Source organism: Sphaerodactylus townsendi, linkage group LG12 (assembly GCF_021028975.2).
Source record: "Sphaerodactylus townsendi isolate TG3544 linkage group LG12, MPM_Stown_v2.3, whole genome shotgun sequence".
NCBI lineage: Eukaryota > Metazoa > Chordata > Lepidosauria > Squamata > Sphaerodactylidae > Sphaerodactylus > Sphaerodactylus townsendi.
This window is the reverse complement of record NC_059436.1, coordinates 23,480,395-23,541,342: the sequence shown is the minus strand read 5'-3', so window position 1 is coordinate 23,541,342 and position 60,948 is coordinate 23,480,395. Positions and strand designations below refer to the sequence as shown.

Genomic DNA, 60,948 nt, shown 5'->3' with positions numbered 1-60,948 from the left:
GGCCAGCCTGCTCTATCCTCCAGCAAGTCCCGTGCACAGTGCTCTGTGTCTCTCTAGCATCTCTGCCTCCTCTGCACCCCCGCCCCCCCGGCAGCAGCCATCTGGAGCACAGGCACCAAGCTCACTAGCCGAGTCCTCCCTTCTCACTGCAGTGCGCGCACATCATGCTCTGTGGCTCGGGCCAGCCTAGATGTGTGTGTGTGTGGGGGGGGTGATTTTCCGCCCCCCACATGACAAACTCTGTGTGCGCGTGCCCATAGAGAGGGCTCCGAGTGCCACCTCTGGCACCCGTGCCATAGGTTCGCCATCACTGCTATAGAAGCACCGCCACGTACTAAAACTACTCACTTGCTCCAACCTGTGGCCATTTATGTTCAGGATCCTAATTTTCAGGCGCTTATCAAAGGTCATGACTTGGTTTTTTGATAATTAATTAATAGGTGTTCATATTCACAACATCGGGCAAGGCTATTCAAGGCTCTTCTTCTTCTGAAGCACATCTAGCCTGTCCTAGTTAAGCATCCTTTAGCTTGACTTCTGAATGCAAGAGGGCAGAGCGGCTCTGCTGAGAAAGGGCGAGGAACAAATCAAACCAATAGATCAATAAATGAAAAAAAAACAGGCCAGGCTGAAGTCTTCAGGCATTACATCAAACACAGCAGGCCCCCATTTAAGCCCCTGAAAGTTCAAGGCCCACATTTTACCTGGCAGGCATCGCTGCTTGAGTCCAGGTAGTCAGCGCACAGCATCCGGGCAGTGAGCTCACCTGCGTGCCCGCATGAGCCATTGCATTGCTGCATACCAATCAAAGTTGCTGGCACTCCTTTCGGCACCTCAGCTGCTTCGGCTGGAAAACAGGCATCCTCTCATACGCGGGGGGTCAAATGAAATGCTGAGAAATAACCCCCATGGCCCCCCTTGTTTGCATGGGTGGGGGTCACTGCCTTCTGCTTTCACATGTGACTGTTCACCTGCTAGTGCAGACCTGGGCATTATACGGCCGCCGGGCCACATCTGGCCCGCCGGAAGACCCTGACTGGCCCCCCTGCCGAGCTGGGGAGCGAGGCGTCTTTGAAAGCCCAGCAGAAGCCGGTTGCCTTGGCTGCCGGCTTCTGCGGGGTTTTCAAAAGCGCCTCACCCCCCTGCCTTTTGGCCCGACCCTCCACAATATTTTCTGTTTCTTATGCAGCCCCATGGAAAAAATAATTGCCCACCCCTGTGCTAGTGCCTCATGGTCAGGAGGTCTCTGTCTTCCCACCCACTCCTCACAGGCATTTCCAGGGGATTTATGGCTGGCTTTTCTAACCCCCCCCCCAAAAAAAAATAACACTAACGAGCCATCACTACTTTGATTTTTTTTTTTAAGCAGCAAGCTTGCAACTGACCAGAAGTGAAAAAATAGCAGCAAACTTGCAACAGACTGGGAGCAAAAGAAGCAGCAATCTTGCAACTGATGGGAAATGAAAAAAGGAGCAAACTTGCAACAGACCAGAAGGGGGAAAATAGCAGCAATCTTGCAAGTGATTGGAAGCAAATGACAGCTGCAATCTTGCAACTGACCCGGAGCAAAAAACAACAACAGCTGCAATCTTGCAACTGACCGGGAGCAACCCGATAGTGTTGCAGGCAGTGGGACACCTCCTTACTTATAAGCAGGGAAATGTGAGGAGGCCCCACTATAACCCCACTGTGGAGTGAAGAGCTTCGAGGAAAGCGCTCCATGCCTCGTGGGTCATAGGGTTCACCTTCCAAAGTGAGCGCTTTCTCCAGAGGGCATTGATCTCAGTGGCTTGGAGATCAGTTGCAATCCATGGAGATCTCCAGCCCCCACCTGGAATTTGGCAACCCTAATTATACCCCACTGAAGTTCCCCCTGCTTCTTAAACCTCCCCCTGCTCAGCCTCTGCCCCCCACATCTCCAGGTTTTTCCAGCCCAGAATTGGCAAGTCTGAGCCTCAGGGATGAGTGACGGCAGGCCCTTGTCAACAGATCCACTCACACTCGTTTGCTGCTGCCTGCGTCGGTCTGTTTGTATCCTGTACATGTTCCTTGATTCTCTATGATATTTATACTACAGTTATAGATCAATGTAGTGTTGATTGATGGACACAGACTGTCCAAACACACATCTATTTATTTTACAAGGAAACATTAGCGCACGGGGATAGTAAATGGTGCCAAAGCAAACCCCAGGCCCCGGGGGGGGGGGGGGGGGAGGCTCCGTCCAATAGTGGAGAAATGAGGTGGAAACAGGGGCTGAGGTGTCAAAGCTGGGCTCCATGGGGTCTTGTGGGTTTCCATCCCTATTATCCTACCAGTGCTTACCACTCTCTTGCCCTTCGAAGTCCCATCTTGGAATCCAGCACTTGCTGCCACTGGGGGTGGTTTGATGGTACCTGGGCAAGCAAATTGCCTGGGTCATCTCTAAGGGGGTGGGGGGAGAGAGAGAGAGAGAGGAGATTATTCCTTTTGCTGAACTGCTCATGCAAGAACTCCTTAGAGGTCCCACCTCAGTCTTTGTGCAGAGGCCAAGATTGTGCCAGGAGGGCTTAGCCACGTCACTTTCCAAAGAAAGGAAGTACACATGCCCAGCGTCCGGGCTGCCAGCTTGGGCAAGCAGGTTATTTAAACTTGTGCCCCACCTGACAGAGAACAGGATATCAAGCAAACAGGACAGGAACTGTTTGATAAAAATCAGAACCTTCTCCTAAAAACCAATGATTGATGTAAACAGCACTTAGGAAACACAGGCCTGTAGGTGCAGTTCTCTTTGGTGGTACGATCAGCAGGTGACTGCTGATCGGTAAACATCCCTATCAGTTTCCTATTCTCCAGAAGGCAGAGGACGGTTCCCCTTGAGAAAATGGCTATTTTGGAGGGTGGACGAGATGGCATTAGACTCTCTAAACCTCCAGAAACCCCCCCCCCCACCCAGAGATGTCAGTCCTACTGAGAGTCCCCATGATGAACCCTTCACAGCAGACAAGCCTCACCTGAGAAAGTCAAGGGCTCCTTCAGCTTCAGCATTGCAATGTCATAGTCCCGGCTCTGGGCACCGTAGTGCGGGTGGACGAGGATCTTCTCCACAGCAGGGGCCACCTCTTCCTGGACCTCAGTGCGAGTCACAGTCACACCACCGTTGGCTTGCCTAGGATCAAGTGAGCAGCTACAGCCCCTCAGACTTTCAACTCCGCTCAGCCCTTGGCTGCCAAAGGGATCCAGCCAAGGCCAGCTCGGAGGTGGGGTGGTCAAGACCTCCAGGCTAGCAACGCCTCTTTCTGCCATTCTCAGAAAGTGGGAGAAGATACTCAATGGGTCTGCCCCACCTCTTCCTATGGAAGGGATGCACTGGAAGGCAGAGGCATAGGGCCCATGGGAACATATGGGGTTATATGTCCCTGGGCGACCACCATCTGATCCAGTGGGGAGTGGAAAATCGCCCCCACATCCCTCCTCCTTCCCCCCGTGTCAAAGGTGCCCCCTCGCCCCACTTACCTTAGGTGGCAGTGGTCCCAGGCAGCTTGGTGGGGTTGGGCTGAGGGACACCTGACAGCAGCCCAGCTTCAGGAGCAGGTGTTGCCCTGGGCGCCATTTCCCCCCCCCCCCCGCTACGCCTCTGTGGAAGGTGCCATCACTCCCCTGCTGAACTCTGGCCTCCCCAAATGGCACCCTCTGCAGGCCCCACTCTCAAATCTTCAGGAAGGTTCCTACCCACAATCTGCAGCCCTCACTTGCAGCCTGACAGGTGCAGCCCATGAACTAGTGGTGGGATCCAAACATTTTAGTAACAGGTTCCCATGGTGGTGGGATTCAAACTGTGGCGTAGTGCCAATGGGGCTGGGCGGGGCATGACGGGGGCGTGGCTGGGCATTCCGGAGGCAGGGCATTCCTGGGCGGGGCTGTGGCAAGGACGCAGCCGCTGCGCCGGTCCTTGGGCGGGAAACGAATGCACGCAGGCGCAGGCTGCCACGCACGCCGGTGCACCTCCTGCTAGACTGCTTCCAGTTCTGCGCGCTACTGCTGAGAGGAGGGGCGTAACTAAGGCAAAAATCATGTGGCAAAATCACCAATTAGTAACCCCCTCTCGGCACACACAAATAATTAGCAACCTACTCTCGGGAACCTGTGAGAACCTGCTGGATCCCACCTCTGCCATGAACCCCCTGCAGCAGTTAACCCTGTGTGTGCTTGCATGCATAAAGTGGCCCCAGGGCTGACCCCAGATCTCTGTTCCCCTTCTTCACACAGGTGTCACCAAACCACCACCCATCTTCTTGGTTTTCAGAGAGGTTCCACAGGCCCTGGAGAGGCAGCCAATGGCAGCTGCTGTGGATTCTTTGTCATGCCTGGCAGGGATGCTGACCTCTAGGTGGGGCCAGGAGATCCAGAATGACAACTGATCTCCAGACAACAGAGATCAGTTCCCCTGGAGAAGAAGGCTGCTTTGAACTTGGGAGGAATTTATAGCATGAGGTGTCCCTGAGATTTCTCCAGTCTTGAAACTGTGCCCTTCCCAAGTTCCACCCTCAACTCTCTAGGCAACCTGCAGTGGGCAACCTAATTACCAGCAGACTAACTGCTGAAGACCACCTTCCAGAGACACCCCCCTTCCAGGACACAGAGGTGTTTCTAACCAGGTGCAGAGATGTTATGGAAGAGGAGGAGGAAGAGCAAGGAGCCTCCCTTTGCACGGCTGGAGGCAAGAAAGGCCCAGAATCTCTGCTTTCTCTCCTCCTCTGCAATGCCTTTCTCTCCTTGGCGGGGGTGGGGGGGGAGCAATGATCAAATCCTCCTCCTCCTCTTTCCCTCCTCTCAGAAATACGACAAAGATCCCCTCGGCCACTAGTAATTCCCTCTTGTGCTTGGATGCAGACTCTGTCAGACTTACTTGCGCATGCAGTGGGCAGCAGTCACAATCCATTGGTGGGACAGCACTGAGCCGGCACAGGTGTGTTTGGAGCTGAGGTGGAGACTGACTTGCCACGGCCAGTAGCCCATAGGGGAGCCACCGTGTTCCTTGGAGAGGGTGCCGCACTCTGTGAGGACAAGAGGAGGTCTCAGTATTTGCTTGGAGTAAAGCAGGAGTAAGTTAAAATCCCCCACCCTAAGCCCAACCTGGACCTCAGAAGCTACGCAGGGCCAGCCCTGGATAAACTTGAACAGGAGACCACCAGTGAAGTGTAGGGTTGCCACGTGGAAGCAGGGAATGGCAAACCACCTCCGAATGCCTCTTGCCCTCACCTGGATGACCCAGGCTGGACCGATCTAATCTTGAGATCTAAGCAGGATTGGCCCTGGATAGTCATTGGATGGAAGCCCACCAGGAAATGCTAGTCACCGGCTGTTGGAAGAGATTCTGTGCCCCCTTTCCATGGGACTCCGCTGTCTTCTCCCTCCTTCGTGCCCCCCTCCGTCCACACCATTCCTTGCCCCAAAACTGCTGCTTCTCATGCTCAACACCTGATGGGGAATGAAGTGTGCACCTTTTTGCCAGTTCTGCAGAAGAAGGTGGAATGATTTTGCCTTAGATTTTGTTATGAAGGGGGGCAGGGGAAAGTCAGCAGCAGCTGCTGTATCCAGAGATCCCCGCCTGCAAAGCAAAATCCCTCTGCTAGGAGCAGCAGAAGCCAACGAAGAGGAATTGTGTGCACAGAGGGCAAAATGCATGGCAATTTCCGGAGAAGTCCAAGACGGGACTCTTACCCAAACATTTCAGGGCCACAATTCGTCCTGAAGGGCATCTGTGCCTAATGGGAAAAAAACCAATACCATTAGTAGCAGAGGCAACATACCTCTTTGTATCAGTTGCTGGAGACCTGGGCAGTGGGCTTCCTAGAGGCAGCTGATATGAACAGAATTCTGGACTGGATGGGCCTTTGGTTTGATCCAGCAGGGCTCTTCTTCTGTTCTTCTACCTCCTTTATCCCTTGGAAAAGGCCAGAGCTAACAGGGGGAAATGAATCTTCTTTTTGGAAGACCCCGCAGCCTGTGAGACTTTGCCTTCTGCCTAACAGGTCCGCTCCATCGGCCACCCACCTGATTTGTATTCTCTCCTCCACATTTCCTTTCCAGTTGGGCACAAGCTGGACAAAGGCCTGCGCACTGTCCACCTCCACATCTGTCAGGTTCACACCTTTGTGGTGGGTGAGTCTATGAAAGTGAAGGACGCAGTTAAAGAGGGCCAACAAAATGGACCTGCGGAGTGAATCACGGCAGCCGCACAGAGCCACAGCCGTGCCAACCAGTCCTTCTGCCCTTTCCTCTCGCTGCCCCCTTGTGGATGGAAGCCCTTCCGGGAGAAAACAAAGGTCAGTGCAACATGGGAGAGGCAAGCTTACCGTACATGACCCAGCTGCCTGCAGATCCACATCCCCAATGCGATGTCCCAGCTGTCATGACATACCGGAAGCCAGCTGGGTGGGCTCCCTGCCTGCACTTCTAATAGGAAAGTATCTCTGTTTACTCTGAAAAATACTGAAACCGTAGGGTTAAAAATTCAACCTATGGGATCTGATTGTTCCTGTTTTAGAAGAAAAAGGAGAAGAGTTTGGATTTATATCCTGCTTTTCTCAGCCACAAGGAGTCTCAAAGCAGCTTACAAACTCCTTTCCCCTCCTCTCCCCAAATAGACAACCTTGTCAGGTAGGTGGGGCTGAAAGAGTTCTGAGAAAACTGTGACTGGCTTAGGTCACCCAACAGGCTTCATGTGGAGGAACAGGGAATCAAACTCTGTTCTCTAGATTACAGTCCACTGCTCATATCCACTACACCATGCTGGCTCTCTGTGACTATACGGTACCTATCTAACCTTCCTATTGAACAGTATGGGGCAACTTTCAAGAATGTCTTTTTTCCCCCAATTCCACCTGGCTTTGAGAATCTTCATATCTGTTAGATTCGAGTGAAGTAGCACTTTAGAGACCAAGAGTTTTTCCACACGTGTTACGTCTTTGCTTGCGTGCCCCATTGCATCTTTCCCCTGCCTTTTCCATATGTCTTTTCCTCCCTCTAGTGGTTGCTTTGGTATTTCATTACTGTATTTCCATCTTATTTATGAGCATATTTAAAAATGCTGATACAGAAGTCAAACATACAGCAACCTGCCCATGGTCTATCTTCTGAGGCGCAATTCCCCTGGTAACAGGAGAGGCTTGAATTACATCTGCACAAGTAATCAAAGAACTTCCAAGCCAGAAATATGGGGGTCGGGTGCAATGTTGACCAATGCTTTCCCCCAACAAGAAAAGAAAGACAGAGGAGAGAATGCAGAGGTCCCAAACCTTTCTTGCCACCAGGCAAGCCCAAAGGGGCTCCTTGTTCTTCCTCCTCTTCCTCTTCCATAACATCTCTGCACCTGGTTAGAAGTGCCTCCGTGTCCTGGCAGGGGGGTGTTTCTGGCAGGGGAGGGGGCCTCAGCAGTTGTTTCACTACGACAGAAAGGAGAACAGGGAGGGGGGAGTAGAAATTCAACAGTGTTCCAGAGTGAAGCAGATGTCCTGGTGGGGATGGTTTTTGGCTGCCTCTAGTTCACACCCCATCCAGACGCTTGTAAACTCAGTTGCAACATTGCTATTCTACAGCCACCTACGCACGGCACTCATGTGCAATTGTCGGCGTTTGGGTTTCAAAGGAGGAGTTTTATTGTGCGCGTGTGGACGCACATGCTTACCCAACCTAAACTATGTCTGTTGCAAGTTTGTTAAACTGAGTTACAGTCACAGCTCAGTGGCAGAGTGCATTGAAGGGGCCTTGCTCAGTCTTCGACTTCTGATCTTAAAAAATGATTTTTTTTGTTTGCACAGCTGGTAAAGCCTGCCTGGATAACCGGTGCTAAAATCCAGTGGAAGGCTGCACATCAAACTGCCCACTCGGTCAGACTTGTGATGCATCAAGCTGGGCATTGCCTACTCTAGGGGTGGCCAACCTATGGTGCTCCAGATGTTCATGGACTACAATTGGCCATGCTGGCAGGGGCTGATGGAAACTGTAGTCCCTGAACATCTGGAGCACCAAAGGTTGGCCACCCCTGGCCTATTCTGACTGGCAGCAACTCTAAGAACATAAGAAAGATCCTGCTGGATCAGACCAGAGTCCATCTAGTCCAGCACTCTGCTACTCGCAGTGGCCCACCAGGTGCCTTTGGGAGCTCACATGCAGGATGTGAAAGCAACGGCCTTCTGCTGCTGCTGCTGCTCCCGAGCACCTGGGCTGTTAAGGCATTTGCAATCTCAGATCAAAGAGGATCAAGATTGGTAGCCATAGATCGACTTCTCCATAAATTTGTCCAAGCTCCTTTTAAAGCTATCCAGGATAGTGGTCATCACCACCTCCTGTGGCAGCATATTCCAAACAGAGGACGTGGTGATGGCTATTAACCTGGATAGCTTTAAGACTCTCCAGAGTCTTAGGCCCACCCTAGACACGTACCAGGGTGAGGTGGGCAAGGGGGGGGGGGCAAGTGCTGATGGAGCAGGATGTGCAGCTTCATGTCAGAGATAACCATTGTCAAAGTTCCTCCAGATCAGTAAATGGGGAACTAGCATAGCCTGTGAAGTCAGGCGGCAGGCTCTGAGTCTGGACACTCCTGGAGATTTGGAGATGGAGCCGTGGAGGGCGGTGTCTGGGGAGGGCAGCGAACTCACTGGGTCTGAGGCCAGAGAGTCCACCCTCCAGAGAAGCAGCCACTTTCTCCAGCAGAACAGATATTTGTCACCCAGAGATCAATTATGATTCTGGGAGATCTCCTAGCTCCATTTGGAGGCTGGGGATCCCAAAGACCAGGTCGGAAACTGTCTCTCCCTCCCTGCTGTGCTTTTCTTTTTTTTTTAATTGGCAAGAAATGTGTTCTTGGGAAGCATTAAAAATGCAGTTCTCCCTACCAGCTGGGTGTCTCTCTCACTCGAACATTTTCTTCAGCTGCATCAGTAGACCAGGCCTTCGCCTTCCACACATGCAGAATAATGCACTTTCAATCCGCTTTCAGTGCAATTTGAAACTGGATTTTACTGTGCGGAATAGCAAAATCCACTTTCAAACAATTGTGGAAGTGGATGTGCATTATTCTGCATGTGTGGAAGGGGCCTTCAAGAAGGATCTGAGCTTCTTTTGGGGTGCTGGAAGCTTCTAAATGGGACCCTCTGCACACCGGAGGTCTGCTCTGCTGCTAAACCACAGCCCCTTCCATTGCTGCAGACTCAATGTCCAGCTCTGAATGAGGCAGCTTTTTCAGTTCGGCCGTCCTTACCTAGAAACCATACCCCAACAGTTATTCCGACCAGCAACCCAAAGATTGCAAGGAGCCAGAGGCCCCTCCGGACCATGCAGGGGTTTGCTCCATCTGTTTTGGAAGGCCCTGAATGCAAAGGGAAAGAGGAGTCAGATGACTGTCATCGTAGTCCTCTGGGATTCAGCCCAGAATGATTCTTTGAAAGGGCAAGTCTAGTTTGTACAAGCAGGGAACAGGAAGTCAGGGAAACCAGTATGAGAATGATACAAAAAAATCCCCCTCCCATCTTTGTTTGTTTACATCTTCTATTGATGGAGTCAGCAGTCTTCCCATTTAGGGAGGGTTTTAAAAAATGGGTTTGCTGGGCGCCCGATTCGATTTTAAACTTGTATTAACCGCTGTTTTAAATGGGGAGCTAGTAATTTATTTATATTGGATCTTAATTGTTTAGTTTTGATTGTACTTAGCCGAATTGTGATTTAACTTTGTTGTACGCCGCCCAGAGCCCTTCGGGGATAGGGCGGGATATAAAACAATAGATAGATAGATAGATAGATAGATAGATAGATAGATAGATAGATAGATAGATAGATAGATAGATAGATAGATAGATAGATAGATAGATAGATAGATAGATAGATAGATAGATAGATAGATAGATAGATAGATAGATAGATAGATAGATAGATAGATAGATAGATAGATAGATAGGAGGTTGAATGTTGTATCTCTCTCCTCCTTTTGTATGGAACCCAAGTTTTTGGACAGCCAGATCAGGTTTAGGAAGTTCCTGGAGATGTTGGGGGTGGGGGGAGGGGAGGGGAGGGGAAGGGAGGGACCTCCTGGGTAAATTGCCATAGAACCCACCCTCCAAAGCAGCACTTTTCTTCATGAAAACAGATCTCTATGTCTGGAGATCAGTGGTAATTCCAGGACAAGGCCAGGCTCCCTTTGGAAACTGGCAGCCTTAGAATCCATGACGTTCCTTACCTGGCCCTATAGTGTCCTGTGATCTCTCGTTGCCTTTTGAATCTACTGGGCCAAGTTCATGGGCTTGAGTGTGATTCACAGGAGCAGGGAAATCCACAATGAATTGGGAAGCTGATCCAAGATTCTGTAAAGGAAAGCAATAATCAATATAAATCCTGATGTTGTGGGTTTTGTGGGCTGTGTGGTCACGGTCTGGTAGATCTACAGCCCGGAAAACCCACAACAACCAGTTGAATTCGGCCGTGAAAGCCTTCGACAATGTAAATCTTATTCAACCCAACCCCCAACACCCACCCCAAAAGATTGAGGAGTCAAAGAAATGTAGGTTTTACAGCTAGGAAAGTTTGACCCAGAGCTCCTGTCTGACCAGAGGTTTGACTCTTCCTCTCTTCCTCAAGCCTAGAGAGTTCTCCTTCACACCACGTCACACGGCAGCCATTTGCAATTGCAGAGGGCCTTTTTTAATATGCTGATTCTAATATGACTATTCTGAGGTTGCCAGTCTCCAGGTGATGGCTGGAGATATCCTGCTATTAAAACTGATCTCCAGACAGTCAATTCCCCCGGAGAAAAGGGATGATGTGGAAAGTGGAATCCATGGCATTATAACCAGAGAGCCAGCATGGTGCAGTGGTTAAGAGAAGGTGCACTCTAATCTGGAGAACCGAGTTTGAGTCCCTGCTCTGCCATTTGAGCTGTGGAGGCTTATCTGGTGAACCAGATGTGCTTCCACACTCCCACATTCCTGCTGGGTGACCTTGGGCCAGTCACAGTTTTTTTGGAACTCTCTCAGCCCCACCTACCCCAGAGGGTATTTGTTGTAAAGGGGCAGAAGAGGAAAGGAGTTTGCAAGCCCCTTTGAGTCTCTTTGCAGGAGAGGAAGGTGGGGTATAAATCCAAACTCCTCTTCTTCTTTCCCACCCTTTCCCCCTCAGGCTCCATCACCCAAACCTCCAGGTATTTCCCAAACCAGAGCGGGCGACCCAAAGTCATACTCCCCACCCCCACTCCATTATTCCATAACTTTGTTGACGTCAGCAGAGAGGACTCCCGCTGAGCTCAGGGAGTCACGCCAGAGAGCCTCTTACCATTATGGGATAGTCCGGCAGGCTGAAAGAGACTTGAGGGCAGATGGACTTTGCTCATAGTCCCCGGGGAAGGCAGTGAGGGTTGGACAGGGCAGAGCGGGTGACTCCCATTAAATAGGCCTCTGGTTCAGCTCCACCTTCCATCCCCCCGGAGCACCTGCAAGACAGTGACTCTCTTGTTCCCAGACCTGCGGCCTCCTCCACCCTTTTCCTCCAACCTGAGGATCGGATGCCTAAGAGGGAGAGGTATGCAGTTTCTTAGCAACTCCTTCCCTCCCTCCCGCCCCCCAAAATGCCACTTACGCTATCTTAAAGTCTGCCCAGACAGGAAAGCCGAGTGACATTTGCTGTTATTGAAACGCTGCTGCCCAGGCCTGGCGGAGTTCTCTTTTTGCCTCTCTCCTGGGAGACCCAGAATTAATGGGCAGGTGATAATGATGCCCATTAAAGGAAACGGCCCTCTGCTCCATCTTGTCATCTCTCCAAAGGTCCCGCCAAATGCCATCTCAAAAGGGCTGCAGCTGCCAATAGAGTCCTTTGTCTGTGTGCCAAACTATCTGTAGCTTCACGGACAAAAAGAGGCACCTCTTGTAATGTGAAAAGGGGGGCTTGCACGTGGCAGAAGTCTGCAAAAATGACCAGCCTCCTTGTCTGGTGCTTGGCTGGGAAACCACGTTGGCCTTTCCATTCTAAGCAGAGGTGCACTGTTGAATTTCTTGGTTTTTTTTAATGATCAAAGCCTGCTCAGTGTTAGGACCGCCCTTCAAGTCGGCAACAAAAGCAAAAGGCATAACATCAAGAAAGCATAAGACCTAAAAAGCATATTTTGATGCAGTTAACCGTGGCCTTCCTCACAAGGCTCCTGTACGGAGTATGGAGATCTGCTTTTGGAGAGCAGCAGTGGTGTAGTGGTTAACCAAGAGAACCAGGTTTGATTCCCCACTCCGCCACTTGAGCTGTGAAGGTTTATCCAGGGAACTAGATTAGCCTGTGCACTCCAACACATGCCAGCTGGGTGACCTTGGGCTAGTCACAGCTCTACGGAGTTCTCTCAGCTCCACCCACCTCACAGGGTGTTTGTTGTGGGGGTGGGGGGAGGGAAAGGAGATTGTAAGTCCCTTTGAGTCTCCTACAGGAGAGAAAGGGGGGTATAAATCCAAACTCCTCCTCTTCCTCCTCTTCTTCTTCATCTAATGTGGACTATATTTTAATTAGAAAATGTTATGCTGATGTCACAACTTCCTCAGGTTTTGCAGCTGCCCCTTTTTAATCCCACTTGACACGGACGTTGCCAGCCACTAAAAAGGATGAATTTATTGGTAGGATCCCTTTCCTTGTTCCTATCCATAGAGGCCAGTAGATGGGGCCAGAGAACCGCAGCTCTTGGTGGAGGTATTATGGACATTTGCTCCACACAGTTTCTTTAGCCAGGACCAGAACTTCCAGGGAAGTCTCCTGCCTTGAAGGCTGAATGATAGCTTGCTTGGAAAGGGGGAACATGCATTATTTCTCAGCTTCTTCATTCAGCATGGTCCACTTTGCCCATTTTTGTTCGTGGGAGGAGGTAGCCAGGCCTGCAAAGAAATCTGAAGTTGGAGTGGGAACTGCTGTAGTCCCCCATGATGTCTCCAAAGCTCCCTTTTCCAGAATTCTCCCTTTGACTTTCAAAACAGCCCTATGAGGTAGACTAGAGGAGAGAATAAGAGACTTGGCTCAGAGCGGATTTGAATCTGAGTATCATCTGAGTATCTCTTTCCTTTACTGCTCCATGCTGGTTTTTCCTACTGGCTTCCCAAGTGTCTTTGCTGGGGCACTCTGAGCGCAGTCCCTGATGAAAGGCTTCAAGTTTAGAAGAAGAGTTTGGATTTATACCCCACCTTTCTCTCCTGTAAGGAAACTCAAGGTGGTTTATAAGATCCTATACCTTCCTCTCCCCACAACAGAGGTAGGTGGGGCTGTCCCATGAATGAACCAGGTCCAAGGAAACATTTGGTCCTGGAATGCTAACTGTATCAGAAATTATCAAAATCTGAAATTTACAAGAAGCTGAATTACAGTCTTGATATGGACACTGAATATCTCAGAGAAATTACTGTGGCAACTCTATGACATGTTCAACACATTGAAATAGCTTAGGTCACAGAGAGGTTTATTAATACGCAGCTGCTGAACATCCCGCCACCCTCATTCGTCCTACTGATCAAAAGGAAAAGGCACAATAAATTGTATTTAATGCATAGGTATGCCCTTAACATTGTATCTATGACTGATGACCCTTACAGCACAGATTTCCTGGAATATTCTGTTTTTGGGATTGCAGGTATGGCAAACAGAACAATTGCAAGACTGAAATGTTCCCTACCTCAAAATCTCAGGGAGAAGATACCGTAATTAAGGACGGGCATCATAAAGGGAACATAAATACTTCTGCCTCATGATATGAGAACAGGGGGTCACCCACTTAAAATGAATGGCAATAAATTCCTACAACACACTCTTAAGTTATGAAATTCATAACATGGGAAAGTATTACATTCCTGCCTTCCTAATGGGCATTTTGCTGGGCCATTGTGGGGAAAGGGATTTTGGACTGAGATGGGCCATTGGCATGATGCAGCACTTGCCTTCTGAAATGGCATGATAGAGTGCCTGGAACTCTGCAGGAGTAACTCAACACAGTGGACATTTCTTTGTATTCTCATCTTCCAGTAGATTTGTTTATGAGAGATACAATCTAAGCATCTCACAAATGAGATCCTTATTATCCACGTACCTGACTGTTGTGGGTTTTCTGGGCACCGTGGCTGTGGTCTGGTAGTTTTAGCTCCTAACATTTTGCCAGAATCCATGGCTCACATCTTCAGAAGCATGTCACGTGATCAGTATACTGTTTTCCTCCCAGTGTGAGTACAAGCCAACTGACTGAGTTGCCTCAAAGTTTAAATGCCAGTAGGGGCAATGGTAGTATAACTTTAAATATGGCAGCAAAGTATAAATTCCAAATAGTTCTGATCCCGGGTAGTTAGAACAACTGAAGAGACATATAAAGAGCATCCTGTATATAGGGAGATACTGATATGTTTTTTATATAAATAAGGCCTTTGTTAATTGAGTGCCTCCCTGTCATAACACTATAGCTGCATATTAATTAATTAATTAATTAATTAATTAATTAATTAATTAATTAATTGAATTTGTAGAACGCCCAATCCCCGAAGGGCTCTGGGCGGTGCACAGCAATATCCACATACGTACATCATTACAATTACTAAAACCAATAAAATCCATTAAAAACAGCGGTCAGTACAAAATGTCAGGCATCCCAAAACCCAATTTATTTAAAGGCCTCCCTAAGAAGAGGGAGTGGCCGGACTCCCTCTAAGCGGGCAGCATAAGGTGGTAAAATAAATATATAAGGGGGGGCGCACACTTCAGCGACTGGACACTCCAAAGGCCCGGCGGAACAACTCAGTCTTACAGGCCCTGCGGAACTCACCAAGGTCCCGCAGGGCCCGGACAGCTGGAGGAAGGGCCCTTCCCCACTTACCTTATGCCGCGCGCTTCTCTACGGAAGTACCACGGGGTACCGCGGTACTCCCCACTACTGGGGCGGCGACAACGCAGCCGCCCCGATGCAGCCGCTCTCGCGCCTCCTTAACGCGCGGTTTTCCGCTCCTCTGGAAAACTGAACCTTTTCAATAACCTCGCGGAGAGTGCGGGGTTGTGGGGAAGGGCGGGTGGTCACCCCGGGGTTTCCGACTTCCGACTTCCCGCCGCTCTGAGTGACGTGCCCCATCCTGTCCAATCACGCGAAGGCGGGGCGTGCGCACTGCACGCGCATCGTCTTCTTCCCCCATTTTCTTTACTGGTAGCCAGGCGTCTGCTCGCAGCCTTGAGTGCACGCGGCCATTTTCATCTGCTCATTCGATTATTCGTTCATTCGATTATTCGTTCATTCGATTATTCGTTCATTCGTTTATTCGAACATTCGAGGGGGTGACATTCGCCAAAAGGGGAGAGGCATTTTCGTTCGCGATCTATCCAGCCCACCCTCGCCAAAAACCGAAAAGCTGCCTGATCCCATACTGTTCGTCTACTCGCCTGAACGAGTGAACAGGGGTTCTTCGGCATGGTCAAAGCAATTGTGATTTCCTCGCACTTGCGGACAATTGTGGATTTAAAAAAGCAAATGTCGAGTAATGGACGGGCGTCCCCGCAAGGTTTTTGCAATATTTATGGAATTGCAAGGGCCGACTGTGCGTTGCGATGTGTGGGCGTGTCTTCCCCGCTCGTTTTTAAAAAATTTGTTCGACTTCCGAGCCAGCGGACAGACTAATCGGAGGGCAGATCTGCCCTGCCCATCAACGGCACACAGATTGGAGTGATTGGAGAACCGCCCTGACCACCAACGAGTAGCGCGCAGCCGTGGGGGAATGCAAGAATTCTGACGCCGCGCCAGGTTCGCGGTTTTCAAAAGGTCTTCTGAAGGAGCCGCTGCAGTGGGGACTGTGACTGCGCGCTCAAAAACGCCAGCGTTTTACGAAACCGGTAGGCCTGCGCATTATTTTAAAAGTGGGGAAGGGCCCGAAGAGTGTTCCACCAGGCTGGGGACAGGGCTGTAAAGGTCCTGGCCCGTGTGGAGGCCAGCCGCATCATTGAGTGATCAAACTGCCGGACTAAGATCTAGGAGAGCCAGGTTCAAATGCATACTCTGCCGTGGAAGCTCTCTGAGGTCCCCTCCGCACATGTAGAATAATGCACTTTCAATCCACTTTCACAATTGTTTGCAAGTGGATTTTGATATTCTACCAAGTTAAAATTCAGCTGCAAAGTGCATTGAAAGAGGACTGAAAGGGCATTATTCTGCATGTGCAGAATGAGTGACTTGGCTCAGTCACTCTTTCTCAGCCTGCCCTACCTCGCATGGTTGTTGTTGCCAGGAGCAAATGGAGGAGGGGGAGAATGATCTTGTAAGTCACCATTGGGCCATCACTGGGAAGAAAAGTGGAATATAAATCTCATTATAAATACAACTTAAAACTGTGAAAGATAACATAACAGCAGGGGGGTGGGGACAGTAAGCATGAAGACCCTGCCTGCTTACCCAACTGGGCCCAAAAACAACCAGGGAGGACATTTTTTGACTCCAAGAAAATGTATGCAATCTCACTCTTTCTTAGATCAGAATACGAATTTAGAGTTCTTATCATGGAACTACAATCTCACCCATCATTTGGCCTAAATTCAAACCAGAGTATAGGGCCTCAAAGTGAACCCAGGCCTCTCTGCCTTATTGCAAAGAACGAGATATTTTGGAAATTTAAAAAAAAGACCTGCTTTGTTTTGCTAGTGCAAATGAAGAGATGCCTGGTGAAGATGAGACCCATTTCAAGCCAGAAATTTTGACAATTATGTGGAGCGCCTCTTGATGCCATCATTTTTAGCTGCGCTGTTAGGGGTCACGTGAGTTTTTTTTTTTTTTTACTATCAGTGGAAAGAGAAGACCCTCCAATTTAGGTTGCATTTCTTTTCTGCCTTTAGTATGGGCTACTAAAACTGAGGCTCATTCCGCACATGCAGAATAATGCACTTTCAAACTGCTTTCAGTGCTCTTTGAAGCTGTGCAGAATGGCAAAACCCACTTGCAAACAGTTGTGAAAGTGATTTGAAAACGCATTATTTTGTGTGTGCAGAAGGGGCCTGAGTCAATGGAAATGGCGGAAGCTTCCCTTGCAGAGCTGTTTCAAGGCCAGAAGAAAGAAGGATGGCAAACTTGGGGTGTGTATGTGTGACCTATGCTAATATTAATAAAGGACAGATTTATCTATCAGCTATGCTAATATTAATAAAGGACAGATTTATCTATCAGCTATGCTAATATTAATAAAGGATAGATTTATCTGTCAGCCTGGCTTACTTCCTACCCTTCCTAAAGCCAGCAGATGGCAGAATCTCTTCTTGATATCCCTTCCCAAGTCTGTTTTCTTAAAAAAAAAGAAGAGGGGGTTGTCTATTATAGCAAAAACCAAACAGAAAACAAGGGGCTATTTATTCTGGCATAAGTGTTGGTCAGTCACAGTTCATTTCTTCTGACGCAGCCTAGATTCAAAACCCGGCCATTTGTTGGGTAGTCAGCTTATCAAGAAGCCAGTGCAGCTGTGCCCTTACCCTGAGGCTGAGAGCCAACGTGGTCAGCCCTGGATTAACCATTAAGCAAAATCAGCACATGTTGAACTTAGGCCTCAAGGAAAGAGGGCCCTGTAGAGGGATTTTTCACCTTATGTCTGCTAAATATAGAAGCAGATTTGTTAAATCAGATTAATTTGGAGGATACGATCAAAGATTTTGCAATTAAAAAACACAGGTGAAAACTTTTTGTAGTGCAAATGAATTTATAAGTAAGCAATTTTAAATGTTATTTTGTATGTATTGTTGAAGGCTTTCACGGCCGGATTCAACTGGTTGTTGTAGGTTTTCCGGGCTGCGTGGCCATGGTTTGGTGGATCTTGTTCCTGATGTTTTGCCTGCATCTGTGGCTGGCATCTTCAGAGGTGTATCACAAAAGGAAGTCTAACAACAACCATTATTTTGTATCTTTGATTCGTATAAGTTAACATACTATGTACCTTCCAGACAAGAAAGCAATGAACTAACAGGTGATATTTAGTCATTAGAATATATATTTTACAGTTTAACCATTATACCACACTCAGGGCCAGATTAAGACCTTTAGAGGCCCTAAGCACTGGAAAGATAATGGTATCCCTATATACTGTATATGTAATTCAAAATAAAAACAACAGTAAACCATAAAATACATATATTCTAATGAATAAATATCATTATTTGTATGAAACAAAACACCTGTTATTCCATAGCATGCTAACTTACATGAATAAAAGATACAAAGTAATGTTTACTGTTGCTTACTTATAACTTCATGCTACAAAAAGTTTTCTGCTGCATTTTTAATTACAAAATCTTTGATCATATCCTCATATCCTTAATCTGATGTAACAAATCTGCTTCAATATGTAGCAGAAATAAAGCAGGAAAAACCTCTATGATGTCCTCTTTACTTGAGACCCTAAGCCTGTGGTGGCGAACCTTTGGCACTCCAGATGTTATGGACTACAATTCCCATCAGCCCCTGCCAGCTGGCGCACATGCTTATTTCGCTTAATGGTTAATCCGGGGCTGCTTGTGCAGAGCTTAGTCACAGGCAGCAGACCTGGCAGAGAACAATGTCTCATTGGCCCTAAGCCTTCAATTTAACACAGTAAAGCACATTCTGATTCTGAATGATGGACAGCCAGCATGGCATAACAGTTAAGGCATCTGACTGGGATTTGGGAGAGCCAGGCCTGACTTCCCCCTGTGCCACGGAAGCTTGAGGCCCCGAACACCGACTCATTTTGCTCAATGGTCAATCCAGGGCTGCTTGTGCAGAGGCTTAGCGAGGGCAGCAGACCTGGCAGAGTGCTGTGTTTTATTAGCTTGATGTCTTCATTATGCAGAGTTTGGTAGAGCCAGGTTTGACTCTGCCATGGAAGCCTGAGGCTGGGTTTATTTTTCGTAATGGTTAACCCAGGGCTGCTGACGCGGAGGCTTAGGGCAGCAGGCATGGGCCTAGGATTTGGGAGCCCCAGATCTGACTTCTCCCTGTGTCATGGAAGTTTAAGGCTGTAAACACAGGTTTATTTTTCTTAAATGGTTAAGAACATAAGAACTAGCCTGCTGGATCAGACCAGAGTCCATCTAGTCCAGCATTCTGCTACTCGCAGTGGCACACCAGGTGCCTTTGGGAGCTCATATGCAGGATGTGAAAGCAATGGCCTTCTGCTGCTGCTGCTGCTCCTGAGCACCTGGTCTGCTAAGGCATTTGCAATCTGAAATCAAGGAGGATCAAGATTGGTAGCCATAGATTGACTTCTCCTCCATAAATCTGTCCAAGCCCTTTTTAAAGCTATCCAGGTTAGTGGCCATCACCCCCTCCTGTGGCAGCATATTCCAAACACCAATCACACGTTGCGTGAAGAAGTGTTTCCTTTTTATTAGTCCTAATTCTTCCCCCAGCATTTTCAATGAATGCCCCCTGGTTCTAGTATTGTGAGAAAGAGAGAAAAATTTCTCTCTGTTAACATTTTCTACCCCATGCATAATTTTATAGACTTCAATCATATCCCCCCTCAGACGTCTCCTCTCCAAACTAAAGAGTCCCAAACGCTGCAGCCTCTCCTCATAAGGAAGGTGCTCCAATCCTTCAATCCAAGGCTGCTGGCGTGGAGGCTTAGTCAGGGCAGCAGGCAGGGGCGTAACAAGGCAGCCCTGGGCAAACTGTAGCCCTGGGCAAAACCTGAGTTGGATGCCCCACCCCCCATTGGTGGCCACTCCACCACAACCAATTTTTTTTTGTACCAAGACATTGGTGCCTGCAGGGGGTGCATTTTTAGACATATCAGCACCAAAAATTTCAGCATATCATCAGGTGACTGTCCTTATGCTACTCCCCCAGTTTGGTGAGGTTTGGCTCAAGGAGTCCAAAGTTATGGACCCTCAAAACTGTAGCCCTCATCTCCTATTAGCTCCCATTGGAAACAATGGGGGATAGGGGCACCCCCTTTGGGAGTCTATAACTTTGGACTCCCTGAACCAAACCTCACCAAACATGGGGGGTAGCATAAGGACAGTCTCCTGATGATACACTGAAATTTTGGTGCCACTAGCCTAAAAACTGCGCTCCCTGCAGGCCAAAAATGGAAAACCACTAAAATACCCAAAAATGAACCCAGCATTTTGATGCCCCCCACAAGGTGATGCCCTGGGCAGCTGCCCATCTTGCCCAATGGGCATTACGCCAGTGGCAGCAGGCATCGGATTTTGGGAGCCCCAGCTCTGACTTTCCCGCGCAGGTACTCATTTTGCTTCCAGAGCTGCTAGCAGACGGGGGCCTCTGACCAGACGGGCACCCTTTGGTGACAGAAGGCGAGTCCCTCTGCCGCTCAGGGCTCCTCCGGGACCACCGGCCGGGCTACCTCCCCCCGACTCTGGCAAGTGTGCCGCCGCCCGCCCGCCCGCCTACCCACCCGCCTACCCACCCACCTCCTCCCGGCAGCTTCTCCCTTGACTGCGGCCGCCAGAGAGGCAAGGCGGGTGGGCCAGTTTGGGGAGTGGGGCCAGCTATGAGCACTGGAAATCTGGTAGTGCAAAGGCACTCTTGATGCTAATTCTATTGCTACTTCTAGGGCAAAGAAGAAGATTTTGGAATTATACCCCACTTTTGTCTCCAGTAAGGAGACTCAAGGTGGCCTACCAGCTCCTTTCCCTTCCTCTTCCCACAACAGACACCTGGTGAGGTAGGTGGGGCTGAGAGAGTTCTGAGAGAACTGTGACTGGTCCAAGCTCACCCAGCAGGAATGTAGGAGTGCGGAAACACATCTGGTTCACCAGATAAGCCTCTGCCACTCAGGTGGTGGAGTGGGGAATCAAACCCTGTTCTCCAGATTAGAATCCACCTGCTCTTGACCACTACAACATGCTGGCTCTCCAATGGGTGGTTCAAGCATTTCTCAGGGGTAGCAGACACCCTGACAGAGGAGAAGAATGGATGCCTTCCAAGTCTTTTCACTTCTCAGTAGGGTGGCCAATCTGTATGTGGTGGGTGGAGACCTCCTAGAATGACAACTGGTCTCCAGATCTTCTGGAGAAAAAGACCACTTTGGAGGGTGAACCAGGCCCAGCTCAGCATCAAACTGAACCTGACCTCTGGAGGTGGAGCTTGGGGGTGGGGCGGAGCCAGCAGTAGCTGGAGCTAAGCTTAGCTGCTACTCAGTCTCATGCTGAGTTTAGCCTGGCTGGCAGCCTGCAGTCTAAAGCTGGACATGGCCAAGGTGAGCCCAGTGATGAATGACGAGTTGGGGGCGGGGGCACGAGAGACAGTAGTGCTTGCCCCGGGGGCCATCTTCTCCAGATATGATTCAGGAAATACGTCTTTCCCATTCAAGGAATACCAAAAAGGCAGCCCAAAGATCACATGATGAGTCACAGCTAGTTTCGTTTTCCCTTTCCTTTCAAGCCATCCTCCGGCCGTGTTTCTGAGTTAACATGCAAAATGTCAGACTGAACGCGAATGGTAGCGTGTTAAATTCATCTGTTCATTTCAGATCATTTGATGGACACGTTTCCTTTCCCAGTGATGAGATGCAGCCCTGAAGGACGCAGTTGCCATGTTTGCTGTAGACAGAGATAGCCTGTGGGCCCCGTCTTTGGAGGCGTATTTTTGTCCTGAACCAAGAGGTGGTGGGAGTAATAATTTCTAAGAGCGTAAAAACTGACAACATTCTAAAAAAGTGTGATGTGAGTCACATCAATGTCACTGCAGAGACGCAGGCAGTTTTCTAAACAAGAAGCTATTAAACCATTTCTGGTCTCTGGGAGAGGGCAGAAAGGCAGGAACCCCCCTGTGACCGAGTCTTCCAAAGGGAAAATCGGCTGACTCCTCTTCTTTTGTTCTTTCCCTCTCTGCTTAGCTGGGTTATGAAGACGTTTGTGAACCTGACAGAGTGTATTTATTTTCATTATTTATAGTCCACCTTTCTGTCTGAGTCTCATGGAGGATTGCTTAGCATAAGCCAACGGGCACTGCAAGAAGGTTTGGATTAAAGAAACCTGAAAACTAGCAGAGACCTAAAAGGACCCTCAAGCAAACCTGAAACCAGCATATGCATTTAAACATGACACGGTGTAGAAGCAACATCGTTGCAGAATGCTTACCTTGCAGGGCAGGATACAGTAGTGCTGTTCACTGTCCCAGTCCCTTTACCAAATGCTGCTTTCTGAATAATCACTCCATAGTCCTATTGCTTATGCACAAAAGCCTTCTTGAATAATGCTGTTTTGCATAGTTTTGCACAGCCATGAGGGTGAGAATTTTCTTATCTCCACAGCCAGGCCATTCTACAAGGCGGGGGCTGCAAAAGAGAAGGCAGGTGTAGAAGAAGAAGATGAACAAGGAAGGAAGGGATAGGAGTTGAAGCAAGGGTTGGGCTTAACATCCTGCTTTTCTCTACCTTTAAGGAGTCTCAGAGTGGCTTACAAACTCCTTCCCTTCCTCTCTACTCAACAGGCAACTTGTGAGGTAGGTGGGGCTGAGAGAGTTCTGAGAGAACTGTGACTGGCCCAAGGTCACCCAGCAGGCTTCATGTGGAGGACCGGGGAAACAAATCCAGTTCACCAGATAAGAGTCTGTCACTCATGTGGAGGAGTGGGGAATCAAACCCAGTTCTCTCCAGATTTGAACCTGCCATTCTTAACCACTACACCATGCTGTATAGGCAGTGATTGACTTTTGCAGAAGGTGCTCCTCAGAAGAGTGGCACGTGGTGTTGGAGCCTGGGGCAAGATGTGGTCCTGCAGTTGTCTTGGATCTTACCCTCTAGAAAGGGTGTGTTTGCATATTTGAATTTTGATATATCCCAAAGAACAGAAACCCATTGGATTCCCGAATATCCTCAAGTGTTTGAGAACTGAAATATGCCAGAGCAAAGACCCCAAAGTTTTATCTGCTTGGACTGATTTCCCAGCCAATGGGGTAGCTGCTCTCCAAAAGGAAACACCTTTTTTTGACTTGCTGATTTGACTTGCTGATTTGATCTCAAACGAGTCCCTATTAATGAACACAGATTCAGTCCAATTTTTTTTTGCCACTTGAAGTTATTTGAGATCCAATTAGTCATGATTATGTCAGGACAATGCCCTCGGCTGGCTTCGAACACTGTGCAGCCATCTGAATTTAGAAGCGGGGACAAAGTCTCTGGGGCTTGCAAGTGCAACTGGGTCAATACTTTTTTCCCATTGATTTTTCCAAAGCGCTCCTGGTTAGGGCACGAAGTTACATAAGCAAGGTCTACACAAAAGACGTGCGCACCCAACCAAACGTTCATCAACAAAAGTCCGGATGAAAAAGGCCCTTAGTTGACTGTAGCAGAAGTTTCCTCGTGTTACAGCCCAGTTCCTCGGTGCATAAAATGCATCGACCAATGAGAGGCAATACATGCACTGGGTGGCGCAAAGGCTAAAAAGGAAGAGGGATCCAAAGGCAGCAAAACGCAAGAGTCACAGCCGGCAACATGGTTTTGCAAGTTTGCTAAAACTGGCATTTCTGAAAGTCTGCGCGCTTGGGATGCCAGCCTTCCAGTAGGATCCGGGGATCCTCAGGAATTATGGCTTATCAGCAGACTACAGAGATCAGCTCCCCTGGAAAAGACAGATGCTTTGAAGGGTGGACTCTGATGCATTGTACCCCCCCCCCCAAGGTTCCTGTCCTCCCCAGGCTCCATCACCATATCTCCAGAAGTATCCCCATTTGGACCTGCCAACTCTACCACCCATCCTCCGGCAATGGCTTGGGAGGACTTGGCCACCCTGCTGGGTACTTCCTTGAACATGCTGCTCATCATTCTCATCCATCTCTCCCTCCTGCTGAACTGCTCTTGTGGTCCTCCTGGTCAAGAGCTTTTCTAATAAGGCAAACGTCTTGGAAGCTTGGCCCTCAGGCCTTCTCTTACGTGCTGTCCAAACGATGACACTTGCTGCATTTGGCACCATAACTTGTCTCATTTGAGGTGGGCCCCCACCGTTCAAATGGGCAAAACCAATCATGCATGGCTGGTATGTGTGCCTGATCCACTGTCTTCTCCATCTCATCCACCTTGTGAAATGACCTGTCTGAGGAGGTCAGGGAGGCTCCCCAGAGGCGTAGTGTCAATGGGGCAGAGTGAGGTGTGACACCCCAGGTCAGGGGTCCCCAAACTACGGCCCGGGGGCCAAATCAGGCCCCCGGAAGACATTTATCCGGCCCGCTGGGCAGAAGCGGATGTCCCCCTTCTCTATCTCCTTTTCCCCAGGTTTACAAACAGCATTAAGCGCGGGCGACTTGCTGCTCATTCCAAGTGGCCGGAGGGGACCGTACCAATGCGGCAAGGGGGGAGGAGAGAGAAAGGCGGCAGAGCACTGCTCTTCCTCCTCAGGCATTGATGCGGTCCCCTCGGCTGCTTGAAGGCCAGCAACGAGTCGCCTCGCGCTGAGGCTGTTAAAGAAACCTGGGGGTCGGAGTGCCAAACTCCAGGCGTCTCTGGAGCTTGGCACCTCAACCCCCAGGTGGCTTACAAACGTAGCCTCAAGTGCAGGTGACTCGCTGCTCATTCCTGGGCGGCTGGGAGGGGACCCGTTGCACTGTCACGCGCAAAGGGGGAGAGAGAAAGGCGGCTGAGCTTCAGGGCTGGATTGGAAGGAGACCGCCCGGGCTTGTGGTGGAGGGCTCGGCCAGGGGTGGGTCGAGGGCGGATGTATGGCGCCCCAGCGAGAGCGTGACCACTTGGTCTGGCCACCCGGCTGAGAGGCCTCTGGCCATCGTGAACTGGCCCCCTGTTTAAAAAGTTTGGGGACCCCTGCCCCAGGTGAAGACATGGAAGAGGTGTGGCCAGGCCATGGACGGGGCATGGAGGGGGCATTCCAGGGGCGTTCTGGGGCAAAGCAGGGGCAGGTGGGGCTGCAGCAGGGGCGCAGTGCATGTGCATGCCCCGGGCGGAGTTTCCCCTCACTCCGCCTCTGAGGCTCCCCCATTCCTGGCATTTGGCAATCTATGTGGAAGAGAATTGTTTAGAAAGGCTTTTTAATAAGGGAAGTAGGGCTCGATTACCACAAAATTGGCCAGGAAGGTACTTTTATAAACGGAATAACCCTGTGGACTGTGTCTCATGTGTATTGTCAGTTTATTGCATGTATTGTCCTGTTCTCTGACATGTGCTCTTCAAGTGACCCCTGAATCTTAATTCCCCCCTCCTGGCTGCACTCTGGCATCCTTTAAGAATAGGAGCAGAACACATTGCAGCAATGGAGGGATTTTATTTATTTGTGCATTTGTTTTATTGCAGTGTCAAATAATTCAGAAACCTGCATCAGTGACCGTGACAGTCGAATCTGAGCCTGCATGAATAAAACAGCAACACAACTCTCCTTTGTAAAATCTGGGGTTTGGGAGGGGTGGGGGGCTCTGAGATTGCGGCTCCTGCACACCTTTAGAGGAGAACAGGCATGAAGCATAAAGAAACCCTTATTAGGCTTTTAAGAATTAAGAAAAGAAGACCGTTATTTCAAAACATTCAGAACACGAGATGGAAAGGTGGCTTCAGCTTCCGATATTTCTATCTCAGAATTATTCAAAAGCTTCAGTTTAGGCACAAGATTTTCTAGCGGCTTCTTCACGCTGTAGTTTTCCTACAAAAGGTATGAAGACGAGGATGGAGATGACTGATGGGGAAAAGGGGCCAGGGGCTCCCAGACTAGCTCCACTGACCCATCCCTCCCTGGCAGCTGCCCCTGGGACTCTGATCCACTTGTGCCTCGGAATGAGATGCTAATGAAGACTGATGGCAAAACCAGCCCTGAGTTTCTCATTCGGGAAGAAAGGAATGCCTGTAAATGCCTATAAAGCAATGGAGGCGCAATTACATCCCCCTGTTGCAACATTTATTAGCTCTCTTATTCATTAATAGGCTTCAGCATTCAGGATAAAAATGGGTACAATGAGCAACGTGGGGGAATCTGAGCTATTCGGAGGATGTGAATGTGGAAGAGATGCCAGACGCAGAACTTGATGACAAGACATTCTTCAGGGTGTGCAAGTGCTGTCAAGTCCCACCTGAGTTATGGCTCCCCTGCAGGGTTTTCAAGGCATGAAGAAGAAGAAGAAGAAGGAGGAGGAGGAGGAGGAGGAGGAGGAGGAGTTTGGATTTATATCCCCCCTTTCTCTCCTGCAGGAGACTCAAAGGGGCTTACACACAATCTCCTTGCCCTTCCCCCCTCACAACAAAACACCCTGTGAGGTAGGTGGGAGCTGGGAGAGCTCTGAGAAGCTGTGACTAGCCCAAGGCCACCCAGCTGGCGTGTGTGGGAGTGTACAGGCTAATCTGAATTCCCCAGATAAGCCTCCACAGCTCAGGCGGCAGAGCTGGGAATCAAACCCGGTTCCTCCAGATTAGATACACCAGCTCTTAACCTCCTACGCCACTGCTGCTCTGAGACATTGAGGGGTGGTTTGCTATTTCCTGCCTCTGCACAGCTACCCTGGACTTCCAGGGCCAGCCCAGCTTAGCTTCCAAGATCTGACAAGAATGAGCTAGTCTTGGTTATCTCAGGGGAGAGGGAATTATGATCACCCTCAGACAGTATCCAAGATGGAGCCCCCTCGGGTTGTGATCTTAAGTGGAGGGGAGATGAAATAACCCAACAGCAATCAGAGTGGGAATGAGTGATTGTTCTGAGTTTGGAGAGAACCCTCAACTCAGCCTAAAAGCTCATTATAAAAAGAAATGTGGCCCTTTCCCCACTCACCTTTGCCCGAGGGTTGCTGTGGGCAGCCAATCCCCCCGGGCGCTAGCCGCAATTCCTGGCTAAGCAGCTCTGGTTTCTACTCTAATCAAGACTCTGCGCCCAGGGGTCACTGCATGACGCCAGTTGAGAAAGCCAGGAATTCTCGCAGCGAAGGTGGGAGAGGCAGCAGTTAAGTAGCTGGGGGGCGTGCTGCATTCTCCACCGCCCTGAGGTCAGAGTGGGGAGGCAGCTGGACCCAGCTACTTGAGGGAGAGTAGTCTTGCGAGGGCTTAAGGAAAGTGGGGAAAGGGCCTGTGTTTACAGGGCTGCCCAGGCTTAGAGGCAGAACCAAGCAACCGGGCCCGATATGTTGAAAAGGGGAGGGGGTTACTTGGATTTCTCAGCTCAAATCAGAAAATATCTTGAGCCAGACTTGGACAATTCTCCCCTGACAACTGACAATTCAAGCCCTTCAGGCTGCTCCCCAGATTTTCAGTGGGTGGAGACGGAAAGCTGGTTTCGGTGCAACTCTGCAGCCGTGGCAGAATCATGAACTCCAGAATACTGAGATTTGGGTTTCTAAGTTTCTGAGTTGGGAAATTCTTGGAGCTGTGGGAACAGTACTTGGGGAAAGGACTTCCATTACTATGGTATACCACAGAGTCTGCCCTCCAAAGTGGCCCTTTCCTCGAGGGGAATGGATCTCTGTCTTCTGGATATCAGTTTTAATTCTGGAAGAACTTCAGGTGCCAGCTAGAGACTGGCAATCCTACTTCTGAGCAACCTTGTTCCTTTGGAGCTCAATGAGCTGCCATCTTTGCAGGCTAAATTGGCATCGGAAAGACTGCAGAGCTGACGGAAGAAGAGTCAACTGTCCTGTGTTCCCCTCGAAGAAGAAGAGAGGCCCACAAAACCACAAGGACAAGCTAGACAAAGATGGCAGGTCAGGAAAACCCTAATGCAGGCCTGTCATTTGCCCTGATGAAAGTCTCTCCCCAGACACCTGTGGGTACCGGTACTGCCGTTCAGCTCTTTCTTCTCCAACCTTCAGTATGCCTGTGTACACTTTCCCCGTCTGCACTTTCCCCGATCTGAAATCCAATATTTTATGTTCTCTTCGTGGAAAGGCCTTGCAGGCTGTGAAAGCGACTTCTTTTTTCATCAGCACCTCCAGTGCACATTCACTGGAAAGAAGTTCACGCTTCACTAATTGTGTAACCCCCTCTTCAGCGGTAGAGAGTAGGTCAATACACCTCAGGCTCCCCAGTTAGCATATCTGGGAATGTGTTGGGGGCAAGCAGGGAAGAAGTCCATTGCCTTAAAAGCAAATCTGGCAAATACTGTAAACTCTTTGGCTTCCTGCTCCATTGGCAAGTCAAAAAGAAAGAGGCTGGAGTGAGTAGCTGAGGTGTGGAGACAGAAGGAATAGTCTCAGGACTTTGGGAAGGGCCCACACTTTCCCAGGCTCCAGTCTGTGGAGATTGCTGTGTGTTATTACAAAAACATTCGGCTCACCAGGAGGTGGGGAGTCCTAAAATGCTTTGGCAACCAACAGCAAGGAGCACCAATTCCACTTTGTTTTCATTTATTTCCCTTAATTTCTATCTAATGAGACATTAGATTAGTGGCATTTGTAACTACAGGGAGTAAAGTGAGTAGAAAGTCTCTTGCAGTTTCAATGAGCTGGGTCTGATGCAGTGAGCTGGGTCTGATGCAGTGAGCTGGGTCTGATGCAGAACAGTCCTCCGAGAGGATTCCATCACTGCTGTTATCCCAATGAGCCACAGAGTCCCTCGCAGTGACACCCACTGGCCAAGTGGCCACGAGCCATTGTGCACCCTCTACCTGAGAAGTCAGTCACCTGTGCCATCTTGCCTGATCATGCCACAGGTTGTATTTCACTGAGGTCAGTTTTCAGCGTGATGCTGGCTGAGACCAAAGTATTCTTCTGTGTGAACGGGAATGGGAAATTGCATCTACTTCATTTCTTTACAAAATCTGTACACCCTGCCCTTCTGACTGGATGTCAGCAAACCCAAACGTGGTGTCTTTTTTTCAAGCCAGAATGTCCCAGACCAATAGACCTTGAGGCAGTGGATTTACTTGTATCTGCTTATTCCCCACTGTCCCAACAAGCTGTTTTCCACATAGTTGAAGCCAGATTCAGTTCAATTGAATGTCACTTGAAGGAGACTCCACATATGCATTTATTACCGAGCTGAATTAGCCAAGATGGTGGCCACTGCGCTAGGCTCTTCCTTGGGGCCATTCCCAAAGGACACCAGCTCAGCTGACATGATTAAAATTATCTGCAATGTATACAGCAAGCTTGTTGTACGTGAAGAAAACAAAGTTGTTCAATACTGGAAGTGGAAGTTTTAAAAAACAACAACCACAAAATGTCTTCAGGGAAATGAAGCTAACAGCAAATAAAAACAAATTGTCTATCTGCTACAAATTAAACATTTAACGGCACTGTGCAGCCTATTAAAAACCCAAGCCTGTTTAAAGGCTGGCTAGATATCCAACCTTTGTAGTCCTTCCTTTCAGTCTGAGCCCAGCAACGTTCACTTTGAAGCAAGTTCCATTGATTTTAATGTGATTTGATTTTTCAGACAATCTGAAAGCTGGAACATCAGTACATTTAGGGTTGCAGTTATTTGGATCTGCTCCCGAGAAGTGGTTCTTCAAAGCAGGCAGGGGATGTGTGAAGAGGCGCATCTCCCACTACAGATTCGCACATTACAAAGTCACCCTGACATTGCTCGTTCTGTGCTGATGGATCACCAACAATTGTATAATATCCCAGCAGTTAATACTTGCAGATAGACTTTTATCATGGCAGATCTGCTTGGTAAATTATACCTCAGGTGTCTGTGATTAACCCCCCGCCCCTTATTAATCAATTAATCAATTAATCAATTAATCAATTAATCAATTAATCAATCAATCAATCAATCAATCAATCAATCAATACTTATTATTGTCTATGTGTTTATTATTTATTTAAAGCTCCAGCAGGCAATCACATGCCCTGCAATAGAGGAGCTAGCTTTGAATTCTGCAGCACCATAGACATCAACAGGAGTTTTGGGGTAGGCGAGTCATCAAGGTGCAGCTGACTTGGGATCACCTTGACAGCATCTCTACTACTCCAAAACTCTGGTTGGTCTCGAAGATCATCAGGTTTGCAAGTCAAGTGAGAAGCAGAAAGGAAGAGGAGGAGGAGGAGTTTGGAGGAGGATGAGGAGCAGTGGCGTAGGAGGCTAAGAGCTCGTGTATCTAATCTGGAGGAACCGGGTTTGATTCCCAGCTCTGCCGCCTGAGCTGTGGAGGCTTATCTGGGGAATTCAGATTAGCTTGTATACTCTCACACACACCAGCTGGGTGACCTTGGGCTAGTCACAGCTTCTCGGAGCTCTCTCAGCCCCACCCACCTCACAGGGTGTTTGTTGTGAGGGGGGAAGGGCAAGGAGATTGTGAGCCCCTCTGAGTCTCCTGCAGGAGAGAAAGGGGATATAAATCCAAACTCCTCCTCCTCCTTCTCCTCCTCCTCCTCTCCTTCTTCTTCTTCTTCTTCTTCTTCTTCTTCTTCTTCTTCTTCTTCTTCTTCTTCCTATAAGGAGACTGAAGGTGGCTTACAAACTCCTTTCGCTTTCTCTCCCCACAACCGACACCTTGTGAGGCAGGTGGGGATGAGAGACTTCACAGAGAACTGTGACTAGCCCAAGGTCACCCAGCAGGAATGTAGGAGTGCAGAAACACATCTGGTTCACCAGATAAGCCTCTGCCACTCAAGTGGAGGAGTGGGGAATCAAACCCGGTTCTCCAGATTAGAACCCACCTGCTCTTAACCACTACACCATGCTGGCTCTCCAATGGGTGGTTCAAGCATTTCTCAGGGGTAGCAGATACCCTGACTGGAGGAGAAGAATGGATGTCTTTCAAGTCTTTTCACATCTCAGTAGGGTGGCCAATCTGTATGTGGTGGGTGGAGACCTCCTAGAATGACAACTGGTCTCCAACTTGCAGAGATCTCCTGGAGGAAAAGACCACTTTGGAGGGTGAACCTTTGGAGCATCAAACTGAACCTGACCTCTGGAGGTGGAGCTTGGGGGTGGGGCGGAGCCAGCAGTAGCTGGAGCTAAGTTTAGCTGCTACTCAGTCTGATGCTGAGTGCGGAAACACATCTAGTTCACCAGATAAGCCTCTGCCATTCAGGTGGAGGAGTGGCGAATCAAACCCGGTTGTCCAGATTAGCGTCCATAGCTCTTAACCATGTCACCACACTGGCTCAGGTGGTGTGCCATTGACTTCCTTGGTGCTGAGTCTGATAAGCTTCTGGATCTGGCTGTATCATACCATTCCACATTCCCATGATTTATCTAGCAAACGTTTTTTAAGAAATCAGGACCACTTTAGACAGCCGGCTAAATACAGATCTTGGAAAGCTCTCCTTCCGTTTCGCAGAAAGAATTAAAGTGGACATCAGAGGGGCAATAAGTGCCTTCATAGCATTGGGGCAGAAATCAATAACTTTTCTCCAGCTTCCGAATCAATAGTGCCTGGCCGAGCTGGTCTCTTGCTGGGCAAGTATCAAAATAAAGCCAGTATTAGTATTAAAGTTTCATTTGCAGAATGACTCCATCGATCCGGGGAGGTAGCAGCCTCTTAACAACATGGCGGGTCTGACAAATTGTCCCTGACATAGAATTTTTCTGTCATGTTTCTAACTTTTCTATTGCATGTACTTAGGCCAAGTCCAGAGATGTTTCCCATGAAATTATTATTGCAAGTCTTAAACTAGTATTTAATTTTTGGCCTTTGGGAAACCGCTCGATAACTGCCACTTTAGCGTCTTCGACAAAACTATCCAATCTTCAGAAATTGGTCAAAAATGGACCAGCCTTCCACACTAGAAGAGTATTTAAGGGAACACAGATTGAGAATGAAAATGGAAGCCTCTAAATGGCAAGCTGCCTGTCAAAGTGAAAATCTTTGGCATTTACAAAATGTGCTTCAGAAGTCTGAAATGTTCTCTGAATCAAAATGGGCCCACATACAAGACGTTGGGACTGAGCTTTTCTTTTTTAGGCACTTCAGAAATACAAAGGTTAAAAATGATTGGGGGGGGGGAATCTTTCTGCCTCTCAGGCCCCACCCCACCCCCAAATCTCCAGGAGTTTTCCAATCTGGATCTGGCCGGGAGGGGTAAAAACATAGTCTCTGGGCCCTCTTCCTGATCCCCCCACCCCTCCATGCTGTACGTAATTGTACTCCCTTAACAGAAGAAATCTGAAAAAGTATAAGAACATGTTTTTGGAACTGATCTATTACCCAAGCAATATTAAAGAATAGCCCACAGCTGTTGAATGTTGGAAAAAATAGTATGAACTAATCATTCTGTATGGATTATTGAAAATATGGAAAGATCTATGCCGGAGGGCTCATGGACCTCTGACCCCTGCGAGGCCAAGGTGGTCTACCCTGCAGGGATTGCCAGCAGAGGAGGCACTCACATTTTATAAAATGGGTGGGAGAAGGTGGAGCTTTTGCCCAGAAGGACTTCTGATTGGGCACTGAAGACAAGACTGGGTGTGCAGAGTTTAAAAAAAAACTACTTTGGCAGCAGCTGCCGCCAATACACAAGGATCTTCGCTGCATGTCTAAAGGTACATTGTATGTGTGCAGGGAAAGATTTTTAAAGGGTATGCTCATTGTAAAAGGAGGGCAGGACGGCTGAACAGCCAGTCTCTATTAATTATTATTATTATTATTATTATTATTATTATTATTATTATTATTATTATTATTATTATTATTATTAAGGTATAAGTAAGGTCACTTCTGCACGCTCCATGAGGATTATGCCTGGGGCCAAAAAGGTTTCCCAGGCTTACCGCTTCAAGAGATGCCTGCTGCGAGAAATGCAGCATGGCCACCTGACTCTGCTTCCCCCCCCCCAGGGCTGTCAGCTTCTAAACAACAACCCTTTAAAGGGTTGTTGTTAGGGCGAGCGTCTCTGCGGCGCTGGTGTTTAATCATGCTGAAGACGCTGTTCTCCGCTCGCCATCTCACGGTGTCCTCCAGTGGAGTGCCGCAGAGTTCTCACACACTGTCCTCCGACCTCCAGGGGTCGGAGGGCAGTGTCGGGTCACTCGCAAGCAGGCTTACGCCAGGAGGACACCGTGAGTGGGCATGGGAGGGAGCAGAGGCTGCCTCTGCGGGAGTCAGCTTCGTCTGCCTGTCAAGCCTCTCTTCGGGCCTGCTCGCGATGCTTGCGGCGAGAGCCTCGGCCCCCACGCCGGCAGAACTCCTGCCGGCGTGGGGGCGCCTCCTGGCCATGCAGAAAAGGCCTAAGTAAGTAAGTAAGTATACCGCCCCATCCCCGAAGGGCTCTGGGCGGTGTACAACATAAAATCATATATAATATAATCAAAAAACAACTTCTATAAATAGGATAAAAGCAGCAGTTATTTCCCAAGATCGGCATCTCACTTAAACTCAAGCTGGCATCTGAAATGCTGAAGACTTACTGTTAGTGTTATGGCTAGCCTTACTCCATAATGAATAGCAAAATATGAGTCTCAGAGTGTAGAGACACTACTACATACCCCTAAGAATAGCGAAACAGGCTTGATGGTTGCTGAAACTTCTGTCTGTCTCTTTTCACTCCTTCCAAATACAATTCCTATGCTCAGTCTGGTGTGCTTTTTGTGGTGCATCTTTGAGCCTAAATGTGGACGTCCGTCTTTAGTAGCTGGGCTCTTTCAGTCTGTTCATATATGGACCCTGTTTTCCAATTTTATGTATGTGGATGCCTTTTTATGTGTAACTTACTGCAAGAATGTTGGTCATTAGGAACATGGACCCTTTCTATATTGTGATTACTGTTTAACAATATCCATAGGCTATGATATTACACCAATACCTTTATATGTATGGATTGATTATAAATTGACGCAGAGTTCAAGATGAAAATGCAGGAATTTTTGTTAATGAGTTTTGTTAATAAGCACAGCCTTTGTGGCCTTTTCACAGAGTTTTCAACCGTACTGCACGACATTATTTTCCCTCGGCTCCACCTTCCATGGCTGCTTCTGTTACCGCGAATTGCCAGCTAACAATAAGTGATTTCAGCTCAGCAACTTAATGAGGCGCAGGGAGCAGGCGTTTCTTCAAAGCAGGAAGGATTTTATTGCGAGTGATCTCTTGGCACAGCTCAGCAGAAAAGGACCCCCACATGGCTGTACATCAGCCCCTTTATACATTTCCCAGTAACCCAGAAAGGGGTGTAGGGCAGTCCCACCCCCACAGTGCAAAACCCAGGAAGGGGGTGGTCTCCTTCCATCTAATACAGAGAAAAAATCCCAGAACGCCAAAGGGAGAAAACAGTCCCTTGCACATGCTGATGAAGATCAAATCCCAGAAGAAAAGCTAGCACCTTCTCACCTGAGGTGGTCTCCTTGGGAGTGTTAGACAGAGACAAGTTCAAATGATCCAATGAATTCTTGGATCCTGAAAGTAAGGATGGGAACAGTCCAATGAGCTTCTGGATCCTGAGAGTAAAACTTCAAACAGTCCAATAGCAAAACAGGATGACATCTTCCAAGGCTGGGTGACCCTTGGATGCTGTGTAGCAACAGATTCACTATTAGCAAGTCCAAGAGAGGGTCGTTGTTCTTGTCAAAAGATTAAGTCGGCTATGTTGGTCTAGAAAGCAGCATTCCAGAGTCAACTTCCTTGTTACTTAATATCAGACCTTTAACTGGCTATTGCCTTCTCATTCTCAGACACAAATTTCCAAAAATATAACATTTCTAATCTTAAACATTAGGAAAACCTTTTTTAAAGGATAAACACACATACTTATACTTATAGGCCAGGACTGTACATCTACCTACTGGCAGGGCTCGCTTAAAACTAATAGAACCTTAACTTAACTGAAGAACCTTATTAAACTAAAATCCTAAACTACAGGCATAAACTTAACTAAGAGGAGCTTTTACTATATCCTAGAATGACACAAACACAAGGGAAATCATATAGCATTGGCACAAACATACATATGCATTCTCTGTGAACCTTATGGAGGCTTCTGAACCACACAAGTCTCCGTGTCCAGGCAAGGAGCCAGTGTAGCCAGGCAACCTGACTTCAGGAAAATATTTTGTTTATTTTCCCATTGGTAACACTTCCACCACCCTGGGCCTGACTTCAGAAGATGCCCACAAGCTCAGAAAGGGTGGGGACCCCGGAGTGGACAGTGCTGACCTTGACAGGCCAGGGGTCTCATTTCGCACAAGGCAGCTCCATGTGCTCACATGTTCCGCACCCTGGGGGCACCAGGGCCTCATCTGCCTCTCCACACCATCTGCCACCGTGTGCTGTCAACGCCCTCAGGACTTTCTTAGGGGTTACCAGAAATTTCTGCATCTCCAGATGTCCTCCCATGAACCTTTTTGAACTTGTGGGTTGCCAGCTGCAGTTTGGGAAATTCCTGAAAAGTTGGGGTTGGGGGTGGAACTGGGGTGGGGCATGTGAGGGATCTCTGTGGTGTATAATACCATAGAGTCTGCTCTAAGGCAGCCCTTTCCGCTAAGGAAACCAGGGGTTTATCTTCTAAGGATGGCTCCCAGGACAAGTGTTGAGCCGTGTGCCCCCCCCTCAATGTGCAGTTGGGGGGGGGATGCAGTTGGGCTTGGTGGGTCTAGTTTGAAACTACAGGCTCTTTGAGCCTGCAATTTAAAGCTAGATCCAACCAAAATGAGCCGAGCCTTGAACTGCATGTTCTGCCCTGGCCAAGTCCAGCTTTATTCCGCTGGCTCCTCTTTCAAAGCTCTGCCTTCACAGTCAAGTGGACTTTGGAGCCGGATCCAGCAGTGTGGAGCTGGGCCTGGCCAAGGCAGAGCCTGCTGTTCAAGGCTGGCTGGGTCCAACTTTAAACTGTGGGCTTTGAGGCAGAACACACTGTTTGAAACTGGACACACAGTTTAAAGCTAGACCTGGCCAGCCCAGCCATGAACTGCACCTGAACTCCACATGGGGATGCAGTTTCACAGTGGGGGCAGAGTTTGTTGGGGAGGCCGCTGGACTGCTTGGCACCCCCCTCCCAGCAGCACCTAGGGCACAAGCTCTGGTTTTCCCCACCCTAGTTACGCCCTTGTGGGGAACTGATCCCTATAGTCTGGAGGCCAGTTGTAATTCTGAGAAACTGCCAGACTTGACCTGAAGGTGGGCAGCAATACGGGAACCCCGTTTGCCTGAACAGTTCCGGCAGAGCACAGCTCTGAGAAATGTTGTGCTCAATCAATAAAACAGCCTTAGTAAAAAATGCATTGCGAAGGCATCAGGGCTAGCAGCTGCACACGTAGGTTCTAAAACTGAAGTTAATTATAAAATTGGGTGCCACATTTGGGAGGGGGTTTGTGAGGGTGTAAGACCAAACAGACGTTCCTTCTGTGTTGCTGCCAACGTAACATTGCAGCCCAAAGACCTAATTAGTCATTCACCGTGAATCACTCATAATTTCCTTTGGAAACAGCGTTCGCTTGCTTGGCTGGAGACAGTCTCTGGTTGCATTGGACAAGCGCCCATCTGCCAGCCCTCCAAATGGATTTCCCACTTCTGGCATCAAGATATCTCAGACTGGCCTTGAGTGTGGGGCAGTTTAAGAGGGAAGTCTAAATTGGTTTTGCTGGGTGTCAGATTCCCTCCCCAGAGATCTCCTTGAAACACAATCTGCCAATCTGTGAAAGAAACTTTGCCTTTTCCATCTGACCACAGAGGGCTGAGTAAGAAAGTATTCCCAACAGATTTCTTGTCTGCAAATGCATGCTGCCCTGACATGATGCCAGGGCTCCCCCCCCCACCCCCGTGCCCCTGTCACTCAAGTTGCTCCTGTTTAATCAATGACTTCCCTCTTTCCCTTTCTAATGTCTCCAGCTCATTTGGGTTGACCAGAGGAAGCGTTTACTTGAGAGCCAGCATGGTGTCGTGGTCAAGAGCAGGTGGATTCTAATCTGGAGAACAGGGTTTGATTCCCCACTCCTCCACCTGATGGGCAGAGGCTTATCTGGTGAACCAGATGTGTTTCTGCACTCTTACATTCCTTCTGGGTGACCTTGGGCTAGTCACAGTTCTCTCTGAAGTCTCTCATCCCCACCTGCCTCATAAGGTGTCTGTTGTGGGGAGAGGAAGGGAAAGGAGCTTGTAAGCCACTTTGAGTCTCCTTACAGGGGAGAAAGGTGGGATATAAATCCAAACTTCTCCTCCTCCTCCTCCTCCTCCTCCCCCTTCTTCCTCTTCCTCCTCCTCTTCCTCCTCTGCCGCTGCCGCTGCCGCCGCCACCGCCAGGCTTTTCCTAGAAGAAAAGCTACCACCCAGCCTACGGGATCAGGCTTACTTGCTTTCTCATGAATTCTGTTGACCCATAGGCTCCAGACTCAGGCAAATCGAGGTGGAATTATTCTGGGAAGGCATGAAGTCAGATGACGAGTAGGGTTGCCAGTCGCAAGGCGGGGCCTGGAGTTCTCCCAGAATTAGACTACAGAGATCAGTTTCACTGCAGATGGAGAGGGTAGGCCCTCTGGCCTCCTAGCCCATCTGAGCTCTCTCCCCTCCCTGGCTTCACCCTGAATCTCCAGGAATTTCCCAAGACAGAACTGGCAAATCCAAGCAGGAAGAGGCAGTCCAAGAAGGAGGAGAAGCTCCAAAGGGCAATTTATTGCATGGGCGGGGATTTGGGGGCTCTTGTGGCTTCTTTCTGACTAATACCAGAGCCAAGATATTTATTTAGCTTTTATGTTGTTACATCTATGGTGAAGGGAAGCTGTCAGCAGCATCCTGCGTCATGACCGGGTTGGTTGATCTTTTCATGGGTTTTTAATTGCTGAGCTACTTTGAGAGCCATTTTCTGGCTGAAAACTTGAGTAAAAATAGAAGAAGAGGAAGAGAAGAAGTGGGGTGCTGTGTGGTTTCCGAGCTGTATGGCCGTGTTCTAGCAGCATTCTCTGCTGACATTTCACCTGCATCTGTGGCTGGCATCTTCAGAGGATCTGATAGTTGGAAAGCAAGTTAAGTATATGAGTTTCCAGTGGGGGAAAAACCATTGTTTGTTAACAAGCAAAGGGTGCAATTAGCAAGCTAGATTTAAATGTGTTGAGTGGGATCCACCCATTAGCATGTGAATAACAATGAAGATAGTAAGGTCAAGAGGTGAGGTCATCTGAATAGAAATAGCCTGGCCTTTGTTCCCTTTGATTGTTTACTGTCTATAGTTGTCCTGTTTCAGGGTGGAGCTGATTAGTCACTGTCTTGACTCTGGTGTTTTTCAACACTGGTAGCCAAGTTTTGTTCATTTTCATGGTTTCTTCCTTTCTGTTGAAATTGTCCATGTGCTTGTGGATTTCAATGGCTGTTGTTGTTTGCTTCCAGCCACAGATGCAGGTGAAACATCAGGAGAAAATGTTACTGGAACGTGGCCATACAACCCAGAAAACCCACAACACCCTAGTAATTACAATCCCTGTGAAAGTGTGCATGCGTTCTCCTCTTGGAAGGAAACCCGCCTAGCTCCCTGAAGATTTAGTGGTGCAACCAGGGGGGACGGCAGAGTTTAGGGAGGGGAGGGATGTCCACTTTCTCCAGCAGCCATTTTGTCCAGGGAACTGATCCCCGTCATATGGAGACAAAATTGCCAACTTCCAGGTAGTGGCTGGAGACCCCCTCTTACTACAAGTGTTCTCCAGGTGACAGAGTTCCGCTCACCTGGAGAGAACGGCCATTTTGGAAGGTGGACTATGGCCTCGTACCCCACTCAAGTCTCTCCCCTCCTCAAACCCTGCCCTGCTCAGAACATTTAACATTAAAACCCTGCCAAGCAAATAATCTCTGAGCCGCTTCTGTACTCCATGCATTTTGGTAGAAAAGCTAGCCTCGTTCTGGACGATTTGCCACCTGATTATCTCCACCTGCTGGGCTGACAGAGCCCAAATCTCTGATCCTTCTCACTGCTCAAGCTTGTCATTTGCTTGCAGGCAGGAGGAGAAGAGGCCTTTCAGTGAAAAGGAAGAGGGGTTGGGCAGAAGGAATAAGAAATGGAGCTTCAGGGAACGGCTCCCGTTGTTCTTAAGCTAGCTAGCTTTAGGGCATAACCTGCCTAGCAATGCAGCCTTTTGGACAGGAAAAATCTTTTCCCTCCTCTCAAATGCATGATGGAAACAACAGGTTCTTCGAGCCAAGAACTGCAGGGTGGGGGGCAAACAGAGGGTTGTTGTTTTTGGGTCTCGTTTGGGGAAATATCTGCCAGGTTTCTGACCACTGTGGGAAAGGATCCTGACCTTATCGGTGTGCTCCAGCAGAGGGCTTTTCTTATATTCATAAGAAACGTGCTCTGCAATTGTACAAGTTGGTTCTCTTCCACAGGTTCTCAGAAGTCATCCGAGTCTCTGTGGGGCCCACACATATCCAAGCAGAAAGCTTTTGAATTACAGTTCTCTCCAAACTCTCTTAGCCCACACAGAGGCAGCCAATGGCAAACCATCTCTGAAAGTCTCTTGCCTTGAAAACCCTGTGGGGGGTCACCATAAATCAGATTTCACTTAACAGCACACATGCACACCCATTCCTCGATCAATGATGGACAAGTGAAGGAATGAAATGAGCAACACGATGGGAATTCAAAAGCTTTCTGCTTGGACATGCGTGGGCCAGACAGAGGCTGATTCCACATGGGCCAAAAACAGTCTCTGGTTGATTCTGCATGGGCCAAAAACAGCAGTGTGAAAACGGTGTGAAAATGGTGTAAATGGGTTTAAAACGGTGTAAAAGGGTTTATACTGTTGTCACACCGTTTTCACACCACTGTTTTTGGCCCACGCAGAATCAGCCAGAGACTCGGATGACTGGCCCGAGGTCGCTCAGTAGGCTTCAAGTGGAAAAGTGGGGAATCAAGGTTAGAGAAACCTCACCCTGAGGCAATGTAGTAAGTAGTATGTGCACAAACTGCTGAAGTAAGCATAGGGAGGTCCAATACGTTAGAATCCTGGGATAGAAGATTCATTCTCCTCCAGCCCCCGGAGTTGAGAGACAAACACACCCTTCAGCTTGCAAACTTCTGGAGAGTGTCGGAAATTGGAAGGATATTTCACAGGCCACCCTCCACTATTTATATCTTTCTCTGGAAAACAATTTCCCTCAAGAGCCCCAAAGTCTAAGTTGGAGGTTTTTGTTTTTGTTTTAAATGGGAGCCTTGAAGCTCAGAGTATCTGTTAAGCTCATAGCTATAATTTAAGAGTCTTTCCCCTATGGAAATGTAGTTTGAGAACTCTGCCAACTGAGGCGGATTTGTTACTAAAGCAATTAATGTGGAATTGTTTATTAGGCAACTGTAAAGCCATCCTTTCTCATGAGTAATGGTAGACTGTTAACGACTTCCTTCAATCCATATTCTGTCATCAGTGCCCCAAGGGGGTGCCATTCATCCATTGGGCAACATTTATTTTGGGAGGCGGAGCCTGGAGAGGAGAGATTTTGGGGAAGAGAGCGATTTCAGTGAGATGCATTTGCCACAGAGTCCACCTTTCTCCAGGGAAACTGATCTTTGCTGCCTGGACATCAGTTCTAATTCCAGAAGGGCTCCAGCCCCCACTTGAAGGTTGGCATGGTGGGGTGGTTGAAGTGTTGGATTAGGATTTGGGAAGTGGAGGTTCGAATCCCCACTTTGTCATGGAAGCACTCTGAGTGACTGTTGACCAGTCAGACTGTTGACCAGGAGCAGCAGTGGCGTAGGAGGTTAAGAGCTCATGTATCTAATCTGGAGGAACCGGGTTTGATTCCCAGCTCTGCCGCCTGAGCTGTGGAGGCTTATCTGGGGAATTCAGATTAGCCTGTACATGCCCACACACGCCGGCTGGGTGACCTTGGGCTAGTCACAACTTCTCAGAGCTCTCTCAGCCCCACCCACCACACAGGGTGTTTGTTGTGAGGGGGGAAGGGAAAGGAGATTGTAAGCCCCTTTGAGTCTCCTACAGGAGAGAAAGGGGGGATATAAATCCAAACTCCTCCTGCTCCTCCTGCTCCTGCTCCTGCTCCTGCTCCTGCTCCTCCTCTTCCTTCTTCTTCTTCTTCTTCTTCTTCTTCTTCTTCTTCTTCTTCTTCTTCTTCTTCTTCTTCTTCTTCTTCTTCTTCTTCTTCTTCATACACTCTTGGTCTGACCTACCTCAGAGTAGGTGTGAAAATAAAACAGAGGAGACAGATGCAAGGATCTTTGGGTCACCATTGTGGAGAAAGACGGGATATAAACAAAGTAAAAAAAGAAAAGAAAGGGCAATATTGTTTTTCCGAGCTGTGTAGCTGTGATCTGGTAGTTTTTGCTCCCAATGTTTCACCTGCATCTATGGAGAAGAGTTGGATTTATATCCCCCCTTTCTCTCCTGTAAGAAGACTCAAAGGTGTTTACAAGCTCCTTTCCCTTCTCCCCCACAACAAACACCCTGTGGGGTGGGCAGGCTGAGAGTGCTCCGAAGAACTGTGACTAGCCTAAGGTCACCCAGTTGGCATGTGTTGGAGTGAACAGGCTAATCTGAATTCCCCAGATAAGCCCCCACAGCTCAAGCAGCAGAGCGGGGAATCAAACCCGGTTACTCCAGATTAGAGTGCACCTGCTCTTAACCACTACGCAACTGCTGCTCTTGCAGATGAAATGTTAGGAGCAAAAGCTGCCAGACTACAGCCACACAACCCAAAAACTCCACAGCACACAGTTGCTTCCAGCCACGAAAGCTGGAAATATAAATATATATAAACAATCTAAATATAAATAAACAATATGATATACTGGTAGTTCCTCCAGCTGACTAAGTAAAGGAGTGGCTTCAAATGGTTGTTGAGCAATGCCAGACCCAAAGGGTTTAGGACATTTTCGAGACCGAGACCGAGTGCCCAAATTGCAACCCCAAACCCACTTACTTATCGCAAAGTGCCAACGCAGCAATTTAACCTGAATAACCCCCTCGAGCAGGGGCCAGCCTGCTGTAGCCTCCAGCAAGTCCCACATGCGCCACTCTGCGCCTCTCTAGCATCTCTGCCACCTCTTCCCCCCACCCACCCACCCCCCGGTAGCAGCCACCTGGAGCAAAGGCACCAGGCCCGCCAGCCGAGTCCTCCCTGTTCACTGAGGTGCACGCACAGTGGCCCAGGCCAGCCAAGATGTGTGTGTGTGTGGGGGGGGGGGCGATTCACCCCCCACATGATGAACTCTGTGCGCGCGTGCCCACAGAGAGGGCTCTGAGTGCCACCTCTGGCACCCGTGCCGTAGGTTCGCCACCACTGGTTTAGGAGATTCATGGTTCGAACCTGCCCTTGGAAATCAGCCTGCAAATAACGGCAGTTATTCTGGTCCAGAATATGCCTGAAAAGTCCCCGGCTGCTCGACCGTTGTGCATTTGCAGCAGGATAAAGTGAAATCGCTCTCAATCCACTGTCCGTTCCTGTGGTCTCTCCACCAGCCTTGATCAGACCACACAGAGCACCAGGGCAAAAGGCTTACTGGCTGATCTCTTGCAAAGAAATGAATCCAGATTATAGGGGAAAGATCACTATTTCTTCTTCCCTCCATCACTCTTCATGGCGTTAATCGCACTTGCCTGCAACATGAAGTGCCAGCAGACACCTGAAAATGCAGGTGTGAGCCGCAACTGTTATCTTAAATAGGAAGCAGAACAAAACCATTCAATAAGTAGCAGCAACAACCAGGCATGTATATAGGGACTCATCTGCAGATGTTTTGGATTGGCCTTCTCATGCCAAGCCTGGATTCAGATTCACCCACGTGTGTCTTTAACTGGAGTCTTATTTTTTGGAATAGTTGCACAGTCATGCTCGGAGAAGTGAGCAGGCAGTGCAAATCGGTTCCCCTTGAGTTGGCAGGTGCATGTGTGGCCCGACGTGCAGCAATATATTTTGCCCCTGCCTGGAAAGTCCCACCCTCCCTCCGCCTGCGTCAAAGGCTGCGCCTGCTGTTCCCGTCACTTTTCACTTTGCTTATCCGGGAAGGAAAATGTGGCTTATTTTAACGCTGAAAAATGGTCGTGTTAAATAGACAGAACAAGCGCAGCATTTGAGCTGGGCCCCTTTTTTGGGGAGGGAGGGGCCAGGGGCACCATTTGCTTTGTAGCTCAATAGCGCTGAAGAGACAGGGGTGGGGGGAGAGGGGGGATTGGGGCTGCCACTAATGACCTGCTTGGTTCTGAGTGATTTAAAGTGTGAAGCAACGCCAACAAGAGATGCAGGGAGGAACCGAGTTCAAAGCTTTTAAAGTTTCTTTGCTTTTTACATTTATTTTATCAGATTTACATCCTGCCCTTCACTGACAAATATCAGTCTCAGGGCAAAAGGTGGGAGGAGGTGTCATTCATCTATTGGGCAATGTTTGTTTGGGGGGGGCAAGGAGCTTGGTGAGGCTCCAATAACTTGATGGTTTTGCTGCCTGGGGGCAGGGTGATAGTTTGCCAACCTGCAGGTGGGGTCTGGAAATCTCTCAAAATGACAGTGAGCCTCCAGATGACAGAGATGCATTGCTTTGGAGAAAACAGCTTCCTTGCAAAGAGGGCTGGTCCTGGATGGCATTATATCCTGCTTGGAGCTCTCTTCTTCCCAAACCTCGCCCTCCCCAGGATCCACCCCCCACCCCAAATCCCCAGGTATTTCCCAACCCAGAGCTGGCAACCATAGAGTGTAACTAGTTGTGGTGAGTTTTCTGGGCTGTATGGCCGTGGTCTGGTAGATCTACCAGACCACGGCCACACAGCCCGGAAAACCCACCACCACCAGTTGAATCCGGCAATGAAAGCCTTCGACAATACATAGAGTGTATGTTTATGGGCAGGATTGCATAGGGGGCTTGGAAGCAGCCGAGTCCCAATCCCAGAGTTCCCTGCAGAAGGGACTGAGCTGGTTATAGATCCGTTTCAGATCAGCCTGGAAGAGAAGGGAAGACGGTTACACTCTTGTGTCCAATCCACCATCGCCTATTTGAGAGCATATTTTAGCTCATGGGGAATAATTCACCAAATTTGAATTTTTTTAAAAAAACGGTTCATGCAAATACTCAGCTTTATGTCAATCCTGCAGGGGTCGGGGTCCCATGTGGCTCACAGACTGGATCCCAAAATGAAAGCTATTTGAGCAAATTCACCCCGGTGTTGGTATCTTAAAAGTTCTGCACGGCAAATCTTCTGAAAAATTCAGCGCTGGTTCTAGCTTTTCAGCCTTCCACGTGTCTCTTGCTTAGAAATATTTTTTCCCCTCTTGACATGTCTTACTTTCCTGAAATTGCTCACGTCTCTCATAAGGTAGGGAACAAATCAGGCAGAACAATACTGTATGTGCTAAGTCACTTTAAGCTCATGCTTCATCAGACTACTTTGGCTGTTTCTCCTTCTGACAGCTGGCATTATTGCCTTTAGGAGGCACTTTTTTGTTTCCTGGAAAGCTTAGCATCTCGGCTTTGTCGAGCCCTGAATGGAATGGTGTTTGCAACATAAAAAACCTCCAGCAAAGCAGTTGTTCTTCTTCATTATACTCCTTGATAGGCATCCTAAAGTTGCTCAAATTCCCTGCTACATTGAGAATAATTTCCCATTTCATAGTGCCATCACGCCATGTGCAAGGAGAAGTAGAACCCAACATACTCTCTCAGCTGCTTAGAGCAGCTCTTCCTGCCATTCAAAGGATTTCCATGGAGGGCTGATGGAGATTAAAAAAGCTTAGGAGCAGCAGAAAATTGTAAGTTAGATAACACCCCAAGTCGTCTTTGGCTCCCAAAGCTATCACTTTAAGCACTGCAATATAGAGCAGGTGCAACTTTTTTTTTTTAGTTGCAAAATCCCTTTAAAAAAAGATTGCTTGCAAAATGTCTGATGGGCACTTGAAGTGTTTATTTGAGGGTTTCCAAACTCCAGGTGTGACCTGGAGATCTCTTAGAACCACAGGATCTCTGGACTACAGGAATCAGTCCTACTGGAGAAAATGGGTGCTTTGGAGCATAGGTGTCAAACTCGCAGCCCTCCAGATGTTATGGACTACAGTTCCCATCATCCCCTGCCAGCATCATGCTGGTTTTAGCTTCTGGTTTTAGCAGGTTTTAGCTTCTGGTTTTAGCACAAGAGCCAAGGACCTTCAGTGCTTGTTAAATGAGAATTTCTTCCTGTTTCTCAGCTATACAACAGCTGGGGCAGACCAGTGGCTTAACTGGCCGGTTAATTTCCCAGTGGGCAAGTGCCCGGAAGGCAGAGCTTCTAACCTCCAGGTGGGGCTTGGAGATCGTCTGAAATTCAGCTCATTTCCAGATTATGGAAATGAGTTCTCCTGGAGAAAATGGCCACGTTGGAGGCTGGACATTAGGACATTGTACCCTGCTGAGGTTTTCAGCAACAAAAACACTGTTTATGAAAAACAGTGAGCAACTCCAGCCATAAACATAGGATTCAAGAAAAGGCTTTCCCATCTGTATGTGTTCAGCTGCATATCTTATTTCCCAGTTTGGAACTGGCCAGGTCTTTGTGGTCACATGCTATCCCCCAGCTCCTGGTTATAAAATAAGTTGCATTTAATTACAATAATTGATTTCCTCTTTCTCTGACAGCATTTTGACATCAGGCTAATTATTTTCCAGAGTTCTGTGTATGTTTACTCCAACTATTCCGCCTATGAAATTGAATCAAACCAAGTGGGTTAGAGGTTTATGTGAAGCAATATTGTTTATTAATAATTAAACAGATATCAGTTTTTATAAAAAGAATTCTACTTCTTTCTTCTTTCTTCTGATTTCTTCAAATGTGGCAACTCGATCTTTCTCCCAGTCAGCAAGTCCTCCATGCTATTAGCAAGGGGCAATTAGTGTTGCCATATCCATAAATGAATCAGCACTCTGGTGGAAGCATATTAATTAAAATGCCTGTGCAAACATCATGGCTGGGGGGGAATAACATAATAAGATATTCTCTATGCAGATGCAATCAAGAGACACCATTTGCTTAATGGCAGCGGAGATTCTTAGCATTGATGCAGTGGAAATGGGGAAGGGGGTAGTTTTCCTTACTGATATTTGAACTTATGAAAAGCTGCATATACAGCATCAAAATAGGGGTGGAAACTACATCTCAGGCTGTTCCCCCCCTAGGGGAGAAAGACAGGAGTTCTGCTGAAAGTTCAGGATTTAGGGAAAACAATTTACAGCAGGAGGAGGAGGAGGAGGAGGAGGAGGAGTAGTTTTGGATTTATATCCTCCCTTTCTCTCCTGCAGGAGACTCAAGGGGGCTTACAATCTCCTTGCCCTTCCCCCCTCACAACAAACACCCTGTGAGGTAGGTGGGGCTGAGAGAGCTCCGAGAAGCTGTGACTAGCCCAAGGTCACCCAGCTGGCGTGTGTGGGAGTGTACAGGCTAATCTAAATTCCCCAGATAAGCCTCCACAGCTCAGGCGGCAGAGCTGGGAATCAAACCCGGTTCCTCCAGATTAGATACACGAGCTCTTAACCTCCTACGCCACTGCTGCTCCTTTCCCACCTGTAAAGACACTCAAAGTGGCTTCCAAGCTCCTTTCCCTTCCTCTCCCCACAGTAGACACCTTGTGAGGTAGGTGGGACTGAGAGCTTTGAACAAACTGTGAGTAGCCCAAGGTCCCCCAGCAGGAATGTAGGAGTGCAGAAACACATCTGGTGTACCAGATAAGCCTCTGCCACTCAGGTGGAGGAGTGAGGAATCACACCCGGTTCTCCAGATTAGAATCCGCCTGCTCTTAACAACTGCACCATGCTGGCTCTTGTGCAACAGTGGAATCAGTTGCATAGGGAGGGGTGAGCTCCCCCTCACTGGCAATTTTTAAGCAACAGCTGGACAAAAGGGATGCTAGGCTGATCCTGCATTGAGCAGGGGGTTGGTCTAGATGGCCAGTGTGGCCCCTTCCAACTCTATGATTCCTTCTTCCCACCAATTTTGAGTTGAATTGGCTCCACCAAGTTTTAAAATTACACACATGAATCAGTTTAAGCCTTACATTGCCTTAAACTGAATCAGAGCAATGGTCCTGCAAGGTCAGCATTGTGTTCTCAGACTGGCAGCAGCTCTCTGGGGCTTCAGGTAGGGAGGTCTTGCGCTTCACTTGCTACCAGATGCTGGAAATGCTGGGTATGAAACCTGTGGCCAAAATGACGCTCCACCACTGAGCCACGGAACTCCTCTCTGAAGACTCTCACTGCAGCTGGTGGATGGCTGTGGGCAGAGGAGCACCATGGGTAAATGGTGCCCGGAGACAAATTGTCTCCAGGATGCCCCCCCAGTCTCTGCCCCACCGCCACCCTGGCTCCTCCCCTTGATGCCCCCAGGCTCCACCCCACACTGACCTTGACCCCAGCCATGTCACCATGGACATGGGCAAGGTCTAGGGCAGGGGTAGGGAACCTCACAGGCTCTCAGATGTTCAGGAGACTACAGAATTCCCATCAGCCTCTGTCAGCATGGCCAATTGGCCATGCTGGTAGGGGCTGATGGGAATTGTAGTTCCTGAACATCTGGAGAGCCGCAGGTTCCCTACCCCTGGTCTAGGGTGCCCACCTCCCCTCCCAGCTGGCAGCCTGCAGTCTCTTCTGACTGGGGAGGGGAGGGAGGGAGGGAGGGGGGAGTCCAGGGGGGTTGAGGGTGCTTGGAGGCAGCAAGAAGTCCTGCTGCCTCATCATTTTTGCGTGCCTTGACTGACACGGATAGGTTGAGGCACGCGAAAACGACGAGTCAGCAGGACTTCCTGGTCACGTGGGGGGCCAATTTTGCGCCCCCCACGTGACCAGAAGAGTAGCGCCCGGGGACAAAGGGTACCCCTTATCCTCAGGTAGATACGCCACTGGCTGTGGGAAAAGTGGGTAAGGTTCAGATTCACAAAACACTCATTGGGTCAATGCATTGTCTGAGGCTTTCACGGTCACCATCACTAGATTCTATGCCCCTTATTTGAATTGTCCAGTGGCTGCATGGAAAGGAAAGGGCGTTCTTTCAGCCATAAAAGTGCTTGCCTCGACTTGCTTTGAAGAATGGCAGCTCGGTTACTACACTCGCAGATACGTTGTCAAGGTACTACTATGATTTCCGAGGTCAATACATATCTCTTGGGACTTTTCCAATACCTAGGCTATTCAGCTAAGTCCTTTCATGCTCATCTCTTTTTAATTCATCAGCACAAACTGGATTAGAGGTTTTCTTTGTATGACGACAACAGCAGTCACAGAAATATGACTTTGGCAGCATCAGCCATGGTTGGAGTCCTTTGTCATTCTTTCCAAGACCCTTTTTCCTCTCAATTCAAAAGCTGGATTGGAATGGCAGGGCTGTATCTTAGATTCATTAAATTTATCTAGCGAGAAATTGACATGGAGAGAGGGAAATGAGATGGCAGCTACGCACCAAGGAGAGGGCCAGTTGCCAGGCGGAGGTTATGGATTTCAGCAGACATTTGCAGTCAAAACTGTGAGTTTGGAGACTCCTCTTTAAAATGCCAAAGAACCATGACTGAGGCGTTCTTGGCCTTATTTATTTATTTATTTGTTTGTTTGTTTGTTTGTTTGTTTGTTTGTTTGTTTAATCCCCCCCTTCTCTAGTAGGCTCAAGGCAGTTTCCAACCTCCTATAAAACAAGTATGAAACGTAACAGCCCTTTCCGCACAAACCTTTTAAAACATTTTGAGGCAGGAAATAAAATGTTTCCTTCATGGAGTTCCGCATGGTTTTTTCCCCTTTGGTCCTGAAAACATTTTATTTCCAGCCTCAAACTGGTTTCAGTTAATCTCCTTTTAAAACGATTATCTGGTTGCAATGTTTTCCATGCCTCTGTGCGGGCCTCGAACTTTCCCCTCAGTGCCATTTTATCACATCGCTGAGCTCCTCAGAGAAAATGGCTGCTTTGGAGGGTGGATAGTATGATGATGTACCCTCCTGAGGGCCTTCCCTTCCCCAAGCCCCACCTCCCCCAGGCTCCTCCTCCAAAACTTCAGGAATTTCCCAACTCGGAGCTGGCAACCCTAGAAGGGCATTGTGGGTTTGGAATGGAAGAGGGCCTCTGTGTGGTGAGCATCTGCATTGAAAGTTGCCTCTCTCACACAAGTTGCGTCTCCTGCTAAGATCTCAGGTGGCAAGCATGGAGAATTTCCATTCTCAACCTGATGGCTGGGTGAGGTGCAGCTTCTCAAAGGAGGCAATACTGACAAGACAGAGCGTGGTGTCTAGCAGTTTCTGATCTCCTCGCATGCTCAGCAGTCCCCTCCCAGATCTTGCCAGAGGTGTTTCTGCAACTTTTGAAAGTCTCTGGTTCTGGTGGGTTTTCTGGGCTGTGTGACTGTGGTCTGGTAGATCTTGTTCCTAACTTTTTGCCTGCATCTGTGGCTGGCATCTTCAGAGGTGTATCACAGAAGGAAGTCTGTTAAGTGCGATACACCTCTGAAGGTGCCAGCCACAGATGCAGTCGAAATGTTAGGAACAAGATCCACGGCCACACAGCCCGGAAACCCCCCCACAACCAGTTGAATCCGGCCATGAAAGCCTTTGACAATACTTTGAAAGTATCCTTTCTCCCAGGAGGGATGACAGGTGGGTTACAGGGCAGGCAGCAGCATCCTTCTCTCATGATGGCAGATTGGACAGGCCTTGATCAGTTGACTGGAGCTGCTGAAAATGAGCACGTTGGGGAAACCGACTCTTGAGATCTGTGGGCCTTTGGCCATGAAAAGCTTTAGGTAGGTCATGAGCAAAGTGCCCAAATCTAACAAGGTGCCTGTTATGAGAAGAGGAAGGGAAGGAGTTTGTCAGACCCTTTGAGTTTCCTTGCAGGAGAAAAAGGGGGTATAAATCCAAACTATTCTTCTTCTCCACAAACTCCCAAGCAGAAAGATGATGGCGTAGCCTCCAATGTTACTTTCATCTGAAGTTGTTCAAACATTCAGGAATTCTATGGTGGTGGGGTGTGGGTATTCTGTTCCTCTAGAAATACTGTGTTTCACAGAAGAGCTGTCATTCTCTTTGCTCTTGCCCCATTAGGGAGGAGATAATAATATCCTTTTTGGGCTGTAAGTTTCAATGTCCTCTGGCTTCTTTTCGGCCCCAATAGTGGCCCTGAGTGAGGACATTTCCATGATGTTCTCTTCTTCCAGCTCCACCAAAAGGACTGGATGGCAGAATCCACATAGAATCATAGAATCATAGGCCCCTTCCGCACACGCAAAATAATGCATTTTCAAACCACTTTCACAACTGTTTGCAAGTGGATTTTGCTATTCCGCAGTTTCAAAGAGCACTGAAAGCAGTTTGAAAGTGCATTATTCTGCATGTGCGGAATGAGCTATAGAGTTGGAAGAGACCCCTCCAAGGGCCATCAAGTCCAGCCCCCTGCCATGCCGGGACACACATTCAAAGCACTCCTGACAGATGGCCATCCAGCCTCTCTTTAAAAAACCTTCAGAAAAGGAGACTCCACCACATTCTGAGGTTGTGCATTCCACTGTCGCACGTATGAGCAGCCCCGTTCGTGGCATCAGGGCTGACCACTGCATTATGCTCGAAGTGATTGCACATTTTCATTTGCTGCCTTTCCAGTAGTGGCAGCTGAAAGAGCCCCGTAAATGCCGAAGTCTGGCTTGCCACCCAAATTTTGCTCAAATGTATTATTCTGCTTGCTGTTTAAAACATTCTCTTCTGACTTTTGAAGGATGTGTTTATTCATTCCCTCTGTAAAGGCCCTAACTGTGCTCTCTAGATGGAAGCTACTTTTTTTTTTAAGTCTGCATTTCTGAAAAGATTGCGGGTCTCTTTTGCCCACTCTGCTGCCTTTGTTGATGGCTTCAGGGATCAGGGAACTGCTTTGGATCCCACCAGCCCATTCCCGCTCGCACACTTCGGTGTTTCTGGATGCCGGCTAATAAGAAGATTGAGATCGTTTCCTGCTCCTCACGGGCAGCTTTTCTTCTCACAAGTGGCCCTGCTTGAAAAGGAACGGAAGAGACGGCATCTGTGGAATTAATGAGGGTTTTATTACTCTGAAATCCTTCGGCTGAATGGTGATAGCAAAGGTCTCAGTGATCAAACTTGGCAAGGGGGCATTTGGAGACTAGTTTGTCTGAATTGATTTCAGCTCATCTATTCCCTTCCCTTGCTCTTCTCCATGAGCACCGGGCACCGAGCTTTTTAATCCTACTGAAATTAGTGGCTTAGGTTAGACTCCGTGCCAAGCCAGTTTCATTTCATCTGCTACTGTGAGTGGAAGCAAATTCCACATTTCCTGTTGAGGCTTTTTCAGTGGCCTTCGACAGGAAGACAAAAGAATTCTTCTCTGATGTATTTTTCTGAAAGATTACACATCTCCTTTCCCCCTTTCAATACACTATCACCAAGTATGCAGAGCTAGTCGGATAGCCAAGGGATGTGCCCTCCTCCTCAGAAACTCCCGGAGTGGGGTATATTTAGAAATGATTGGGCTGATAAGCAAAACCTTCCCCTGCTATTCACTACAGTCGATATTAAGACTAATAAGATTAGATCTGCTGAACAATGCATTGCACACAGGAAGCTCAGAGAGCTTCTTTGCAGGTAGATCAATGACAAGAGGAAAATCAGTATGTTTCTTCTTGGAAGGGAAGTAAAAATGTCATTCTAGCTGTGACCCAAATCTTTTTATCTGTGTCTTTTGAAAAAGCAGCAAAGAGATTGTAACTAACTTCCACATGGGCCCTTTCCACACGGGCCAAAAAACCTGTGATAACCTTGGGAAAAAAACCCTTGTTGGGCGGGAACTTTACACAATTCCCGCTCCTAGCACAGGTCTAACTCGCCCCTCACCTGTGCTATTGGCCACAGGGCAGGTTAAATAAGAATCATGTTTTGTGCGATTCTTTCATTTTAATGTGCCTAACAGCTGTGGCCGAGTGAAGGGCCAGGGCTGTGAGCCACATTAAAACATGGGAATCGCACAAAGCTTGATTCTCAACAACCCCTTCCCTGGCTCCCATCTGCTGAGCCAAGCAGGGGGAAAGGGCCATTTCATAGCCCAGGGGGTCGGTCCTGTCTGGAAAACAGAGAAACTAGAAAAAGGAAAACGGAAAAAAAAGCCCCTCCATGCGGAGGCGCACCTCCCACCCAACAGGTCTAACCCATGAAAGGGTCATGTAACCCGCCCTTCCCCCACTTTAATTGGCCCATGCGGAAAGGGCCATGCACAGCTAGGAACTTGGAACATGTTTCAGTACATGTGGCATTTGAAGAGGTGTCTGATCCCTCTGCTATGGTTGGTGCAGACTTGCAAAACATGGAAAGTCAGTTTGAGGCTGACTTTCCTCACAGTTCTGAGCTGATGGGTGGCTGATTAGGAAGGACCAAGTAAAGTTGTATTCCAACCTTTCTGAACTTCCCAGGACAAGCGTGACTTCAGCAAAAGGTGGAGCCCAGTGAGATAACTGGCAGGAGGTCTTTGCAGGTGGATTGAAACCCTGCTTCGCTTTGGGCCCGTGGCTTCTAGGTGCTGATAAGTTTGAGTTTCAGTTGCTGACTGGCTGAGTTGGATTGTGACTTCATTCATCAAAGCCAGTGGTGGGATCCAAAAATTTTAGTAACAGGTTCCCATGGTGGTGGGATTCAAACTGTGGCATAGTGCCAATGGGGCTGGGCGGGGCACGACAGGGGCCTGGCCAGGCATTCCGGGGGTGGGGCATTCCTGGGCTGGGCTGTGGCACGGACGCAGCCATTGCGCCGGTCCTTGGGAGGGAAACGAATGCACGCAGGTGCAGGCTGGCACGCACGCTGGTGCACCTTCTGCTAGACTGCTTCAATTTCTGCGTGCTACTGCTGAGAGGAGGGGCGTAACTAAGGCAAAAATAACGTGGCGAAATCACCAATTAGTAACCCCCTCTCGGCACACACAAATAATTATTAACCTACTCTTGGGAACCTGTGAGAACCTGCTGGATCCCACCTCTGATCAAAGCACATTGAGACTCAGACCCTTGAAATCTGGCCAGAAGGGTAGGGGAACATAGAGATTAAAAAACACATAAATATTACATTGTACTGTTACATATTTACATATTGTCTCAGCTCATGTCTATCTGAGTGGTCCCCTGCTGACTGAAACAAAGAAAACAGGCTAACTTTATAACTTCTGGTATATGTGCCCACAGACATGTAAGCGATGGCTATCGATCGAACTCGCCAATAGCTAATCAATAGGTCAGCTCATTAGAATGTGACCTCAGCATCCACTTTATACACAAACAGATAGCTAACATCTTCCTGACTGGTTGTGACAGACACTTGCAAATACCTACAGTGTGTATATATTTATGTGCATGCGTATCTATATATATTTACATATGTTTGTGCATATATGCAACTAAAAAGAAGCCTTTAGACATAATCAACATAAAAAACTAACCATAAAACAGGTGCAGACCATTAAAAAAAGCTCATCAAATAGTCCTCCTAATTGAAAGTGAAAAAAATGCTTCTTGGCCGGGTCCCTGAAAGAGCAAAGCTAGTCCTCAGTGGGAAGGCTGTTTCAAAGACTTGAAGATGAGCGTCCGTTGAGGAAATGACAGTCCTTCGTGCGGAACGTTCTTTTGTCAACTTCCCGACTGTCATCAGGTGACATCATTGATAAATCCATCTGCAATACTCCCGGGCAGTATCACAACACAACTTTTCCAAATTATGCACTGAAGCTAGAGATTCAAAGTGTTTCGTGGCCGGGAGGCAGAAGGAGAAGCCCAGGCTCCTAAAGCTGAAAATGAATCCTGTTTATCTTTCTGTACAGATCCAATTTCCAGTGTAACTGCTCACCCATTCATCTCTTAATTAAGGCTGTCGGGTGCCCCTTGGAGGATTCCCTTTTCTTTCTTTGCTATGTCTTGACTTTCCTAGCTGACTCACAACAACAAAAAGACCGTGAGGATGGCTTGGGAGACTCAAGCTATGGTCCATGTTGCTATGGTTTCCATCTCCAGGTTAGGAGATTCCTGGATATTTGGGGGTGGAACCTAGGACAGTGGGATTTGGGAAGGGTAGAGACCTCCGTGGGGCATAATGCCATCGAGTTCACCCTCCAAATCAGCCTTTTTCTCCAGAAGAACTGATCTCTGTAATCTGAGACTCAGTTGTAATTCTGGGAAATCCCCAGGCCCCACCTGGAGGTTGGCAGGCCTACATGTTGCTAAGTGTATGGTGATCCAAAGTCTACAGGTGAGATGGAGATGGTTACCCCTCCCTTTAGGACAGAGGATGGCTTAGAAATACATCCAAGATACAGGTGAAAATGTTCCTTTTATTGATAAGTTGGTGCTTTGTGTGTGGGTGTGTGTGTGTGTGTGTGTGTGTGTGTGTGTGTGTATAACCCCCTATATATCTCCCAAATCTCATCTAATCTATTCTCTTCTCTGTTCCTTTTATTTCCCTTTTCATTTATTGTTGAATTCCTAATTTATTATTCCTCATCAGTGATTTAGTTGTTTTTCCCCTTTCTTCTTGGATTGGCCTCCCTGTATTTGTAATTGTTGGGGTGCCATCATGCTTATGTTTTTTAAATGAAGGTTTTAATTGTTGCATATGTAATTTTGTTGTAAGCTGCCAACTTGTTGGAAAAGGGCAGGGTATAAATGGAATGAATGAATGTGTCACAGATTTGCCCTTTTGTGAAAGCACAGTAGTTAAGACTGAGGACAGACCACCTGTTAGCTGAAGGCCTGGTTACCTGAGTGTGCTGGAAGCCTTTGATCCACTACAAAGGAAAGAATATCAGCTAGAATATGTGTTCTGACATGACTAATGGGATCCTTAGGCAACCACGTCTTTCTAAGTTCTATTAAGGCAAGGAACGGCAGAAAAAATACACAAGCAAGATCAAGTGTAGTTAGGCGTGGTTAAAAGCGGAAAAATCCCCTGTCCCAAATTCTAGCTCTCCCCATTTGAAGATATTAAAAACCTCGTATCACACTCTCAGGCATGCCCCTTGGCCCCTCCCCCGACTGCGTTAATGCGATGGTACGCATGGGATGAGCTTCCACCCCAGATGTCCCCACTGCAGCTCCGCCTCTGGGAGGATGTGGTGGAAGGGGGGGGGGGAATAAAGTACCTCCTGCCTGGCCGTTTGCTTGTGAATGACTCCAACCTGGGATTTTTCATAAGAATTGCTAATTTAGTGGTTTTCAAAAAAACCGAGCTAGGGGAAATAATTTTGGGCAGACCATTTCTTGCTATGGGAGGGTAGTAATGTTAAAGACTATGGCTCATTCCGCACATGCAGAATAATGCACTTTCAAACTGCTTTCAGTGCTCCTTGAAGCTGTGCGGAATAGCAAAATCCACTCGCAAACAGTTGTGAAAGTGGTTTGAAAATGCATTATTTTGCGTGTGCGGAAGGGGCCTATGACTAAACTCTGTGTGAATGTACCAGCTACCTTCCTTCTCTTAGCTAACAGAGGCTTTAAAATTGTCCGCTAAAATTCAGCACTCCTCCTCCCCCCCCCCACCCTGTTGTGGTTGGTACTCAAATTCAATCACATAGTGTCTGTGACAGAATAAACTGTGTGTATCATCAAGGTACAAACCAATCATGACACTCGGCCGTGGCACCGCACAGAGAGGGCCATGCTACAGAACGGCTCTGCTAGCTTCTGGCCAGCTCTCCAGACACATTAGCCAAGCCATCAACTCTGACGACAATCAGTTTGGTCTGCTGGGGAAACTGTCAAGAAGAGGCTAAAGCCGAAGGTGGCCGGCCACATCCCCACGAGCAGGATTCCCTCTTCCAAGCTGCCAGCGGCTCTCTATAATCAGCTGAAATCCAACCGGGGGATTATCGTGGGATCTAAATACCCTCTCCTGCATTCTCTACCATCTGTACCTGGCAAATGCATTTTCCTTTGGCTGCTTGGATGGCATTTGCTGAGCCCTGACACAAGGAATTATTTCTTGTCTGAAGGACCAGGCCCTACGAGGAAAGGCTCAGGGACCTGGGAATGTTTAGTCTGGAGAAAAGGAGGTTAAGTGGGGACACAGCTGCTCTCTTTAAGTATTTGAAGGGCTGTCACTTAGAGGAGGGCAGGGAGCTGTTCCTTTGGCGGCAGAGGAGAAGACTCATGATAATGAGCACGAATTGCAGGGACAAAGGTCCCAACTGGATATTAGGACAAAAAATTGCAGTTAAGAGTTGTGCAACAGTGGAAACAGCTGTCTGGGGAAATGGTGAGCTCCTTAGGTTGCTCATTCCACTGTTGCACAACTCTTATGGTATTTTTGGTGTTGTTAAAGCAGTGGCTGGGCAAACACTTGTCTGGGATGTTCTAGCTAATCCTGCATTGAGCAGGGAGTTGGACTAGATGGCCTGCATAGCCCCTCCCAACACTACAATTCTATGAATTCTATGAAATGACAGAGATGACGTGCATAAATCATAGGCTGCATCCATTGTTGCCCTTCCTGATCAGCCTTTAGTGAGTTTTTCCATGTTGTCTTGTTGTGTGTGCTGTTCACTGACAGAAAAGGATGACAGCTCTAGCCAGCGTGGTGTAGTGGTTAAGAGCAGGTGGATTCTAATCTGGAGAACCGGGTTGGGTTCCCCACTCCTCCACCTGAGTGGCAGAGGCTTATCTGGTGAACCAGATGTGTTTACGCACTGCTACATTCCTGCTGGATGACCTTGGGTTAGTCACAGTTCTCTCAGAACTCTCTCAGTTCCACCTACCTCACAAGGTGTCTGTTGTGGGGAGAGGGAGGGAAAGGAGCTTGGAAGTCACCTTGAGTCTCCTTCAGGAGAGAAAGGTGGGTTATAAATCCAAACTCCTCCTCCTCTTCTTGGAGATTTTGGGGTGAGGTGGAGCCTTGGTAAGATGGAGTTTGGGGGTGGGGTTTATGTACCGTACAATGACATAGAATCCCACTCTCCAGAGCTGTCATTTTCTCCAGGGAAGTGATCTCTGTAAGTCTAGAGACCAGTTGAAATTCTGGGAGATCTCCAGGTCCCACCTGGAGGTTGACAACTCTCATGATCTATGCCAGCATGCTCATGTGCAAAAGTGCACACGCACACACACACAAATCTTACGTGGAAAAATCCAGGGGGAAATGGGGGCAGGCGGGCAAACAACAGACAGGGATGCCCAGTTCTGGCTGTAGCATGTGGGGTGGACCAAATGACTTCCCGAAGGTTTGAACAACTTAGCTTGATGGGCTAAGCTGGGAGTGCCTCAAGGTGGGCAAGGAGCTGAATCAATCATGGATGTAAAACTATGACCATGTAAATAAGATGGTCGTTAGAGGGATATTACAAGAAGAAGTTCTTGGGTTAGTACAATACTGTCAGGAATTCAGGGTTGGAGATGGGAATGCTCTCCAGGACAGGAGCATTGCATTAGCTTTAATCCCTTCCGGAAAGGTGGGAGGCAGGTATTTTGCGAGGCAAAAATTGGGCAAGGCCAAGTCCAGACAAGTTCTTGTTGTCCTTGTGGATACACTAGCCAGTGCAGAGCATGGGCACCCCATCTTGGAAGGGCACTGCTAGGAACCCCAAGAGTTGGCAAGATGGGTAGAGACATTGCTGTCTTAAACCAGAGCCCCCCCCCCCCCAATGGGTCAGTCTGGTAGCATTCAGAAGAAAGTATGCTAGAAACAACAGATAGCATTTTTTCTTCCCATGTAACTGAAGGCTTTGGCTGTTGAGCTAATAGGGGAAGGAAGATAAGGCGGTTGGGATTGCAGACGCTAAGCCCTCCCAAAGAACTTTTTGTGTTTGCAAATTAATCATTAGACCTCATTAATTATTTCATTTGCTGTTCCAGTGGTGGAGAGGGTGATAGAGTCGGGAGGAAAGGATAATGGAAGGTGTGTGTACATGGAAATCAGTCAAACATCTGGAAACCGGGTCTATAATTTGAGGCAGGCAGTTCGTCACAATAGAATTCTAATGAGGTTTGCCCTACTTGGAATGCACAAAGGATACCTGTGGTGACTGTCTGCAAAAAAAGAAGAGCGGGGTCTGGGTTCTAAGTCCCGGACCTTCTGGAAACCGGGCTAGGTTTGGGCCGGGGGGTCCCCCACCCACACCTCCTGTTCCCTGCCAGCAACTGGAGCAGTGGTGGGAGAAAAATAAAAAGAATGGCTGTCAGGCTGATGAGGGGATGTCACTTCTGGGAGAAACGTGGAAGTGACATCATGCCTCTCTAGGAATCACTGTAAACAGTTTTACTATAGACTTTCTGGGAATTGCTTTATAGGTGTGACATCAGATCTGGTTTTTCCCTGGGGGTGACATCATGCTGATGCTGATACCTGCCCCCTCACAATTGGTCTACTGGTTGCCAGCGCTGGGTCTGGAAACTCTATGCCAGACTGTCTGTTGGCTGTTCCCCAATCCCCCTCCCCCAGGCAATGCGGACCCCCAACCACTCAAGCAGCTGCAATGACTTTAAATAATTCTGATCCCAGGTCTATACTTAGATAGATGACCCGTAAAGTTGCCTTATCCTCTTCCTTTCATTCCCCTTAGTGAGAGATTGATTTTATTGCACCTTTTACAAGATCTGGTCGCATATTTTAATCCGTAAATGTATTGTTGCAAGCTACCCTGAGTCCATCAAAGGGAAGGGCAGCCCAGAAACTGTTACCGCACTGCCTGGTAACTTTTAATAGCTCCAGACCAACCAGCTCTCGGCAGCGCAGGGGAACAGAAACGGGACCCAACACAGCGAGTATAGTGAAATAATAAAAGGTTTTATTGAGATGCTGACCTACGTGTCAGCACCTCCACACCACGGCAACTGCAGCAGCCTAGCAGCTTTACAAGACCTTAAAAGCCCTTTCTTCCCCCGGAGTCTGGGGGAGTCCAGGACAGCCCACCACCATTCACTAACAAAATACAAAGTAACCAATCATGCATTTGCAATACATGGGAACCAATCAGATGGGCAGTCCCTTCTTGGATTTCGTGGCTAGAGTAAGGCGAGGCGATGATGTGTACACTGGTGGGAAGAACACAAAGGAGTCCCTTGGGTGCTTGGGGGCCTGTGGAGAAATAAAACTTTTGATGATCATTATGGGCCCCCTTTATCAGCCTGGCTGAAGTGAGATTAGGGCAGGGTGAGGCGCTTCTTCCGTGGGTCCCCTTTGTCAGCCGGTCCATCAAAGAGTTTTACAAGAGTGAAAGGGGCAGGCTCAAGGTAGAGCAGGGGTGGATTCCTGCCTTGGAGCTCAAGGAGGTTCCAAATGCAGACGCAAATACAGAGGATACAAAGATAATCTATAAATCCTACTCTCCTAATCTCCGGAACAGCTATGTTGGCTTCTACCTACCTAATACAGAAATAAAAACATAGTTTAATCTTTATTCAGAACAAAGTCCAGAAGTGGAATAAATTCACTTCTGGCTCCGCTATCAAAATCAAATTATAAGTAAAAAAAGAAATAAAATCCTATTTGAACTTCATAAATATAGAGTTTTGTTGGACGCCTCTTACTGTTCTTATTGCTGTTTTTTAAAGGTTTTAGCAATTATATTTAAAACTGTACTGAGACTTTATGTTGTACACCGCCCAGAGCCCCTTGGGGATGGGGCGGTCTATAAACCGGATAAATAAATAAATAAATAAATAAATAAATAAATAAATAAATAAATAAATAAATAAATCTAAACAATAAACAAACAAACAAACAAACAAATAACAGTGCTGTGAGGTAAGTGAAGCTGAGTGATAAAGAGTGGGCCTGGACTGAGCTTTACAGCTGGGTGAGGATTCAAACACAGGGATAATTTCCCAAGGCTTGCCAGGACATCTCACCGGCTTTTGGGTGAGCCTGGCGACTGCAACATAGTTCCCTGATGTGATCGGAATATGGAATTGGGTCTTGGCCTTCACTGAGGTTCCCTCAGATGCCCTATTGAACTTTAAATGCTTTTATGTAACAACTGCAAGGATAAGAATTTCTTCTCCAGAGCTGCAGAACATCACAGCGGTGAGCAAGCAGTGCATGTGTGCATACCAAGCAGAGGGTCTCTCCTGAACTTTACCTTAGCTTCCTCCAGGGAGGTAAGCGCACACGTCAGGAAAGCACAGCGTGGGGAGCCTTTCCTAAGGCAAACACTGGCACCTATGCCTCACACGTCTTTCCAGAAGAATAACCTTAACAGGCAGAAGGGAAGACGGGAGAAGATAAGAAAAGCCCTGCTGGAGCAGACCAGCAGCCCATCTTGTCAGCATCCTGTTTCACACAGCAGCCAACCGGTTCCTGTGGAGGTCCAACAAACAGGGGATTGAGGTCGAGGCCAGCAGGAGGGATGGGAGCTGGGACATGGAGGGCTATGGTGTTGGTGATGTCACGGGCATTGCTGCATCACTTCCAGGCAAACCCAGAAGTGATGTAGAGTAGTTCTAGGAATTGGTGGAAATTCCGTGGTTTCCCTGGAAGTGACAGAGTGATCTGAAAAAACGTGGCTTTTTTGTTTTTTCTTCTGGGGAAGCACTCTTGTGAATAAGCACCTGGGTCCATGTTGAGCTTGGAGCCAGATGAATTCAAAGTGGAGAACATACAGCTTTTTTCCTGAGGTTTCCTTCAGAGATCTCAGCTTGAGAAGATAGGACTCACCAATAAGACCTCTGTGCCTAATTATCAACTGGAAGGCACCACTGTTGTCTGGGAGGAAAACCCAACCTAGCCTTTATGCCATTGATAGACTTCATAAACACACCTGCTCTTCTTCTTGCGCTGTTTGGAGGTTGCTGCGCTCTTAGCTTATGGGAAAGATCTGTTTTGTCTTGGAAAAACAGGAGCAAGCAATTTCTGCTAGTGACCAGCAGCATTAAACTGAGAAATCTCTTGAGCGCCATTGGGAAGCTCGGCTGCACATTTATATGGTTTCCAATGTCTTGCCAATGGAGTTCAGGAGCAAGCTGCTGGAACGCGCTTGCTCTTAGATGATTGCAGATTTCCCAGCAGGCTTGCAAGCATGTTCAGTTCACACTCTGCTGCTATATTTACCCAGCAAAGTGGCCACCTCTGCTTTGCACCCTGAAGAAAAGAACTCATTTCAACACAGTGCCTAGCAGGCAGGCAGGCATTTCTCCAGATCCAGGGCTTCCCCAAACTATCAGGAGGCGTTAGTTGGCTCATTTTTTTCCGACAAAAATTGGACAGGTATTTTGCATAGAAGATAGAAGCTTTATGATGAGACATATTCATCCCCAGAAGGGAAGGGGTCA

At 48.2% G+C, this 60,948-nt stretch overlaps 1 protein-coding gene across 1 annotated transcript; it reads right to left on the bottom strand.

Moving 5' to 3' along the window:
• Nucleotides 1–262: 262 nt before the first annotated feature.
• Nucleotides 263–11,437, bottom strand: TMPRSS5 (transmembrane serine protease 5). The gene is made up of 12 exons (XM_048513055.1): nt 11,305–11,437; nt 10,217–10,340; nt 9,245–9,352; nt 7,281–7,427; nt 6,339–6,474; nt 6,037–6,150; nt 5,704–5,747; nt 4,889–5,036; nt 2,994–3,148; nt 2,326–2,424; nt 705–847; nt 263–562 (listed from the first exon to the last, which is right to left on the bottom strand). The coding sequence occupies exons 1-12, from the start codon at nt 11,305–11,307 to the stop codon at nt 515–517; spliced, it is 1,269 nt and encodes a 422-aa protein (XP_048369012.1). The 5' UTR covers nt 11,308–11,437; the 3' UTR covers nt 263–514.
• Between the last annotated feature and the right edge of the window lie 49,511 nt (nt 11,438–60,948).

Coding starts and splice junctions, on each gene's coding strand:
- TMPRSS5 (XM_048513055.1), bottom strand. Junction 6,475..7,280: donor CTTGCCTGGTGGCAAGAAAG/GTTTGGGACCTC, acceptor CTACGGTTTCAG/TATTTTTCAGAGTAAACAGA. Junction 3,149..4,888: donor GCTGCCCACTGCATGCGCAA/GTAAGTCTGACA, acceptor ACTTGATCCTAG/GCAAGCCAACGGTGGTGTGA.